Raw genomic sequence first — 72,089 nt, 5'->3', positions numbered from 1 at the left:
GTCCTCGTAAGAACCAAAACAAAGGTATATCTCATACTCTAGTTGTTGAAACATGTTTAGCGGTGTTATCTACCAGCACCTGGTGTGTAGATCCCGGTGCCCCCCGTCACATCTGCAATTCCTTGCAGGGGTTCCAGGAAACCCGACGACTATCTGAAGGAGAAATTACCGTCTACATGGGCAATGCTACTAAGGTGGCAGCTGTTGCAGTGGGAGACGTCTACTTATCTTTTAGTAGAAATAGAAATTTGATTTTAAGAAATTGTCTTTATGTACCCAGTTTTAGAAAGAATTTAATTTCAGTTTCTAAACTGTTTTTAGATGGATATTCAGTTTCTTTCAGTAACGATGTAGTTATTAAAAGAAATAAAGTGATTATCTGTTCTGGTGCATTAGTTGACAATTTGTATACTTTAAATCCAATTTCTTCCACAAAGCAAAACATGGAAATTTATAACTCATCTTCTAATTCTAATAAGAGAAAAGAACCTTCGGAAATGAACCAAGCATATCTTTGGCATCTAAGGCTTGGTCATATTAACTTAAGTAGGATTCAGAGGCTTATAGCCGATGGACTTTTGGGTTCATTAGAGTTGGAAAATTTTCCAACTTGTGAATCCTGCTTGGAAGGTAAAATGACCAAGAGGCCGTTCAAGGCCAAGGGGTATAGAGCCAAAGAAGTGTTAGAGTTGGTTCACTCTGATTTGTGTGGTCCTATGTCTGTCCAGGCAAGAGGAGGTTTTGAATATTTTGTCTCTTTCATAGACGATTATTCAAGATATGGATACATTTATCTAATGCGCCGTAAGTCCGAGTGCTTTGATAAGTTCAAAGAATACAAGGCTGATGTGGAAAAACGACTAGGTAAAAGTATCAAGACACTACGGTCAGATCGTGGTGGCGAATACCTCTTAGGAGAGTTTAGGAATTACTTATCAGAGGCCGGGATTCAATCCCAATTGTCTGCACCTGGAACACCCCAACAGAATGATGTAGCAGAACGAAGGAATAGGACTCTTATGGAGATGGTTAGATCGATGATGAGTTATTCAGAATTACCAAATTCGTTTGGGATATGTTTGGAAACATAAGATACGTTTTGAACTTAGTACCTTCTAAATCAGTTTCTTCTACTCCCATAGAATTGTGGAATGGGCGAAAACCCGTCTAAGACATATTCGGATTGGGTAGTCCACATGTCTTGAAACCAGATCTTGATAAGTTAGAATCCCGTCTGAAGTTCGCATGTTTGTAGGATATCCCAAAGGAACGAAGGTGGTTTATTTTATAGTCCTAAAGACGAAAGGTCATTGTTAGCACCAATGCCCGTTTTAGAAGAAGACTATATAATAGATCACAAGCCCAAGTAAAGTTGTTTTAGAAGAACTAAGAGAGACACGTCTACTTTAGTACCAACAAGACAAGATGAAGTACCACAAGAGACTACAACACGTGTCACACATGATACACAACCACGAATGCCTCGTCGTAGTGGGAGGGTTGTAAGGCAACTGAAGATTCATGTTTTGGGAGAGTCTTGGATTTGATCCTGTAAACATGAACCTGATCCCGGACATATGAAGCACTTCAAGATACAGATGCAGGATGAATTCTGAAATAGAGTCTATGTACTCTAATAAGGTCTGGGAGCTTGTAGAACCACATGATGGTGTAAAAGCCGTTGGATGTAAGTGGATCTACAAAAGGAAAAGAGGGACAGACGGGAAGGTAGAAACCTTCAAAGCTAGGCTTGTTGCAAAAGGGTACACTCAGAAAGAGGGAATCGATTATGAGGAAACCTTTTCACCGGTAGCCATGCTTAAGTCTATCCGGATACTCTTATCCATTGCTGCTCATATGGATTATGAGATTTGGCAAATGGATGTCAAGACAGCTTTCCTTAATGGAAGTCTTGAAGAGAACATCCATATGAAGCAACCAGAAGGGTTCATTGAAAAAGGCAAAGAGCATCTAGTGTGCAAGCTCAATCGGTCCATTTATGGACTGAAGCAAGCTTCAAGGTCTTGGAACATCCGGTTTAATGAAGTAATCCAGTCATATGGATTTATTCAAAGTCCGGATGAGTCTTGTGTATATAAGAAGTGTAACGGAAACGTGGTGGTATTTCTTGTACTATACGTAGATGATATTTTGTTAATTGGCAACAATGTCAAGGTATTATCAGACGTAAGGGTATGGTTGTCCAAACAATTTGATATGAAGGACTTAGGAGATTGTGCACAAATTCTTGGGATCAAAGTTATAAGGGATCGTAAGAAAAGAATGTTGTGTCTGTCCCAAGCTTCATATATAGATACAATCCTTGCTCGTTTTAACATGCAGAATTCCAAGAAAGGTTTCTTACCTTTTAGACATGGGGTAGCTCTATCTAAAGAGATGTCTCCAAAGACGTCGAAAGAGATAGAGGACATGAAAGCAGTTCCTTATGCTTCGGCTGTAGGAAGCCTAATGTATGCAATGCTATGTACGAGACCTGATATTTGTTTTGTCGTGGGCATGGTCAGCAGATATCAGAGTAACCCTGGACAAGGACATTGGACTGCGGTAAAGAATATATTGAAGTACCTGAGAAGGACTAGAGATTATATGCTAGTTTACCAAGCAGACGATCTGCTCCCTGTGGGTTACACGGATTCAGATTTCCAATCAGATAGGGATAACAGTAAGTCTACATCAGGCTATGTGTTTACTTTAGGAGGTGGAGCCATTTCATGGAGGAGTGTTAAGCAGAAATACGTTTCGGACTCAACCATGTATGTAGCAGCCTCCGAGGCGGCTAAAGAAGCAGTATGGCTCGGGAACTTTCTAATGGACTTAGATGTGATTCTGGTTTGCCCAAAATCATCACAATTTATTGTGATAATAGCGGTAAACTCGAAGGAACCACGAGCTCATAAGGCAAGTAAACATATAGAGCGCAAGTACCACCTGATACGAGATATCGTGAAGCGAGGAGAAGTTGTCATCGCCAAGATTGCATCAGCGGATAACCTGGCAGATCCTTTCACTAAGGCCCTTCCGGCGAAAGCTTTCGATCGGCATGTGGAGGGAATGGGAATCAGATGTATGGTAGAAGATATGGCAGCTTAGTCATTAGTATAAGTGGGAGATTGTTGGAGTGTATACTGAAAGCCTAAGCTTTGTAAACATTCATTATGAATAAAGAATCACATTTGGTCAAATTGTCTACATTTGTTTGTAGTTGTTCAATTAATTTATATTGTAGATAACATAGCATGTGGTGTCATATGCAGAAGATAATGTTATCAGTACCTTATAAATTATAAACAGTAGCTCACGACCAAAATGGAAAGGAACAAACCATTAGTAGGTCGTAGTGTAATTAGGTATCAGTTTATCTTGACTGTATAATTACACTAGTACACTCAGAGTGTATTGAGTAGGACCATTTGAGGTCGTTTCTTTTGTACTGACTTTATAAAGAAACAAAGACCTCGGTTATTATGGAAGTATGTGCTCTTAATCCTAATATAATAACAAGCACATATATTTGATATTTATTTCTTTAATTTATCAATGGGTGAGGTTTAGTTCGATGAATCAATAAGCCCGATAAATTGGGAAATGATATCACTTATAGTGTGTGTTGTTGATTATAGAAGGAAACTGTGTCCTAGAGATATTAGGTTGATAATGTCCTCAAGAGGAGCTCATAAGGATTGTCATGTTAAACCCTGCAGGTGGACTTAGTCCGACATGATGATAAGGTTGAGTGGTACTACTCTTGGACTTAGATATTAATTAAATGAGTTGTCAGTAACTCACTTAATTAGTGGACATTCGATATCTTAAACACAGGGAGACTAACATGCTCATAATAAGAAGGAGCCCAAAAATGTAATTTGGGATTGGTGCGGTAGTTCAATGATAGTTCTCTAGTGGAATGAATTATCATTGATAAAATTAAGTTGTGTGTTCGGGGCAAACACGGGATGCTTAATTTTATCGGGAGACCAAAACCAATTCCTCCTCTCGGTCCCTATCGTAGCCTCTTATTTATAGAGTTCTATACCCACCTATACCCACCTTCTATACCCACCCAATAGGGGTCGGCCAAGCTAGCTTGGGAACAAGCTAGGGCCGACCTAGGTATAAAATTGGGTGGCCGGCCCTAGCTTGAACCCAAGCTAGTAGGGCCGGCCAAATTAAATTAAAAAAGAAATTTAATTTTAATTTTTATTATGTGGAAAATATAATTAAAAGAGAATTAAAATTAAAATATCTCTCTTGTAAAAGATCTACAAAAGATTAAAGAAAGAGATTAGATCTCTTTCCTTATTTGTAGATTGGAGAGATGTTTTATTTTCTCTTTAAAAATTATTCACATATTGATAAAATTAAAATTATAGAAATTTCCTTTTATCAACCATGAAGAGATTTTAAAGAAAAATTTTATTTTTTAAAATTTCCGGAAATAAATTAGGAAGTTTTAATTATTGATTAAAACTTGTCTAATTTTTTCCTTCATTGATGTGGCCGGCCATTGGTTTATTTGGAAAATTTTATTTTATTTTTCTCAAATTAAATCATGTCAAGGAAATTGAGGAAATTTTATTGTAATTAAATTTCCTAATTTGCCTAGGCCAAGGAATATAAAAGAAGAGGTGAGGGTGCCTTCATGAGAGACAACCTCTATTATTTTCTCTCCCTTTTTTGTTCCTTGGTGTGGCCGGCCATCCTCTCCCTCTCTTCCTCTTGTGGTGGCCGAACCTCTCTCCCTTCCTTGGAGCTCTTATGGTGGCCGGATACTACTTGGAGAAGAAGAAGAAGAAGAAGGAGAGAAAGCTAGCATCTCTTGGAGCTTGGTTAGTATTTTGGTTTTCTTCTTTGGTGAAGTTCTTCCTTTGTGGCCGAACCTTGCTTGGAGGAGAAGAAGGTGGTTGGTGGTTTCTCATCTCGGTAGATCGTTGCCCACACAACGTCCGAGGTTAGAAGAGGAATACGGTAGAAGATCAAGAGGTTTTTCTACAAGGTATAACTAGTAATTTTTATTTCCGCATCATGCTAGTTATTTATGGAAATAATACCAAATACAAGAGGCTTACGTTCTAGAATTTCGAATATGTTTTTTCGATGCTGTGTTCTTTTGTTTTTCTTTTCCTTGTGATTTGATTGTTCTTTTTGGTTAACCTAAAGTTATTTTAGGAAATTAAATATTAGCTTTCTATAAAAGGTTTTGTCTAGTCGGTGGTGGTTGCTCCCATATCCAAGAAGGCCATGTACCTCGCCACGTCAGTACTGGGAACCAATTATGGAAATTAATATTTAATGGAATTAATAACTTAAGGAGACTTGGGTCGAACGTGTAAAGTTCCGCAGGAGATCCAAGTCAAAACCTAAAAGAACAAATAGATTAAGTTTTGGATCAAACGTGTTAAGTTCCGCAGGCGATCCAAAATTTAATTTAAAAGAACATATGGTAGCTAGGAAAAAGTTCAGACCTTTGTACAAAATTTTTGTACAGTGGAACCTATAGGTTTTCCGAGTAGCAACCAACAGAACTAGCCTTCTAACCTCCTCCTTCAGCCTTGCGTCCCTCGGATATCTCCCCATCCTTTATACCTTGCCTTCAGGAGCTTGCTTCGGCCTTATCCTAGTTGTTAGGTCTTCCTTGCCAAGTCATACCAGGACTTTCCAACTGCCTGGCTCCTCACCAGGACTTTCCCTTGCCTAGCTCCTCACTAGGACTTTCTCGTTACCTAGCTTCTCACAAGGACTTTCCCTTGCCTAGCTCCTCACTAGGACTTTCTCGTTACCTGGCTTCTCACCAGGACTTTCCCTTGCCTAGCTCCTCACTAGGACTTTCCCGTTACCTGGCTTCTCACCAGGACTTTCTCCTGCCTAGCTCCTCACTAGGACTTTCCTGTTGCCTGGCTCCTCAGCAGGACTTTCTCCTGCCTAGATCCTCCCTAGGACTTTCCCGTTGCCTGGCTCCTCACCAGGACTTTCTCCTACCTAGATCCTTCCTAGGAATTTCCCGTTGCCTGGCTCCTCACCAGGACTTTCTCCTACCTAGCTCCTCACTAGGACTTTCCCGTTGCCTGACTCCTCACAAGGACTTTCTCCGGCCTAGCTCCTTACTAGGACTTTCCCAATGCCTAACATCTAGTTAGGACTTTCCCAATCAAGTCTCCTGTTAACCTTGACCTACTTAACTTATGTTCTCATTAACCTGGTCAACCCTTTGACCATCTCCATAATCGGGTGATTGCTCCAACAATTTCCTTATATTGTCAAACATCAAAACTCAAATCTCGACTCAAGCTTGACTCAACTCAATCTTAGTCAAACTGGTCAACCTTGACCTAGGGAAATTGCCTCAACAATCTCTCCCTTTTTGATGTTTGACAATACCTCTAAGTTAGGCTAAATCCCATAGCCTTACCTCTTTGTTATCACAAGGCTAAATCCCATAGCCTTAACTTCTTCTTTATACCAAGGCTAAATCTCATAGCCTTAACCTCTTCTTTATCACAAGGCTAAATCCCATAGCCTTAACCTATTTTTTATCACAAGGCTAAATCCCATAGCCTTAACCTCTTCTTTATACCAAGGCTAAATCTCATAGCCTCAACCCTTTCATGACAAGGCATGAATGAAGGTTTCCTTCATTCTATCACTTTCCTAGAGGGCAAACTCCCCCTTCTTGGGATGAAAGCCTAACTTAACCTTCCATTCTCCTCCTTTGTCACACATCAAAAACTGAAAACAAACTCTTCTTTATAAGAGTTAGCTCTACGTTGTTTACAACCTCATATGTTTTTAACAACCCCACAATGAAGATCTCATATTCTTCATTGTCTCCAAAGCTTCCCCTTGAGCTCTACTTCACTTCACAATGCTCATCCCAGAGCATGCATCAACTTCCCAATGAAACTCCCATTCATTGTATTCAATGCTCCCCCTTGAGCAGTAACCTACTCCACAATGCTCATCCAAGAGCATTTATCTTCCTAACAATGAAGATAACCCATCTTCCATTGTTCCCCAATACTCGACCCTGAGTATTGTCTATCACGAAGGTTTAACCTCCTTCCAAGGTCCTTGAAAATAAATTTTCATGCATTCAAGGAGTGACTCCTCCTAAAAACATGGTCAATCTTCTGTCATTGCACCAACAGATGACAGTGATGACCGCCAAAGGTGGTGAGGCGGTGGCCGCTGTAGTGACCGCTGGAGGCGGCAATGGTGGCGGTGGCAGCAATCACTATTCAAGGAGTAACTCCTCCTAAAAACATGGTCAATCTTCTGTCATTGCACCAACAGATGACAGTGATGACCACCAAAGGTGGTGAGGCGGTGGCCGTTGTAGTGACCGCTGGAGGCGGCAATGGTGGCGGTGGCAGCAATCACTGGAGGCGGCAGTGGCGACAACGACGTTGACCTGGAGCGACCCAGAAGGTTGTGAGCTGTCGGTGTCCCGGCGGCCTTGGGCGGTGGCAGTGATGCATGTTCCAGCAGGCGGCGGCGGGACCAGAACACAAAAGCCCTGCTCCTAAACCCGGTGACCAGAGGTTTCTGCCGACAAGAGGAGAGGGAGAGCGGAGCAGTGGCCGGTTTGTCCGGCGATCCGGCGGTGGCGTCAAGAGGAAGAGAAGAAGAGGAGAAGCGGTCATCGCCGGTGTCGCGAGGAGGAGAGGGAGAAGAGCGGTGGTGGCGGCCGGCGATGGCGCCGGTGAGGAGGATAAGGAAGAAGACATGCTTTATCCCTGTTGGCGACGGTGGAGAAACATGAACCCCTTTTCTTTTCTCACTGGTGAACAGTACCATGCTTTAAAACAAACCCCTACCCTTGTTAAATAACCAAAACACTCCTCTCTTTTCTCCTATTTCCTATTAAACCATATATGTATCACAACTCCAATGCAACTTTCATGCCATGACTTTGGCTAATGAGAAGCTGATGTTACAACTATCTTAGGTAAAGAAATGAAGATGGCGTCTAAACTGGAGACCTCAAAATTGAGCTAGAAGCCACCAAAGCTAGATGTGACCCTGAGCCAGGTTCGGCTTGGACCTGGTCCGAGCTCGTAACTGAGTCAATGGGCTGATTGCCTATTGACCCGAGTCGTTGGGCCGAACTAAAATTGGCAAGGCCCCAAAAATTGACGGACTACCGATTAACCGCCAGTTAAGCCCGTAGTTTTTTTTTTAGTTTTTAAATGACCATTGGAACCGACGGTTCATAGCCATTGAGGGGAGGGGGAGGGTTTGGGTATTTTTTTCAATAGTAAGATCATTTAAACATTTCTTGATCAATGACTATGATTTAGTATCCGTTACTATCCAAACTCTATAAAATAGGGAGTTCATTTCATCATTTTCACACACATCTTCTCTACTCCCATTTTTAATTTCGTATTCTCTACATATATTCGACTCCAAGTCTCTATTTCTACACACTTTCGTTTCTACTTTTCAACTACAATGGAAGGAGGTCGTTGAGGCTTATCATCTCGATCTCGAAGGGGAAAGGAAATAGTGAATCCGCACGAGGACTTCAACATTCAATCCACCAATGATAAAGTCAAGCACCTTCCAATTCCAACACCCAAAATACAAGAAAGTACCGATGCAATTACTTCTAAGGGTTCGGGAACTTCCTCCTCTAAAATCTTCTATTTTCACTAAGAATTTTAAGAATGTCACACTTTTGCCGAGAGAATTGCGTGCAAAATGTAAGCACTGTAATGTTTCCTACAAATTCCAAGTTGGCGACAGTTATGGGTCATTGAAATGACACATAGAAACGAAGCACTTGACGGAATATGGACTCGACCGTTCTCAAACATAATTTTCTAGATTTTCTTCAACTAGCGATAGTACTAATTTTGTTTTATTTTTATATTCTGATAATAAATTAAGAGAATCATTAGCTAAATTTATTTCCATTTCCATAAAGTATCTTTCTTTTAGTTTTGGATCTAAATGCATATTTAAAGATTTTTGTAAAGAATCTCTAAATCCATGTGCTAAACGTGTTCCTAGGACTACACTTACTTGTATAATTAAAAAATTAGTAAAACAAGAAAAAAAAATTTAATTGATGAAGTTAGTAAATTAAATAATAAGACTATTACCTTATAGAGTTTTTAATGAATCGCATACTGCTCATGACATCACATAATTATTATGTTTAATTTTAAAAGAATATAGATTAACTCACAAATTTTTTTTAATATCATTAGATAATGCTAGTTCCAATACCGCTTGTATAGAAAAACTAAAATTTGTTTGTCAACCTATTATTGGTGGTTTATTTTTTCATATTCGTTATATATGTCATGTTTTAAATTTGTATATTCAAGATGAATTAAAATTTTTAAATCATATTAAATCAATTAGAATTGTAATTTCTTGTTTATGATTGCTTCTATCTATAGTGAAATAATGGGGTAAATTTTATAAAACTAATAGAATGAGACCTAAAAACTGTTCACGTGATATAACAACACATTGGAATTTAACATATCAATTATTACAAGATTCATTTCAAAATAAAGAATTATTCTATTTATTTTTAGCACAAAATACTAATACTAATATATATTTACTTTTTTATAATAATGGAACCGAACAATTTTCTTGTATTTATTATCCCACTGCTTATTTTTCTAGTATAGTATTAGTTTTAAATGAATATATTAATAATGAATCTTTATCTTCTTACATATTAGCTATGAAAACTAAATAGAAAGAATATTTTTATGTTATTCCTAAAATTTATTAAATTACATTTGCTTTAAATCATATATTTAAATTAGAAGTTTATAAGAAATATTAACTTTATATTATGATGCTTTAATTCTAATTAAAAATTCTTCTTCTTCTTATCTAGTTAATATTACATATAATATTAGAATTTATTTATATAATCTTTATAATTAATATTATAAAACTACTAATAGTAATTTAAAAACTTACAAAAGCACAACTTTATTAAAAGAACGGATGAAACATCCACGTGGATTCTCAAGTTCCATACAGGAACTTGAGAATTATTTTGTAACTTTTTTATTTTAGTAAAGTAAATAGTGAAAATTGTGATATCCTAAAGTGGTAGTCATAGAAGCTCAAAACTTTCCCGTCCTCTCCGTGATCGCCAAAGAAATTTTAGCTTGTCCAGTATCAACTGTTGTTATAGAGCAGACGTTCAGTGCCGACGATAATATATTAGATAAACGATGATCGAATTTGTCTCTCGACTCATTGGAAGTCTAAGCATTACTTGATAATTGGACCAGGGTCGAGAAAAGAATCTAAGGAATGCATCTTTCTGATGATGAAGTCAAAGAATTTGATATTGAAGGATCCAATACAACGGGAACGGGAAATAGAAGTGAATAACAACATCACTTTCTAATATAAAAGGGTAAAAATGTAAAAAAAAAAAAAAAAACTACGTGGGCTTTAATTCCCTTATACCATAAGGGGATGCATAAACAACTTAAATAAGTGCAAGCTTTTTTTAAAATAAATTTTAAGTTTTAAAATTTTTAATATAATAATCTTGAACCATGGTGAACTATAGTGAACAATCGTCTTGGGTGGTTAAGGTTAAGGGTCGACTTGTCAGGAATCGTCAAATCGGAGGTTTCGAACCGTTAAACTATTAGTTTTGAACCGTCGAACCATTGATTCTGAACAATTGAACTGTCAAATCGTGGTCAGGTCTAACTAAAGTTGGATAGGAGGTCACTCAGCAGGAACTACGTGACTACCAATCAAGCCAAGAGAATTGCTGAGAAACTTAGAAGAAAGCTTTTTTGGCCTCTGCAGAATTTTATGACTTGCTGCCAAATAGGACCAGCAATATGCTAAGGCATGGATTTAAGGGCACCCTCCGCCAATGCATTCAAGTAAAGCTAATCTCAAGGGGGTTGATCTATCATTCTGGAACCTGTAGAAAGTCTAGGATGAGATGTCCACCGCCAAAGAGGTTGATTGATCTTGCCTCTTTTCTCTCCTGCTATCATTGACTCTTACCTTGTTGCATTTTGTTTTGTGATGCCATGAATAAACTTCTTTTATTATGAATAGGTTTTCTTCTTACAACTTATCTCGTGAGTATGTATTGATTTTTTTTAAACTTATCTTGCTTATATGTGTCGGTGGCATATTTCTGTGATTTGTTTCTGAATGATGAAGGAGTGAGACAACAACCAAGTCAACCATCTTTCCTATAGAGTCTTAAGTCACAAACGGCTGAGAGTTTGACTTATTGGCTTTGTTGCCTCTTACTTGGCATTTTTGCTTTTACTATTGAGCAAGGAGTAACTCGACTAAGGGGCTTTGTCGGATGGCTAAATTTCTCATGTGAAACTAAGATCTTCCAGTTTGTTGAGATTGAGTCAGAGAGAGTGCATGCGTCTAAAGCCGAGACACTAATGAGGCACGGATCTGGAACTGAGTGGCTATCGCAAGGCAAGGACAGGCTTTACAAAAGATAAGGGGAGTGTATTGAATTTAAATTACATAAAATTGATTGCAGACTTATCTATTAATATGACTTGAATTAATAATTTTAAATTGTCAAGTAATGGATGATGAAATATTCAAAATTGAACTTGTAAGACTGAATGGCTAGCAAGATGCTAAAAGAATCTTCACTGGAAATAGAAGAAATATATTGAATTAAAATTATACAAAATTGATTGAAGACTTATTTGTTAATATGACTTAAGTTGACAATCTCAAACTGTCAAGTAATTGAGGATGAGATATCCAAATTGAGCCTATTGTAAGGCTGAATGATTAGCGTGAGACTAGAAGAGTATCCACCGGTTAAATTGAAATTATATAAAATTGATTGGAGGTGTATCTGTCGGTATGACTTAAGTTGATAATCCATAGCTACTGAAAGAAGAACAACATCGATGATTGATGTTGAGGTATCGATCATGTCGAGATCCCAAACTGAGCCAAGACGATGTCGACACATGAGAATGAATTGCTAGCACAGGGCTAGGAGCATCATGCCTACCATATGATGGGGCCACTAGTGAAGGCAAGGAGGGCAAAGAGTTTCGCTAGCATAGAGCTAAGAATTCTAAGCACGACGTAAGGTGAAGCTACTAATGAGGGGTTAGAAAGGTTGAAAGCTTTGCTAGCGCAATTTTAGGTTCTCCTAGCTTGTCATAAGGTGGAGCCATTCACAAGTGAGGCCAAGAGGGCAGACAGGGTCTCTATTGCTAACGCGATGCTAGGTTCTCCTGGCTTGTTGTAACACGGAGTCATTGGAAAGTGGTGTCAAGAGGGTGGGGTCAAGAGGGTAGGCAAACCATGAAGTTTTGAGTCTATAAGAATTCTGAGTTGGCCAAAGTGTTGAGACTATTAGAATGTTGAGTCGTTAGGGCATGCGACTAATAGAGCTATTAAGTTTATGTTGCTAGCATGATACTATGTCCTCCTGGCCTATCGTAAGGTGGAGCCATTGGCGAGTTGTGCCAAGAGGGCCAATAGAGTCTCTATCGCTAGCATAATGCTAAGTTCTGCTAGCTTATTGTAAGGTGGAGTGTTAACGAGTGGGGCCAAGGGGCGGGCATACCATGGAGTTCTAAGTCTGCCATAGTTCTAAGTTGGCTAAAGTGCTGAGACTATCAAAATGTTAAGTCGTTAGCACATGGAACTAAGAAGGCTATTAAGTTTATGTCGTTAGTGTGATGCTAAGTTTTTCTGGCCTATTATAAGGCAGAACTATTGGCGAGTGGGGCCTAGAGGGCAAGTAGAGTCTTTGTCACTAGCGCGATGCTAAATTCTCTTGGCCTATCGCTAAGGCAAAGCCATTAGCGAGTGAGGCTAAAAGGGCAGACATACCATGGAGTTCTTAGTCTAATAGAGTTCTGTGTAAGCTAAAGTGCTGAGACTATCAAAATGTTGAGCCGTTAGTGCATGAGGCTATGAGAACTATTTAGTTTCTATCACTAGCACGATGCTAGATTCTCCTGGCTTATCGTAAGGTGGAGCCATTTGCGAGTGGAGCCAAGAGAGCAGGTATTCTCTATCGCTAGTGTGATGCTAGATTCTTCTGACCTGTTATAAGACAAAGCCATTGGCGAATAGGGATAACAAGGTGGGCAGACCATGGAGTTCTGTGTCTTCCAGAGTTCGGCCAAAGTGCTAAGACTATCAAGAAGTTGAGATTCTAAGTCTGCTAAGAGAACGAGACTATCAAAATGCTAAGTTATTAGTGTGTGGGGTTAAAAGAGCTATTAAGCTTATGAATATACAGAGATAATGACTGTTAAAAGGCTAAGATCCCGAATCTGTTGAGATAACAAGACTATTAGAGAGCTAAACCATTAGCACGTGAGGCTAATAAGGCTATTAAACTTTTGAATTTGCAGAGATAACGAGATCGTCAGAAGGCTAAGATTCTAAGCCTGCTGAGATAATGAAACTATCAGAAAGCTAAAATTATGAGTCTGTTAAAAGGTTGAGATTCAGAGTCTACTGAGATAATGAGACTGTTAGAAGGCTGAGATTCTGAATATGCTGAGATAACAAGACTTCTAGAAGACTTAGATTTTGAATTTGTTGAGATAACGAGACTGTCAGAAGGCTGAGCCGTTAGCAAATGAAGCTAAGATGACTTTGAGTTTTTGTGTCTCAGTTACTAGCATGATGTTAGGTTTCCCAAGTCGGTTGTGCAAGAGGAGAGAGGCAAATAAAAGGTAATGATTCTTCTAGATAAAATGTGAATATTTACAAGGAATAACAATAGTAACTGTTCAAGATCATATGGTTGATTAGAAGGAGAGTTGAATAACTCGTAGCCCTGAACTGTTTGCTTATCTACAAATCGTTAGTTGTGTAGCAGAATAAAACTAAAACAATGAAAGTAATAAGAATGAAAATAATTAAACTCTAACATGTTTCCTTTTACATGGTTCGGAGATTGCTTGCTCTACTCCATGACTTGTCCTTGAGGTGGATGACCCCTCAATCCGTGGTGGATTAGTTCCCATGCAATCTTCGGCTAGAGCTTACTCCTTCTCGGTGGAGTACAACCTCTCACAAAGCTCTCTTCCTCTTTACAAGATGAAACTTAGGTTTAGGAGGAAGAGAAAGGCTTGGAAGCATGAGAGGTGACTTAGGGTTTTTTTAACAAAGTCAATAACTTCCTTTATCCCTCAAAGCTCCTTTAAATAGAGCGGAAAGAGTTGATCATAAGACAACTCATTTCCTACACCAGTCGACTGGTCCATACACCAGTCGACTGGTCCATACACCAATCAACTGGTGTAGCCATTGGATACAGCCAACGATACTCCGTAAAATCTGGGATTCTGCTAATGATTTTCTACCAGTCAACTGGTGATGGCACTAGTCGATTGGTCTTTACAACCATTGCGCACAAAGTCATTCTGTGCTCTCATGAATTTGGACCAATCGATTGGTCTTCAATACCAATCGACTGATCTCTTACATTCATTCACACCCATCCTCTCCAGAGTCTCTCTTGAAGCCCTCTTCCTCAACCTTTATTTCTCAGATGCACTTGAGCCTACGACTCCTCTCCGTGCCATCATTCACGTTGCCTTCAAATCTACTTCCCTTAGCTCCACTCCATTGCTCCTTGTTCGATGGTGCCTCGGATGCACCATCCTTTATCGATCTCAAGGACCTGAGCCATAGGATGAGATTTTTCTCATGTATTTCATCAAGTCCTACATGACTCAAATACATATCAAAATAATATAAAAGTCTAACTTAAACCATTTTACACATACATCAAAATCATGATTATACTCTATCAAATCTAGGTTAATTGCACTTACAATGAATGTGAGATGATAGAATGATACTTCTAATTACTTATGCTTATGACATTTTGATGAGTTATGAATTGTATCAAATTTTAGTAATCATTGACCAATTATGAGAAAAGTAAATATTTAATTAATGGACATCTTGTCCATAGATCATAGTTAGACATTTCAAAAATTTTGAAAATAATTCTATGTTTTATTTATTATGATATAGTTATTTTAAAATATATGAATTCAAAACTAGATTTCAAATTGATACAAATCGAATGATTTCAAAGGTCTTTGAGTTTTTATCAAAACTTTAAAATCTATTCATGTTTCATGAAAATATATTTTTTTCTCATTAGAGGACATTAAAAGAAATATGTTTGCAAATTTTCATAATTTTTAAAATTTTCTAAAAAATTTCATGCATTTCTGAATAAAAAATTATGATTCTGCTTATGCCAGTCGACTGCATCAGAGGGTAGTCGACCAGTGTCTGTTTTCAACAATTCTGAACTATTTTCAGAAATTGGGGTATTATCATTTTGAGTCAAAAATTTGATGTCATGGTATGCATGATTGTTTGTTACAATCTTTTTAATGATGTCAAAGGGAGAGAAATGAGAAGATTTCAGTTAGAACCTTTTATTTCTCCATACTTGTGCAAACTTGAAAATTAAGTGGAAGAGCATATGTTAAGAGGGAGCTTGCATTTTATGCTTCATGCTTGTTATTTTCAATTATTGTTTTATGTCTAACTTAAATATATTGCCACACATAAAAAGGGAAAAATTATGAGTACAATTGACCTAGGTTTGATCGTGTACGATCATGACTTTGATGTATGTGTCAAAGAATTTAAGTTAGGTTTTTATATTATTTTAATATGTGTTTGAGTCATAAAGGACTTGGTAAAATACATTAGCAAAATCTCATCCTATGGCTTGGGTCATTGAGGTCGGTAAAGGATGGTACATCCGAGGGACTGCCAGACAAGGAGCAACGGGTGGAGACAAGAGAAGCAGACTTCAAGGAAACGTGAAAGATGACATAGAGAGGAGTCGTGGGTTCAAGTGCATCTGAAGGACGAAGGCTGAGGAAGAGGGTTTCAAAGGCGACTCCAAAGAGGATGAGTGTGAATGAATGTAAGGGATCAATCGGTTGGTACTGAAGACCAGCCGACTAGTCTAAATTCACTAGAACACAAAATGATTTTGAGCCTGACCGTTGTGAAGACTAGTTGACTGGTAATGATACTAGTCGACTGGTAGAAAGCCTTTGGAAGAATCTCGAATTCTGCAGAGTACCGTTGGGCTGAGAGAAGTGTTGATGCCTCCTGCATTCATGCATACATTCATTTAGACCTAAGCAAAAGCGTAGGCTTCAAGAGGGCGAGGGTACCTCTAGAGATATTGTGCCTTGGGTGGATGCCCCCAAGGTAGATACACCTAGGGTAGATGCCTTTGGGGATCACTCCACTAATGGGCCTAAGTGTCAGATCATTTTGGCACATTATTTTCATGATAGGACCTTTCGTTCATATTGTCCAGATGTGATTGCCATTATTGCACATTATTGGCTATCTAGTTTAGTGTCTTGCTATAATTTCATTAACACTATCCTAATATCTAAATTTTATGTCAATCTACGTCCGGTCAGGAATGACAACATTTATAGGACTCGCGTGGACAAACATGATCTCGACTTTTCCCTCGTGATACTTGAGATGTTTCTTGAGTGTCGACATTCAGAGAGTTCCTTTATATGTTATCCTTCCTATACCAAGCCTCTTCCCAAGCCCTTTGACCAACTCTCCATTACCTCCATGTATGAAGCCATTTATCATCATCCTAGACCTCTTGGTTAGTGCAAATTTTCTCTGTCAATGGTTTGTCTACTCCTGAAACATCCTTTATAAGGTGATTATTAAGTGCATACTTCCCATTGTTACCCGTGGTCTGGCCAAAGTGAGGCTTAGTCATCTCTTCAAATTATATGCATTTGGGCATAGGTTAGATGTCAATATTTCTCTCAATGTGTTTCACTGCATTGTGCATTTTACCACTCCTATTTAGAAGAAAATCCACATGCTTTTCTGTCACATCATTACATCATGGTTAGCATCCTTAGGTGTCAATGTCACTAAAGGTGTCGTCTACCAGTTATCCGATTCCTACTCTCGGATTAGTCTCCATACTTTCTCCCTTGCTCATATGTAGTCAGGAGGAGTCATGGTTTGGATGCATGGTCATGGTGATGTTGTGACTCAGGTTGAGGGTGAGGAGGAGGCACCTCAGCTTCCAACCCTGATGTTGAGGACGATGAAAATCAACGTGATTATTTAGAGGAGCTTGAGGCTTTGGATACCCTTGTAGAGGAGGTGGCTTTGAGTGTTGCGGAGTTGCGTCAGACAGCCCATGAGGAGATAGCCATTGTTATTGGCCATTAGCTTGAGACTCAATTTGATGTTGCATCGCTCTAGGCTTCTATCACCTCTCTGACACAGCTGCTTCAAACATAGATGTTGACACACCCATCTCTGCCACCGCCTCCTATCGTCAATGTTGAGTCTACAAACCTATTGGACCCTGATTAGGATTTGTGTGTTTTGATGTATTTAGTTATTTCTTTTGGTATGTATCTAACTTGACTTATTCTATCTCACTGTAGGCACATTTTATATGACTCTATTAGCTATATTATATGTTTTTGCTTACTTGTGTTTAGTTTTGGGGGATGTACCCTGTGTTTTTTACTGTTGTTTGGTGGATCGCTAATTTGGCAGGGAGGGTACCCCTTGTGTAGTTGATTTATAGGGGTGTGCCCTATATTTTTATGGTGCATGTGTAAGGGGAATTAAGTACTTTCTGTACATCCTATACTACTTGTTGAGATTTTTTTGATGGTTGACAAAGAGAGAGAAATCTTGTACCATATGAAAATATGACAAAGTCTACGACACGAGTATTATATATGATATTCATGTAGTGTGTCATAAATTCAAATTTATTGTAAGAGTACATGTAGGGAAAAGTCCTTGTGGTTGGAGACCGGAAGCAAGTTAAGGAAAGTCCAAAGTAGATCGAGGACAAAATTTGGGAGACAAGGAGACTTCAGGCACGACATAAGGTATAAGTCTAGAAAAATTGAGAATAAGAGAATTAGTCGATTGATCTAGTAATCAATCAACTGATACTGATAAAATACATATGGATCATACAATCAGTCAACTGTTAATTACATTAGTTGACTGATGTCGATTTGGGTGAGAATAGAGGTGAGTGGGACTCGTTTGTTTCACTCGACTAATGATTGATGTGGGACATCAGTCGACTGATGTCAAGTAGCAGAGAACATAGGCGAGTGGGACTCGCTTGTTTTACTCGATTGATGGGTATCAATCAACTGATGTGGGGCATCAATCGACTAATGTCGAATTAGAGTGCACAGAAGTGAGTGGGACTTGCTCCATTTGACTGATAGATATCAGTCATCTGATGTGGGACATCAGTCAACTGATATTCAAGTTGAGACAAAATCAAACAGGTTTCAGAAGCATCAGTAGTCATTCAACAACATTAACAGTTGTCAGAAAACCATATCAGTCGACTGATGTTATGTAATAGTCGACTGGTTTCTGAAATAAAGGCTTTAATTCAAACATTCATATAAAAAGGAAAGAGGATATTTTGAACTCTAATTCTGAGCCAAGGTTTTTGTGCCATCTCATTGCCGAGAAGTGGTTGAGCTTAACTTCCATCTTTGGAGCAAGATTTGAAGAAGAATAAGAAACCAGCATACACTCAAGAAATCATTGTAATCTCTTTGCTTCATGTCAATCTTGTATTACATTGTAAAATTGTTGTAGAAGATTTCTCCATCTTCGGTTGTGATCTAAGAAGGAGAAATTTATAGTGAAAAAAGAGTGTGAGGAGTGGACTCTTAGATTAGTCGTCTCAAGGAGGTGGATACTAAGTAAAATCAAAGAGTTAGTATTGTGTTCATTTTCGCAAGACATTTCCGCATCCAATCAAGTTTGATGATGAGTTTAACCTTCCATAAGTAGCATCTATTACATATTGACTTTAATTGATAGCCCAACATGACTTTCTATCATACGGGACACCTAGACTGCAGAACTCCGTCGTATCAATATTCATGGAAGATCTTTCTGAATTTTGTTTTTCAATTTAAGGACACAAAAATTCAAACTTAAACAGTTTTGGTGCATGATCCAGTGAGATTTTTTTAATTTAGTTGCATATGAACAATTGTTTTTCAAAGCATAGATGATGTTTTGAGATTTAAGGCTCAGGAGTTACTCTCGAGCACTTGGCCTCTCTTCCCAACTCACCAGTCTCCTTTCCCAAGCACTCGGAGTTCATCTAATAATATCTCACTCGGACTCGGAAAGGCCACTCAGGGTCTTCGCTCCCAAGCACTCTGCAAACTAAGCATTTGGCTTCACTTCCGGACTAGCAGGAATCCTCTCCTGAAGCGCTCAACCTTTATCCTATGCTTCAAACTTGGACTCGGGAAGGCCATTAGGAATTTGCGCTACCAAGCACTCAACATTCATTTAGTGATTTTCCATTTTGACTCGGGAAGCCCAGTCGACTATTAGTAGCTGTCTACTTCTCAGTCTCAACCATCGACAACTTCCGCACACCTAACAAACAACTCAACAGCCTCCAACAACTCATGTAGAAGGTTACACCTGGCCAACAGCACGAGAGTGTCAGAGGTCGGCCTAACAACCCTTTAAGCTGCCATTTGGTGGGTGGTGTCTCGCTTGTGTGATCACCTATATGGCTCACGTGGTCGCTTACGTGGACCTTTCACCTTTGGCTATATAAGGTTTGGCAAAGGTAAGTAAAGGTATGATGATTTTTTTTTATAACATGTAGAGACAACTCCTCTCCACCAACAATCTTTCTCTACCTCTTGAGCATTACTTTCTCTCTCGCGTTCTGTGAACTTCATTTTTCAACCCAATGCTGACTTGTTGGAGGAACTGTGCTGGCAACATCGATGACCTCCCACTGGCGTGCTTTGAGTCACAAGTATCGGGAGCGGATCACACAGGAGGACGATTGAAATTTCCACTTTGAAGGTGAACAAAGAGGAGGTACCTGAGTGGATGAAAAAGGAGACCATCAATGACATTATGCACAACAATGTTGTAGAGAGGATTTTCTCCTTGGAAATCACTTTTAATGTATGGGAACGTTAGAGGTGAGCTTTCCGATTGTTTTCTTTACCTATTGCACATTTGTATGAAGTGTGGACAATCTTTTTTTATCTACTTGTCATGATATATTTAGCCTCATTTATAATCCGGTTAGGACCTCAAATAATTCTGAAGATGAATAACCTTCTCCCCCTTAATCTTTAGTTGCATATATCATAGCCCCCAGGGTATAGCGCAGACGGTAGGTGCATGGTATCTCTGGCATAATAGCCAAGGGTCGATTCTCAAGAACTGACTAGGGGGGCCGCTAAGGTAACGGATGTACTTTTTTTTTAATTGCATATATCATATATTTGTGATTTCATTTCTAGAGTGGATTTATTTGTATTATTTCCATTTTATCTTAGGCCTCCTCATGTTTAGTTTGATCGTACCAAACAAAGATGGAGGGACACAACTATACCCCCATATGCATACCATGAATTGATAATATCAATTCAGGAACTTATTCAATTTTAGCCGAGGGATCTTTCTAAATAGAAGCACGAGATAACTGGAAACAATATTTGTACCATTAAGAATTGAACCATGCTTCTCTAATAGTAAGTCCTACCCAGTATCAACTCGATTACATTCAAGAAAATTTATAAAAATGAGTTAGGTAAATCATCCACTCGTAGCAAATGTATTTTTTTAAGTATCTTTAAAAATTTACATAATAATTACATTTTTATTTTACGAATTTGTGTAATTATTTTCCTTTTACCATAAAAGGAATTTACTCCAAAAAATATTAAAAAAAAATCAAGAGAGTTTTTGTTTTGTTTTCAAGAATAAGCTTGTTTGGCTTATTATTTTCCGACGCACTATTCTCACCCACAAACAACACCACGTATACAATTCGACCGAAACCCTAGGTCCCACATACGACGCGATGCCGTACGAGTCGTTCTTGATTCCGTTCGAACGTTGCTTTGTTTTAGGTATGTTGCGTAGCCATCGACGAGGAATCGGAGAGCGAGGTAGATTTTCGACACTCCGCTCCCAAATCTCTTTGTTTTTGTTTTCGAATCCAAGTTTGAAGCCTTCACGCTTCAGCGATCCGGAATCCGGGACGGCCGTCGGAGCTTCCCTTCCTCTCAAGCTTCTCCAATGCTCTCTTTGTTTCTTCCCCTCTTTTTTGGAAGCAAACCTGGTGGTTGATGATTGCTGCTACGGGATCTCAAGGATTGGTTGAGCAGATCGCGGATCCATGGCGTGCAGCCCGGCTCACGATGTCGAGAGCAGCGCGGTCTTGGAGATCAAGGAGGCGAATGGAGATTATGTGAGGTTGGATAATGGCGACCCCGTGAGGCTTGCGGCAGAGCTGTCCTACTGTGGCGGTAGAATATGGAGTTCGCTTTGTTGGTGGGTGAAGGCGGTTCTCCTGGGCGCTTTCTTGTTGGCTGTGGCCGTGCTCCTCATCGTCTTCGGCGGTCCTTGGATGGTCAAAAAGGTCCCTTCTTTCGCTTGAGATTTCCGTTTGTTTGGATTGTTTTGCATTTGATTTTCTCTACTGGTGTCGATATCTTATGGATGATTTATTCAGAGAAAATGTCGTTGATTGAGCTAAAAATGCAATATTTATTCTCCTATGTGTTGGTATTTCTAAAGATTGGTCAAGAACATCTCATGGTGATCATGATTGACAGCTGTTCAATTTAAAGTGATTGTTCTTCTTGCATATGTAAATTTTGTTTTCAATTGAAATCAGAATGAAAATTCCAAGTTGATTGAGAAATCTTGGTTCTTACAATGAATATTTTCCATTGTCTTATTACAATATTTCTTCAAGCATCTAAACAAAATGATTTGCCTTGATGATGTTGCAGAGGCTGGTTATATAATCTGCAAGAGTGATTGTGGCTAAAATTATGTTATCTTTGTCTTAGCATTAGGATTCAATAAGATGCGCTGATGCTTTTCTTATATGTCATTCAGTTTGGGCAACAGAATGTATACCAAAATGCTCAAGGTCTCATCACCTAAACTTACGTGCACCCTTAAAGATAAATCAAATATTTGGATGTAAGAAATCTTGTAATCTAACTCCTACTACATTTGAACTTAATTTTTAGATGGATCTTGTTATGTGCTATGCTATCAAAATGAATTAACTGGTGAACCTAGTATCTGTGTTTTTCATCATGATTCTAGTAACTTGGGGTTGACTGTTTTTCTACTTGAATTTGGTTTCTGCGACTTGTGGAAAATTTACTGGTTCTAGTTATATGGATCAAGCTTCAATATAAATATATGGTGCTAATAAATGAAAACCAATTGACCACATTTTAGATAGACTTCCATCTAAATGCATGCTATTAGTTGTTCAAAATAAATCGGTGGGGAGATTGCTCCATTGGTCTTCAAAAAATACTAATTTAGCTGATTTCTCCTCTCTTCTTGGCTTACTGATAGATTTGATGCTTTTAGCAGGTGGTTATACCAGTGTTGGACTGGGTAATGACATCATTTACCAAACCAGTACTTGGGCTGTTACTTTTTGCTTCAATTGCAATATTTCCAACTCTGCTGTTGCCTTCATCACCCTCTATGTGGATAGTTGGGATGACCTTTGGTTATGGTTATGGATTTCTGTTAATTCTGACAGGGATGAGCATTGGCATGTCATTGCCTTTTATTGTCGGCTCATTCTTTCGTCACAAAATACATGTTAGTCTCTGCTTTCGTTTCTAGTTGATCGCATACTAATAGTTAAGATGCTTATGCAATCATTATTATTGCAGAGATGGTTAGAAAAATGGCCTGATAGGGCAGCTTTTGTAAGATTTGCTGGTGAAGGAGATTGGCTTCACCAATTCCGATCTGTCATTTTGATCAGGATTTCACCATTTCCATATATAATTTTCAATTATGCTGCTGTTGCTACCAATGTCGATTATGGTCCATATATCTCAGGTTCAATAGTAGGAACCCTGCATGAGATATATATTACAATTTACAGGTTGGTAAACTCTCAAACTTCGATTTCTTATAGCACAAATCTTTTCTATATTATGAATTTTTGTTTGTCTAGTTTTTCCCCTTGCCAACTATTTTTCAGAGTCTGATAGATTCACTATTCACATGTTTGGTCTTAACGAGCCAGTTGGACCTGATTATCATTGTGTGAAAGGACTTCTTAGATTTATTTGCTGCAAATAGTATCACATTATTTACTCCACGTATTGTTCTTAGTTTCATTGTAGTTGAATTGTTTATCATTACAATTTAACTGAACACCGTCACAGTTTATCTAAGCAACGAGGTTTTCTGGTTTCAAACTGTCATATGTGAATTTTACTTTTATATGCTGTGGTAAAGGTTCTTTATTCCCAAACATTTACATAAGCTTCAGGCACTAGAATTCCATGTTTTCTTGTTATTGCCTCTATTTATTTTGTTAAATGTGCTTTCAGCAGTCGAAGTTGTTTGTCTGTGATGACGACTAATATTCTTGAATTCCCAAATTTTGTTGTCAATTTTGTTTCTCCAATTAGATTATAACATTATTCCTTTCAATTTCCTGTACTACTGTTCTAAATGAACAGTGGGAGGCTTCTTCAAAGCTTAGCATATGCAACCAACGCTGGTGGTTTCCTTTCATTGGAACAGATTATCTATGATATAATCGGCTTCTCGATCACTGCTGCTGCCACTGCCGCTATTACCATATACGCAAACAGAACCCTTCAAACTCTTCAAACAGAAAATAATCACAGTTGATCACAAGAAGTTCAAAATTGAGGAGCATGTAGGCTGATAGGCTGATAGGTGAACTCTCTAAATCTCCTGGTTTCTTGACTCTCAACCATGCAGTACTAATGACAGCAAATCTTTAACATGCTCGCTACTCTTCTTTTGGGGAAGATTTTCGGAGTTATTAACTATGATGCATTTTCTGAATTGTTTATTCTTTTGTAGATAATATAATTTGTCGGTGTTTTTCTTCTTGTGGAATTTGTTGTATCTAAGATCAACGAGGGCTGCATGACTTTTTTTCCAGGACTTTTCTTCTTTTATTCATTTGTTGTATTCTCTGGCCTTAGTTCCAGGGATGTCAAATTTTTTTATTTTATCTGATGAGGGTTGATTTTATCGACATTCTAAAGACAATCATATTTGTATTTGATCTCATCCGAAATATGCAATGGAATAGATTGTAACGTCATTCGATTTAAATATGCTCACTATGAGCCCTAGATGCATTGGATCACAAGTTCATTTGATATATTTGGTTCAAACCAAAGGATTGAATCAAATTGACCTAAAAGATTTAGGTTTTCTTGGGCGTTAGCTCAAGTTTTGGGTAAATTTTTTTATATTTTGGGCTTGTGTTAAGTTCTTGGATTTTAAATTGCAACCGTGGCATTCAATTGCTCAATCTTTGTGTAGTTTCTATGAATTATAGGCTTTCTTTATATTTTAATAATTCTATTGCTAAAGTTTTTCTATGGTTTGATTCTTACATTTTATATTTTACTTTTGGGAATTTATAATTAAACTAATATTAGAAATTTGAATTCCTCAAAATCTTCAAAGATCTAAAGTTCCAAAATATGGACCAAACAGATTTTTAAAAAATTAGGTTAATTTTCCCACAAATTTATTTAGATATAAGTCAGGATATGAGGATATTTTTAGAACCTAAGTCGAGCAAAATTCGATTAACGTTTTCTAAAAATTGATTCAATATGAACAGAAAAAGAAGATAATTCAAGCGTTCAAATTCGCCAATCTAATTTGATTAGTGTAGATATCTTAATTGGGATTCTTTTCCAAGTACTTTATCATTCAAAAATATTCTAAATCTAAATTTATAATATGACAGCAAAAGTCCAATGCAAAAACAGAATGCTAAGATCATCAAAGTTTCAATCGGATCAAAATTAATGCTAAAAAACAATCCATAAAGTGAGGGAAAAAAAGGAAATATGCCATCAACTTCTATCCTAAATCTAGTTGCCTTGCAACCTCAATATGCCACATAAAATTTACCCAAATAAGACACTAGAACCTGCCGCTTGGCCGTCATTAAGCGAAAATGAGCCATGAAACAAAATTGCACACCACAGATCCATGTACGCATTAGTCTACAAGGCATTCACATCAATATGTTTGAAACATTAACTAACTTCCTCAGCTAAATCCAGATCCACAATTTTATTATAAAGACTAAATCAGGTGCAACTTGCACGATTATGATTCTATAACCGGCTGGTGATGATCAATAATCAGCAAACGAATGACCCGCATTCACATCCTCTTTCAAACCAAATAAATGACAACATCAAAATTGGCAGCTGACTTCTTAGACTCGATAAATGGTTTACATATTACAAAGGAACTATGACCTAGAACAGCAATCAGTTATTTTGTTTTGATGACCATTGCCATACCTTCAGCTCGCCCGTTCCATCTCCAGTGAAAAACAAACCACCAGGTCCAACTTGTATCGCTCTCATCTCTTGTTTTGAAAATATCCTACCCCGCTCGCCGAACCTAAAATGGACAGAAGATAAATTCCCAGTATGGTGCTGAAAAACTGTACTTCAGCTTTAATGTTATATAATGTCTTATACTTACGAAGGCAGGTCATAAACCCGTATGCTATTGTCGTTGCAAGAACATAATATGACAGGTTTGGCTTCAGCATCAAGCATGCCACATAGGGCAAGTACACCCTGAGAGACGATGGCAATTATCAGCATCAAAGTCAGTGGATATTTAGTTTTGAAACCAGGTGATGAGGAAGCATCTAAGAGCATCATAATATATAAAAGAGAGCCATAATTCAATGAGGGGGGTTTGAATGAAGATAAAAGATGAAGCACATCATAATCTGATGCATTCATTGATTTAAACACTAAAAAAAAATCCAATCTCTACAATCAAGATTGGGTTATCCAAAAAATGCTGACATATGGAATAACTAGGCCCGATCTCTCTATTTCTTGAGGTGCCTTGGATTGGGCTTGTTCTCGCTGACTTCCTCTTCTATAAAAACATTTCAGCCAAGATAAATGCAGAGAAGCTTGCATTTGCTAGTGGTCAATTGCGTGAATAAATTATTATGCCTTACATTCCATGAACTCAATCCCCTATTATTTATTTAACACAGTATCATTACATTCAAGAAAACATTAGTCTTAGAAGAAGCTAAAGGGCAGCCCGGTGCACGAATCTCCCGTCATGCGGGGTCCCAAGGATCCATTGTATGCAGCCTTACCCTGCTTTTTGTAAGAGGTTGTTTCCAGGATTCGAACCTGTGACCTTTTGGTCACATGGCAACAACTTTACCGTTGCGCCAAGGCTCCCCTTCCACAGTTTTAGAAGAAGCTAAAATGCGAAAAAGCTAAAGCTATACAAAGATTCAGAAGTGCAGTTGAAGTGATATAAATATACCAAAGCAAGATGCTAAGTTGGTTCTTCCTCTAATCAAGTTATGATGACAGCCAACAGCATTTGTAGTGGTCAAATCAACATTGCTTGACTTTATCACATATTTATGATGGTATTTTTCGCACATGATTAACAATGATTTAAATGGCAGTTATGAATAATAAACACTAGGAAAAAATTACAAAATTAGCTGCTATATCTTCGCAGCTGATCATCATAGAGTGAATCGAAGACATCAGTGCTTGCAAGTTGAAAGAGTTCACAAAAAGAAAAAGAAAAAGAAAAAAAAAACATGCAAGCAACTATGCCATGCAAAAAAAATAACCAAAGTTTACTAAAGCACAGGTGGGTACATGTTCCTCCTCGTGAGTGTATGCTACTTCCAGATTCCCAGCATCTGTCAAAACCCAAACCTAGAAGTACAACAGGATGCTATTAAGTGTACTAGATCAGGTGTTCTAAGAATCTACGAATGAAATAAAAGAAATAAGACAATCACAAGAATAAACTACAAAACGGAACAAGAAGATAACCTTGATTGTATTGTCCAAAGAAGAAGATAGTAAAAACTTATCCCAACAAAGCACTGACATAACAACAGATGTGTGGCCACTGAGGGTCTGAAGGCATTGGAATGTTGCCAGATCCCACACCTGAAGAATAGGAGATGCTGCTATTCAGAACACTTATTTACCTCATGAAGAATATTAATCATAAAACAAAAAGATCATGTAAAACAAAAAGACAGCGGCTTGAAATTTTGAAGGATAACATCTTTTTTTACATTTACATTTTAGTAAAGAATTTCAATTTTGATGATTTCATAGTGAACTTCGAGAACAGAGAATCTGCCTATTTGCTTTAATTTTTTAAAAAAAACAAATTATGTCAGCCTAGATTGGGTTGCATAATTGCTGTAGTTTGTATACATCTATTCAAACTCGATCACCCATAACTAAAATTAAGAGACCATTTTGTTGGTATTCCATGAAGGTGGGACTAAATTTTAACTTGCACCAACTTATTGTAGGAGATATTGTTACATGGATTTACAGTTGGAACTGGAAGCGCATACATTACATGAAGGGCTTTGACAATTCTGTCAAGAGTAAACTTGATCCATAGTATGAATTCCAACTATTCTTATCAGAGAAAACCATCATCCTTTTTCTTCACAGAGTGACTAAGAGATTTTTTTTTTAATCGTGTAAAATACTAAGGTCAGTGGATCTGGGAGTTGGATGTCTCAATAAGGGCTTTGTATTTTGTGTATTAACTGTACATACATGGAGTCTTTCATAAACAGATCGTATATATTTTAGATCTGATATTTACCAAAATTTTCTGAATTTCTTTGTTAGATATTGAAGCATAGCTTCTATTAAAAACAACAACCAAGCCTTATCCGACTAGTTGGGGTCGGTTATATAGATTCTTCTATGTCATTGAGTTCTATCCCCTATTATATTATCATCTATACTTAAATAAATTTTATCTTGTTGTATTGTTGCTAACAAAGTCTTTTTTTTTTTGTTCATCTTCCTCGTTTGATGTACATATGTTATAATTTCACATTGCCTAACTAGAGCATTAATTGACTGTCTTTAATGTGAACATGACATCTTGTCAAAAAATGCACAACCTCCTCTAACAATCACGGATGTGGCACATCACTCATTTGTGCTATAAAAAACCCGGCCCCCGCAAGCCAAGGTACGTTGGATTACTCCTTACACTCACATTTCATTATTCTCTTATATTGTTTATCTTTTCCATTTTGGACATTACCGGAGATTGACTTGAGCGTCAGAGTAGAAGGTTGGGGCAATCCGGTCTCCATTCTAACCCTTCCTTAACTCTCTTACTCTTCGCAGGCTCGTCGACATTCCATCCCACCGCTTCCAAACGAGATCATAAGGCATCTCTCTCAATTCCTCTATCGTTTTGCAAAAGTGATCCTAAATACTTACATATCTAGTCATCTCCTATTTTAATATTTGTCTCATTACGTCTAATATTGCTAAACTTAAATTTCATATATCATGTTTTTACTCTACTACGCCTAAAACCTTTCAATTCTAGTGCTTCCTATTAAGATTCTAATTTAACATTCACTCCATGTGTCTCATCTACCAAAACAATTTCATCTGCAAACAACATACACTACGATATTGTATTCTGAATGTGTCCAATAGTTCATCCATGGTTAGTGTAAAAATATAGAGACTTAGAGTTAATCCTTAATATAATTCTATCTTTTTTGGAAATACTTCAGTTAATCTGTCTAAAGTTTTCACTCGGTTTGTTACATTTTCGTGCATATCCTTAATTAATTCAATATATGATACGCTAACACCTCTCTTTTCTAGAATTCCTCATATAATTTTTCTTGGGACTCTATCATAAACTTTTTCTAAAGTAAATGAATATCATGTGTAGATTTTGCTTTTGCTCACGAAATATCTTGTTGTCTAAGAAGATATATGACTTTTATTATCGCATGAACCCAAATTGATTTTTGTCACCGTGGCCTCCTTAATTTTTTTTCTTACTCTTTCCTAAAGTTAATGATATGACTCATTAGTTTAATACTCCTATAGTTTGTACAATTTTATATATCTCCCTTTTTCTTATATAAAGGAATTAGAGTATTTACCCTCCATTATCAAATATTTTTTTCGTTTTCAATATCTTGTTAAATAATTTTGTAAGTCATTCAATATGTTTCGCTAGACACTTCCATACCTCTATCGGAATAGCCAAAAACTTTTTCATTTTACATCTCATTTAAAGCTTGTTCTATTTCTGAAATTTAAATTTTACGATAAAAAATTAAATTTTTATACTTATTTGACCTACTTAAATTACCTAAGTTAAGCTAATCACATAAACGTTCATTAAAAAGTTGATTAAAATATTAATTCTACTGCTCTTTTATTTCTCCATCATTTACTATTACCATATTACAATCATCTTTAATACATCTTATTTGTATAAAATCTTTTGTCTTCCTCTCTCTCACTTTAGCTATTATATAAATATCTCCTTCTCTTTCTTTTATATCCAATTTTCAATATAACCGTTCAAAAGTTTCATTCTTTGCTTCATTCACTGTTTTTTTAGCCTCTTTCCTTACTATTGTATATTTTTTTAAGTTTTCCTCGTTCTTACAAATATATAATTCTTTATAAGTTGTTCGTTTTTCTTTCACTTTCTCCTGTACTCTCATTCCAACACCAATGGTAGAAAAAGGTGATTCACTCGCCTCTAGTGCCTCCGCCAGTTTGTCCCCAGGTCAACATGGAAGAGCTCATTCCACCACCAAGATTCCTTGCTTGGTGGTGCATGCTCCTTTGACTCGCCGACTACACTCTTGGCTACTATTTTTACTTTGATACTATCTTATCTCATGTTGTATTAGAGTCACTGTATATTTCACCTAATGTTTGTAGTCCTACCTTCTCCTTAAATATGTTTTACTTCCCATCCTTAACTTCCACCACTTAATTCTAGGGGGTGGATATCGGGTGGGACGTAGCCATCCGTCGAGAGAAGAATCGACAGGAAACGGAGGTCAAGAGGTTGTGGATAGCAACCATGGAGACTACAAGGAGGATTCGTCCTCTTCGCGGAGTTCATCAAGCTCTTGGAGGTGAATATGAATAACGAAATGAGGTACGGCTTAGAAATAGGGATAAATTTAGAATAAACTTTTTTGAGGTTCCACTTACCCTTCCTTACACCCCCAAATCGGGGTGTAAGGAATTCGGCCTCTTTGCCCCCTCGCAAAGTTAAAGCTTACTCTTCCTTCCCCTTCACCTCCTTAACTCACTCCTTCCCAAACAAGGTTAAAAGTTCCCCTTCCCCACCCTTCCCTCCCCTTCCCTCACCCCCTCCCAAACAGAGGGTCAGAGGGGAGGGATTAATCTGTGTAACTAGTCACATGAGATAGTAAACATGTCCTATTATACACAATGTGCTACTGCTTTTCTCTTGAGGAAATAGCTAAAGCTATAGTGTTAATTGCAACATGCTTTAAAAGTTAATCATTGAGACAAATAGAAGCTTGATAACAAGGTAATTCCAATCAAATTATTGCAGTATTTCAGGCAGGTTAGTTTGAAAAGGATATCAAGGGAGAATCAATCTAAAGTGTTAGGATCGTTGACAATGTTTTAGTAGTTTCAACCAAGTTTGAAAATATCCTTCCATTCAGGAGTTTCATTCTCCTGCCACAACACCACAATGGTTGTGTAGTGTTGTGCCAACACTCATCACACACAGATGCATGCCAAAATAAATTTGAAACTAATATTATTTGACTGAGTTTATTTACTTCTAAAAGAAGACTAACAAATACAATAAATTAGACTAAAAAAACTTATCAATACTCAAAAGCCTTTTGCCATGTGTTAATGCATGCTAAGATGAATTCAAATAGTTGTTACCTCAATTAATCATCTTCCACTTTGATTCTTTACTCTTAATAAGACTATATTAACTTAGATAGTTGATTTAAAACGATATCTACTCATTTTTTACTTCAATGCATGTCAAAATGAATTTATATAACCTTTTCTTTTGTAATCTTCTTTCACTTAATTTGGTTCCTTCTAGAAATAAGATTAATAATTAGATAAATAATTGAATTAAAATTTTGAAGAAACAAGCTCAAAAAGATAACTAATATTACTTGAAGTCATCATGGCACATTTTTAAGCGCACCAAAGCATTCTAAATATAGGCACAATTGGCACAGCTTGGGTTTTGATAATTTCACAAAAAGCCACATTTAAACCATAGCGTTTGCACAATATGACATGTCAAACCATAGTTTCAGTATGCTTAGACTGAACTAATAGGCCATGTTCAAGACACATAAAACACTATACTTCTAATAAGATCTCAAACTTTTATATTGCACATAACAAAAAGCATGCCAAGTTGACAGTTGTGAAAACCTTGAAAAGTTACCTAAGTATAGATTCAAGTATGGACCTGACAATTTAACATGACTTACAATTAGAACACAAGCTTGGGTTGATCTAATCTGACAATCAAAGTGTAATTGTTCAAGGGTTCATACTTTTATTGTATTATCCATAGAACCTGAGTAAAGCTTCATGGCCCCTGCAACTAGAGAAACTACTGCATGCCGATGATCAGAAAGAGAAGTAGCTGGTTCAAAGACATTCCCAGCAGCACTAAATTTCCACACCAATATTCGTGCATCCTGCACAAAGTTAAGGCATAGTTGAAAACATTCAAAATGTACATCACATGATACATGGAGATCATGAAATGAACAACACACACTAAAATAAAGGTATAACAAATAATGTCATACGGAAAAGAAGCACCTGTGTTCCAGCAAATAGCATACCATTACCAACGGTCAAAGCATAAACTTGTCCGACAGGGCCATCAAGGCTTTGTTCTGTTGTTGTTTGTGTGTTCCATGCCTGAACCAGCATACAAACAAATCCATTTCTCCATTTCCTTATATGACATGATGGTAACATATTCTAAGAGCTCTAACCTTGACAGCATTCGCAACTCCAATAAATAACCAAGGACCTTCACTGATCATACATCCAACCTCACCTCCCATATTGATGGCTCCAACGCACTTCCACAAAATTGCAAGAGTCAGGCACTATGTGATTCCTTTACCGATGTAGTAAAGGAGTTTGAAGAGCATCAATACCTTCCCAGTTTGAGTATCCCAAACACGAACAGACTCATCCTTGCTACAAGAGTAGAGTTTATCAGACCCTGAAGGCAGAGCGATACCAGTCACTACCTATCAGAATATTCAGACTATCAGCCACCAAAAGCAAGTGAAGCAAAAGAAACCAAAAGAGCCACCTTTTGATGCCCCTGGAGTTGGGTCAAGAGAGAGAAGCTATCGCTCATGAACCACGAATGCAGGAACCTGCACCTATCTCCGAAACTACAATTTCCAGCGAGGAAGTAATTGCAGATCTTGTCGGGAGCCTTGCCACCCGCTCGACCCTTGCCCCACTTGGAGGGCGGCGCGCCCGCGGAGGCAGGATTTCTAGACACGTGGCCGTGCAAGTGCCCCCGCTTGGCAGCGCCATCGGCGAGCACGGTCTGCGGCGGGTCGCTATGGAGAAAGGGACACGGGTGACGGCTGCATCGCCCCGCCTGCCAGTGGAAGCATACCTTGTTGCTTCTGTCTGGAACCTGAGACGGCCCTGCCCGCTGGTAGGCCCTCCTGTTTCCGTACCGATCCGGTTGCTCGAAATCCATCAAACGACCCAAACAAATAACTCAGATGCAATCGGAGATCCAGGAAGATGCCACAAACAGGATGATCCCAAAGAGCGATCGAAGTCGGCGAGGAACGCCTCAAGCCACAGATGGCGCCCCTTGGAAGACGATGAACAAGGCGGCGGGGCAGTGAGATTCGACGAAAAACCCTAGAGATCCATGAGAAGACAATCAAGATGAGAGAGAGGGGTAAGAATGCGAGATTGGAAAGATCTACAAAAACAAGAACGGCGAAGCGATCGGCGTTGATCTACCTCGCTCTCTTCCTGCTTTGCTTTGCTTTGCTTGATCGGGCTGCCGCGCAGGGAAGCGGTTGAGCGGCTAGCGACAAGGCGATTTAGCTTTGCTTAGTTAGGGCGCTTCCGTTTATGTTTTGTGTTTACTTGGAGGATAAAAGATAATAGTGAGTCTAAATAAAGTAAACGCTTCTCTACGGATAATATCCTTATTTTCAATACTGTTATACTATAATTATCAGAAATTACTATTCATATATATGAATAGCTGTAAAGGTCGATCGTGTAGGGTTGGGTGGCAATCCATCTTCTTGTTTTTTTTACTACGATATAGCTGTTAAAATATTAAAATTTGATTATTTTATTTTAATCAAAATTATTATACATAAATATTATTATATTAAAATATTATTTATCAAAATTACTTAAAACTTTATTTAAACTATTTTAAATTGATTAAAATTAATTTTAAAACAAATATAGAAGCTATTAAGTCAATTATAGAAGCTATAGCACTAAATAATTTTTTTAATGAAAATTTATTAAAACTTTTTTAATGGTTGAGATAAAAGAGTAGGTTTAAGTTTACTATTTATCGGAGGGACAGATTGACAAAAAGTAAAGAAAGTTGTTTGTTAAAAAGTTATGTCCTGTTTATTTCGTAAGGATAATTTTATCTTTTTTTTTTTTTTTTTACACTTATAGTCAAATAATAGACTGATGGATTTGTGAATACATCCATGAATCATTTTTTTTTGGTTTTTTTTTCAGCTAAAAGTTAGATGGAAAGCCCTTCTGTCTTTGATTGCTATGTGAGGGGTGCGGTGCTTGCCTCGCCATTGATGACTACTCGGTGTGTTGCGGTCCCTTCTCCTCCTCTACTGTGCCGATGTACAACACCGTCAGGTCCGACGGCAAATCTCTTCCCCCGCTTTTGTTGTCGAGATATGTGTTAGCAGGCTCCCTACCAATCGCTTGAATCTATACTACCGTGTGCCGACGAGGAAGACCATTTGCCCAGCACGATTGATGCAGCATAGATCCCATACTCCCACTGCTGCTCGATGTGATCTTGGATGTAGACCAAGACAGTGACAACGAGCAGTGATCCGATGCTGATGAAGAAGAAAAACCAGTTGAAGAATTTCTATATCTGCACCTTCTCCATCTTGTTGCCCTTGTTGAACTGGTCGGAGACGAAGCCCGAGACGCTCGACTTTAGTGTTGGTTACTAATTAATTCTTAATTAAAAAAATTTACAATAATCTCCCGAAGTGAAGTGGTCTCTTGAAGACGAAGAATGGGTTGGAAATTAAACTTGTTTTTTAGATATAAAAGTTATTGATAAGGTTTTATGGAGATAGAATAGATGAGGTGACAATCATAATATGAACAAGAATTTAGTGAAGATAAAATAATAATAATAATAATAATAATAATAATAATAATAATAATAATAATAATGTCATGATTATCTAAGTTTGATGCTTATCCAATAAGCCTATAAATATGTATTCTTTTTCATGAATGAAGCAAGTTGAGTTTTGTTTTATTCTCCTTCTCTTCCACATAGAGACTCTCCTCCTCTTCCATATTATTTTCTCCCATATTTTCTTTTATTTCTTCTTCAATAATTCTTTTTCTAACAAAGTGGTATCAGAGTCATTTCTAACAAACATCCTAATCAAGTATGTAAAACATGTCTACGTAGGAAGCAATTTAGAAGAGGTTTTCCAAAGGAGTCAAATTCAAGAGCTCAAAAGCCTCTTGAACTTATACATACAGATGTTGGAACCCCAAGGTTGTTTTGGTATGATCAACAAGTTAAGTTAGGTCCTGTTTGTTACTAACCTTGTGTCTAAGTGTGCAGGAGCTTAGGAGCACAGGTAGTCGAGCGAAAGACGCAGCTAGCGAGAAAGACGGCAGTCCGAGGGATGAGGTGCTGCGGAAGAGTACACCGACGGACGAGAAGGAAGCGTGCGGTGATTCCGAGGGACGAAAGACGGAGCGGAAGATTGCTCGGGGAGCAAGAGACCCAACTAGCGAGAAGGACGACACGCGGTGTGTCCGAGGGACGAAGACTGCGAATGAGTACGCCGACAGACGAGAAGGAAACACGCGACGATTCTGAGGGACAAGAAGCCGGAGGGAAGCCCGCTCGAGAAGACCGGAGTTGGGTTCTGGTGAACCCTTTTCCGGATGGCAGAGATCACCCAAGCGAACGGATCGGGAATAGAAGACCTAGACCGAGCCGAACTAAATCAGAGCAGAGGTCCCGGACGAAAAAGTCAATTGCTGTTGACTTTTGGCTCCAGGGCGCCCGGAGCAGTCCGGGGCGCCCGGAACCCTTCCGGGCGCCCTGACCTAACTTGTTGACCAGATCGCGTCAAACACGATCTTAATGTTGGGGGATAAAGTTTTATCCCCCTAGGGCACCCGGAACCCCTTTCAGGCGCCCGACCAAGGCTATAAATATAGCCTTGGTCCAAAAGCTTTTCAATTATTTTCAGAATAACTCATTGTAACAACACTTGTACGCTCTCTCTCTAGTTTAGCTTCTCTTTTTTGTGTGCTTCAACGATGTAAAAGGCTTCTCCGTCTGAAGGATATTGATAGTGTGCTTCATCCTTTCCTTGGATTAACAACCTCCCCGGTTGTAACTAAGTAAACAATTGTGCCTCTTTCTTTTCTGCTTTAATTTACTGCTTTGATTATTTTACAAGTGTTAGTTTGAAAAGTCGGGAAGGGTTTTTGTTTATTTTTTACAGGGCTATTCAACCCCCCTTCTAGCCGGCCCAACGGTCCTACAAGTGGTATCAGAGCCGAGACCCTTCAGGAGGACTAATCGCCGAACGAAGCAACGAGATGGTCGGATCCAACATCTACCCGCCAAAATTCGAGGGGGACTTCGCAAGCTGGAAGAAGCGTATGGAGGTATTTTTCGGTACTGATTTCGATTTATTATTAACAATGGAACTCGGTCTTGAAGCTCCCGAAGGCAAAGTAAAATATCAATGGACGAAGAAAGAGCAGGCCGATTACATGGCAAACAAGAAAGCAGAATTCCATCTGCTAAGCGTACTTTCGTCACAAGAATTCAACCGTGTCGGCACCTACAACTCGGCAAAGGAGCTTTGGGAGAAGTTCCTTGAACTATACGAAGGAACATCTGAAGTCAAGCTTGCAAGACGGGACTTACTTCGCAACCAGCTCACCAACCTTTGTCTTGAAGAAGGTGAAACAATTACACATCTACACTCGAGGATACAGGAGCTCATCACCGGACTTTCGAATCTCGGAGAAGAGGTAAGTAATCGAGATTCGCTAAGGTACGCTTTAAATTTCTTTCCGAGAAATCCAAAATGGGCATCATTAGTAGATGCCTTTTATATTTCAAAAGACCTAGAAAAAATTTCTTTAGAAGAATTTTTCTCGACATTTGAAGTGCACGAATCAAGATATGCAGGTTCGAAGGAGCCCAAGAACAACGTCACCCTCAAAGCATCAAGAGGCGAACTTGAGTCAGAATCTTCTCTCGATGACGAGGAAATGGTAATGTGTTAGGGTGTATACTAAAAGCCTAGCTTTTGGTATAAACATTTATCTAGTAATAAGAATCACATTGGTCAAATGTCTACATTTATGATAAATGTAGTTGTTCAATTAATTTATATTGTAGATAACATGGTGTGTGGTGTCACACACAGAGGATCATGTTATCAGTACCTTATAAATTATAAACAGTAGCTCACGACCAAAATGGAAAGGAATAAACCATTAGAAGGTCGTAGTGTAATTAGGTATCAGTTTATCTTGACTGTATAATTACACTAGTACACTTAGAGTGTATTGAGTAGGACCATTTGAGGTCGTTTCTTTTATACTGATTTTATAAAGAAACAAAGACCTCGGTTATTATGGAAGTGTGTGCTCTTAATCCTAATATAATAACAAGCACATATATTTGATATTTATTTCTTTAATTTATCAATGGGTGAGATTTAGTTCGATGAATCAATAAGCCCGATAAGTTGGAAAATGGTATCACTTATAGTGTGTGTTGTTGATTATAGAAGGAAACTGTGTCCTAGAGATACTAGGTTGATAATGTCCTCAAGAGGAGCTCATAAGGATTGTCATGTTAAACCCTGCAGGTGGACCTAGTCCGACATGATGATAAGGTTGAGTGGTACTACTCTTGGACTAAGATATTAATTAAATGAGTTGTCAGTAACTCACTTAATTAGTGGGCATTCGATATCTTAAACACAGGGAGACTAACACACTCATGATAAGAAGGAGCCCAAAATGTAATTTGGGATTGGTGCGGTAGTTCAATAATAGTTCTCTAGTGGAATGAATTATTATTGATAAAATTAAGTTGTGTGTTCGGGGGCGAGCACGGGATGCTTAATTTTATCGGGAGACCAAAACCAATTCCTCCTCTCGGTCCCTATCGTAGCCTCTTGTATATGAGATTTATACCCACCACATACCCACCTTCTTACCCAACCAATAGGGGCCGCTAAAGCCAGAATCTAAGCTTAGGGTCGGCCAAGCCTAAAGGTTGGCCTTAAGGTGGCGGCCAATAGCTTGGAGCCCAAGCTTGGGTGGCCCCACATCATATTAAAAGGATTTTTATTAAAATTATTTCTTATGTGGATATCATAGTTTTAAAGAGAGTTTAAAAATTAAATCTTTCCTTTTAAAAGCTTTCTAAAAGATTAAGAAAAGATTTGAAATCTTTCCTTATTTGTAGATTGAAAGGAGATTTTATTTTAAGAAAACTTTTCTTTTTAACCATGTTCATGATTTAAAAGAAAGTTTAAAAATTAATAATTCTCTTTTATTAGTTTCTACAAAAGATTAAGAAAAGATTTAATATCTTTCCTTATTTGTAGATTGAAAGGAGATTTTAATTTTTAGAGATAACTTTCTTTTTGGAAATTATCCACATGTTTAAAAGAAAGATTTTAATTTATAAAATTTCTTTTTATTAACCAATCATGAAGGGAAAATTATTGGAGAAATTTTTTATAAATTTCTGGAGACAAATTAGGAAGTTTTAATTAATTAAAACTCTCCTTGTTTATAGCTTGATGGTGGCCGGCTATGTAAATTGAGAAAAGGAAAATTGTTTTTAATTAAATAAAATTTTCCTTTTGATGGCAAAAGAATTAAGGAAGTTTTTAATTAAATTTCCTTATTTGCCAAGACCAAGGATTATAAAAGAGGGGGTAGAGGTGCCTTCATGGGTGAAAAAACTCTATTATTCTTCTCCTCTCTTTTCCTCCTTGGTGGCCGGCCCTAGCTTCTTCCTCTTCTCTTCTTCTTATGGCCGGCGACAACCTCTCTTGGAGCTCTTGATGGTGGCCGGTTCTAGCTAGGAGAAGAAGGAGAGAAAGGTGGTTTTGTTTCTTGCATCCCTTGGAGCTTGGTGGTGGTGGCCGGACCTCTACTTCTCTTGGAGAATTGTGGTGGCCGAAACTTGTAAGGAAGAAGAAGGTGCTTGGTGGTTCTCATCTCGGAAGATCGTTGTCCACACAACGTCCGAGGTTAGAAGAGGAATACGGTAGAAGATCAAGAGGTCTTTTAGAAGGTATAACTAGTAATTTTTCCTTTCCGCATCATGTTAGTTATTTATGGAAATAATACCAAATACAAGAGGCTTACGATTCTAGAATTTCGAATATGTTTTTCGATGTTGTGTTCTTTTGTTTTTTCTTTTCCTTGTGATTTGATTGTTCTTTTCGGTTAACCTAAAGTTATTTTAGGAAATTAAATATTACCTTTCTATAAAAGGTTTTGTCTAGTCGGTGGTGGTTGCTCCCATATCCAAGAAGGCCATGTGCCTCGCCACGTCAGTACTGGGAACCAATTATGGAAATTAATATTTAATGGAATTAATAACTTAGGTGATTTGGATCAAACGTGTTAAGTTCCGCAGGAGATCCAAGTCTAAACCTTAAAGAACAAATAGATTAAGTTTTGGATCAAACGTGTTAAGTTCCGCAGGAGATCCAAAATTTAATTTAAAAGAACACATGGTAGCTAGGAAAAGGTTCAGACCTTTGTACAAAATTTTTGTACAGTGGAACCTCTAGGTTTTCCGAGTAGCAACCAACAATTGGTATCAGAGCTAGGGTTTTGCCTCAGTGTATTTGGTATTAGTTTAATTATGCACATGTCATACATAATTTAGGCAGGATAATAGTAGGATGTGCTAACTTTGTGGATGCAGGATCCAATTATTATGGCTTATAGTTTTATGTGTGTGATTGGACCCTTGGATATGTCAAGGGCATTTATATGTGTGTGCATGATTGTATTATAAAATACAGCATGAGTTGTATTTAGTTTTATTAGGATTTTATTTTTGATCTAGATACATGTACATTCCTTTTATGGAATATAGGATCAAAATTGTAAAATTCTATTTATGTCGCGGATCGAATCTTGCAAAGCGTGGAACCTTCTAAGGACCAGAGGCGCAACGGAACAAGGAGCAAGATAGATGCGACAGCTAGACCCGGTGGCGGTGGCCAAATATGGCAGCAGCTTGGGATGACAACACACGGAGGACAACTAGAGATAAAAGCCATAATAGTTGAAAATTAGATTTTCTATTTATTGCTTTTATATTGTGCTGTGTGTGCATGTTAGTTTACAAGTTTAGTAGGCTAGCATAGTTAAAATTCCTCATTAATAAATAACTAAGTGAGAGAGAGATTTTTAAGTAAATCTCATGGTCTCCATTACTGGTTTGTAAGTGATGCAAACAAGCTTGCGCGTTGGCTCTGAGTGCCTTCCTCCATAACGGATGAGCTTGTTTGCGGATCACTAGAACAGACTTCCATTTTTGGATGACTATAGGAAGTTAATTAAGAGCGTGTGATCTTCCCCAACGGAAGGGGCATAATCTTATTAATGGACTTAGTGCCAAGTAATGGTATACACTTAGATACATCTAATAGTATCCTCCCCATCGGAGTCACTGCTATTATTTGTGTGACCAAATGAAACCAACTATTAATTTGTCATAAAACTAGGTTGACAAGATAATAAAATTAAAGGGTTAAAACCCCTCTTACAAATGATTGATTTTGTATACGTCCACACTAACGTGGCATACAAAATTAACGGTGTTTGAGATGATTTTATTTGTCATAAAGTTACGTTGACAAGATAGTTAATGGGTAAAACCCTCCTCTTACAAATGTTGATTTTGTATACGTCCACACTAATGTGGCATGCAAAATTCACGGTGTTTTGAGGTGTTGGTAAATTTAAATAGTATTGTTAGAGGAATCAATATTATTTTAAATTTAGAGTCTTGACCAAATATTTGATTAACGATAGACCAACTATTAATTTTATTCGTTATAAAGTAAGGTTGACGAGATAATAAAATTAAATAAAATTTCCTCTTTGAATTTGTATACGTCCACACTAACGTGGCATACAAAATTCATGGGGATTTTTAAGGAGTTGGTCTTAACCAAATATTTTTGTGATTCTTAGGAAGATGGTCAATCCCTAGCTGATATACTTTAGGATAGACTTAGTGGTCCCAATTATAATTGATTGGAAATAGAATTTGGACATTAAGGTAGACTGTCCTCTTAGAACTAAGAACAATATAGGTGTATTTTATTCATTAGTTGATACATGTTTAGTGGAGTTATCTACCGGTACCTGGTGTGTAGATATGGGAGCCACTGATCATGTCTGCAATTCATTGCAGGGTTCCAGGATACCCGACAACTAAATGAAAATAAAAAACACCGTCCACATGGGCACTACTGCAAAAGTAGCAGCTGTTGCAGTGGGAGAGGTTTATTCTCTAATAGGAATAAAATTTGGATTATTAGGAATTGTCTTTACATACTAAGTTTAGAAAGAACATGATTTCAGTTTCTAAACTATTATAGAATAGATATTGTGTCTATTTTGATAACAAAGTTGTTATCAAGAAAAATAGGCAAGTTATCTATTCTGGTATGATTGGTTGACAATTTATAATCCAATAACTCCCATGATGCAACAAATGGAAATTAATAACACATCTTCTAACTTAAGAGAAAGCAACCTTCGAAAATGAACCAATTATATCTTTGACATCTAAGGCTAGGTTATATTAACTTAAGTAGGATTCATTGGTAGCTGATGAACTTTTGAGTTCATTAGTAGTGGAAATCTTTCCAACCTGCGAGTCTTACTTGGAAGGAAAATAACCAAGAAGCTTTTAAGTCCAAGGGGTATGGAGTCAAAGATATGTTGAAATCGGTTCATTCTGATTTATGTGATCCTATGACTATCCAGACAAGAGGTAGTATTGAATATTTCATCTATTTTATAGACAACTATTCAAGATACAAATAAATTTACTTAATGTACCGCAAGACTAAGTACTTTGATTAGTTCAAAGAGTACAAGGCTGATGCGGAGAAATGTTAAAGTAAATGTCACTATGGTAAGATCGTAGTGGCAAGTACCTCTTGGGAGAATTTAGGAGTCACTTATCAAAAGTAGGGATTCAATCCCAACTAACTGCACCTGGTACACCCCAACAGAATGGTGTAGTAGAAAGAAGGTAAAGGACTCTTATGAAATAATTAGATAGATGATGAGTTATTTAGAGAATTACCAAATTTGTTTTAAGGATAAACTCTGATAACGAAAGTGAACATAGTACCTTCCAAGTTAGAACTCTCTACTCATATAGAATTGCTGAATAGGTGAAAACCTATTTTGAAGCATATTTGGATTCGGGTAATCCAGCATATATGTTAAAGAGAGACAATGATAAGTTGGATAGGAGTTCACTTGTTTGTAAGTTATCCTAGATAAACAAAAGTAAGTTTATAGTCTTAAAAATCAGAAGGTCATTGTTAGCATCAATGACTGATTTTTTAGAAAAGGACTATATAATGAACCACGTGCTCATAAGTAAATTTGTTCTTAAGGAAATAATAAAGGACATGTCTAACCTAGTACCAACTGTACAAGATGAGATACCACAAGAAAACTGCAACACGTATCACAAATTGATACACAATTACAGAAAGTGTCTTATTGTAGTGGGAGGGTTGTTATGCAACCTAAATAGGTTCATGTTTTGGGAGAGTTTTTGGACTCGATCCCTGGAGGGCATGAACCTGATCTCCGGTCATATGATGAAGCACTCCAAGATAAAGATGCAGCATCTTGGCAAAGAGTAATGAATAAAAGAATTAGAATATATGTATTCTAATAAAATCTGGAAGCTTGTAGAATCACCAAATGGTGTAAAAGCCGTTGGGTATAAAAAGGTCTATAATAGGAAAAGAGGGATAGACAGGAAGGTAGTAACTTTCAAAGCAAGGCTTGATGAAAAAGGAAACTTTTTCACTGGTAGTCATGCTTAAGTCTATCCGGATTCTTTTATCTATTTGGCAAGAGGATGTCAAGACAGCATTCCTTAATGGAAGTTTTGAAGAAAGCATCCATATAAAGCAACCAGAAGGGTTCATTGCAAAGGGCTAAGAGCATCTTGTGTAAGCTCAATCAGTCTATGGACTGAGGCAAAGCTTCAAGGTCTTGGAACATCCGGTTTATCAAAGTAATCCAGATCTATGGATTTATTTAGTAACTGGATAAGTCTTGTGTATACAAAAGGTGTGATGGAAGCGTGGTGGTATTTCTTGTACTATACGTAGATAACATTTTTGGTAGTTGGAAACAATATCAAAATGTTGTCAGAAGTAAGGGTATGGTTGTCCAAATAATTCGATATAAAGGACTTGGGAGAATGTATATATTTTTGAGATCAAAATAATAAGGGATCGAAAGAAAAATATATTTTACTTATCCCAAGCTTGATACATCGGAAAATCCTTGCTCGTTTTAAGCATGCAAAACTCCTCGAAAGGTTTCTTACTTTTTAAGGATGGAGTAACTTTATCTAAAGATATGTCTCTGTAGACATCAAAGGAGATAAAGGAAATAAAGGCAGTTCTTTATGCTACGGCTGTTAGAAGCCTAATGTATGCTATGTACGAGATCAGAAATCTGTTTTGCCAAAGGCATAGTTAGCAGATATCAAAGTAACCCTGGACAAGGACAGTGGACTGCAGTAAAGCATATATTGTAGTACCTTAGATGCACTAGAGATTATATGCTAGCTTACAAGACAGTTATTTTGGTCCTTGTGGGTTGCATGGATTTTGACTTCCAATCGGATAGGGACAATAATAAGTCAACCTCGGGGTTTTGTGTTTACTTTAGGAGGTAAAGTCATAACTGTTAGGATGTATACTAAAAGCCTAGCTTTTGGTATAAACATTTATCTAGAAATAAGAATCACATTGGTCAAATGTCTATATTTTTGATAAATGTAGTTGTTCAATTAATTTATATTGTAGATAACATGGTGTGTGGTGTCACACACAGAGGATCATGTTATCAGTACCTTATAAATTATAAACAGTAGCTCACGACCATAATGGAAAGGAACAAACCATTGGAAGGTCGTAGTGTAATTAGGTATTAGTTTATCTTAACTATATAATTACACTAGTACATTTAGAGTGTATTGAGTAGGACCATTAGAGGTCGTTTCTTTTATACTGACTTTATAAAGAAACAAAGACCTAAGTTATTATGGAAGTGTGTGCTCTTAATCCTAATATAATAACAAGCACATATATTTGATATTTATTTCTTTAATTTATCAATGGGTGAGATTTAGTTCGATGAATCAATAAGCCCGATAAGTTGGGAAATGATATCACTTATAGTGTGTGTTGTTGATTATAGAAGGAAGCGTGTCCTAGTGATCTAGGTTGAGAATGTCCCCAAGAGGAGCTCATAAGGATTGTCATGTTAAACCCTGCGGTGGACTTAGTCCGACATGATAATGAAGTTGAGTGGTACTACTCTTGAGCTAGATATTAATTAAGTGAGTTGTCAGTAACTTACTTAATTAGTGGACATTGTTATCTTAAACAGGGAGACTAACACACTCATAATAAGAAGGAGCCCAAAATGTAATTTGGGATTGGTGCGATAGTTCAATAATAGTTCTTTAGTGGAATGAATTATTATTGATGAAATTAAGTTGTGTGTTCGGGGCGAACGGATGCTTAATTTCATCGGGAGACCAAAACCAATTCCTCCTCTCGGTCCCTATCATAGCCTCTAGTATATAGAGATTTATACCCACCGCATACCCACCTCCTTACCCATCCAATGGGGCCGGTCAAGCTAGCTTGGAACCCAAGCTAGGGCCGGCCAAGACCAAGTGGATGAGCCATGAAGGGGGCCAAAGCTTGGGTCCCAAGCTTGGGTGGCCGACCACTAGAATATTAAAAGGATTTTTATTAAAATTATTTCTTATGTGGATATCATGGTTTAAAGAGAGTTTAAAATTAAAATTTCCTTTTATAGCTTTCTACAAAAGATTAAGAGAAGAGATTAATCTCTTTCCTTATTTGTAGTTTAAAAGGATGGTTTTAATTTTAGTAAAAACTTTCCTTATTTGTAAATCATCTACATGTTTAAAGAGAGTTTAAAATTTGAAATCTTTCCTTATTTGTTGATTAAAGGAGGATTTTAAATTTTAAGAAAACTTTCCTTTTAACCATGTTCATGATTTAAAAGAAAGTTTAAAAATTAATAATTCTCTTTTATTAGTTTCTACAAAAGATTAAGAAAAGATTTGATATCTTTCCTTATTTGTAGATTAAGAGAGATTTTAATTTTTTAGAGATAACTTTCTTTTTATCCACATGTTTAAAAGAAAGATTTTAATTTATTAAATTTCCTTTTTATTAACCACTATGAAGGGAAAAATTATTTGAGAAATTTTTATAAATTTCCGAAAGCAAATTAGGAAGTTTTAATTCTTGTGTGAATTAAAATTTCCTTGATTAAAGGGATTAAGGTGGCCGACCATTACAAATAGAAAAGAAAAATTATTTTTAATTAAATAAAATTTCCTTTTTAATGGCAAAAGAATTAAGGAAGCTTTTATTAAAATTTCCTTATTTGTCAAGACCAAGGATTATAAAAGAAGGGGTAGAGGTGCCTTCACGGGTGATCAACTCTATTATTCTTCTTCTCTCTTTTCCTCCTTGGTGGCCGGCCCTAGCTTCTTCCTCTTCTCTTCTTCTTATGGCCGGCGGTAACCTCTCTTGGAGCTCTTGATGGTGGCCGGTTCTAGCTAGGAGAAGAAGGAGAGAAAGGTGGTTTTGTTTCTTGCATCCCTTGGAGCTTGGTGGTGGTGGCCGGACCTCTACTTCTCTTGGAGAATTGTGGTGGCCGAAACTTGCAAGGAAGAAGAAGGTGCTTGGTGGTTCTCATCTCGGAAGATCGTTACCCACACAACGTCCGAGGTTAGAAGAGGAATACGGTAGAAGATCAAGAGGTCTTTTAGAAGGTATAACTAGTAATTTTTCCTTTCCGCATCATGCTAGTTATTTATGGAAATAATACCAAATACAAGAGGCTTACGATTCTAGTATTTCGAATATGTTTTTCGAAGTTGTGTTCTTTTATTTTTCTTTTCCTTGTGATTTGATTGTTCTTTTTGGTTGACCTAAAGTTATTTTAGGAAATTAAATATTAGCTTTCCATAAAAGGTTTTGTCTAGTCGGTGGTGGTTGTTCCCATATCCAAGAAGGTCATGTGCCTCGCCACGTCAGTACTGGGAACCAATTATGGAAATTAATATTTAATGGAATTAATAACTTAGGTGATTTGGATAAAACGTGTTAAGTTCCGCAGGAGATCCAAGTCTAAACCTTAAAGAACAAATAGATTAAGTTTTGGATCAAACGTGTTAAGTTCCGCAGGCGATCCAAAATTTAATTTAAAAGAACACATGGTAGCTAGGAAAAGGTTCAGACCTTTGTACAAAATTTTTGTACAGTGGAACCTCTAGGTTTTTCGAGTAGCAACCAACAATAACTATGGAAGAGTGATAAGCATAGGTGTTTTTCTGGACTCCACCATAGAAGCTTAGTATATGGCAAGCCTCTGAGGTAGCTATAAAAGCTGAATGACTCAATAATCTCAAGATAGACTTAGATATGATTTCTGGTTTGTCCAAAGATTATTACAATTTATTGTAATAATGTTGGTGCAGTAGCAAACTCGAAGAAACCATAAGTCTATAAAGGCAAGTAAACACAATAGAGCGCAAGTACCACCCAATACGAGAAATCGTATAAACGAGGAGAAGTTGTTGCTGCCTAGATTGCATCAGGTGATGACCTATAGATCCTTCCACCGAGGTCTTTAAGGCAAGAGCTTTTGATGGACATGTTGAAGGGTTAGGAATCAGATGTATGGCAGCAGATATGGCAGCTTAGTCTTTTAGTATAAGTGGGAGATTGTTAGGGTGTATACTAAAAGCCTAGCTTTTGGTATAAACATTTATCTAGTAATAAGAATCACATTGATCAAATGTCTACATTTATGATAAATGTAGTTGTTCAATTAATTTATATTGTAGATAACATGGTGTGTGGTGTCACACACAGAGGATCATGTTATCAGTACCTTATAAATTATAAACAGTAGCTCACGACCAAAATGGAAAGGAACAAACCATTAGAAGGTCGTAGTGTAATTAGGTATCAGTTTATCTTGACTGTATAATTACACTAGTACACTTAGAGTGTATTGAGTAGGACCATTTGAGGTCGTTTCTTTTATACTGATTTTATAAAGAAACAAAGACCTCGGTTATTATGGAAGTGTGTGCTCTTAATCCTAATATAATAACAAGCACATATATTTGATATTTATTTCTTTAATTTATCAATGGGTGAGATTTAGTTCGATGAATCAATAAGCCCGATAAGTTGGAAAATGGTATCACTTATAGTGTGTGTTGTTGATTATAGAAGGAAACTGTGTCCTAGAGATACTAGGTTGATAATGTCCTCAAGAGGAGCTCATAAGGATTGTCATGTTAAACCCTGCAGGTGGACCTAGTCCGACATGATGATAAGGTTGAGTAGTACTACTCTTGGACTAAGATATTAATTAAATGAGTTGTCAGTAACTCACTTAATTAGTGGACATTCGATATCTTAAACACAGGGAGACTAACACACTCATGATAAGAAGGAGCCCAAAATGTAATTTGGGATTGGTGCGGTAGTTCAATAATAGTTCTCTAGTGGAATGAATTATTATTGATAAAATTAAGTTGTGTGTTCGGGGCGAGCACGGGATGCTTAATTTTATCGGAGACCAAAACCAATTCCTCCTCTCGGTCCCTATCGTAGCCTCTTGTATATAGAGATTTATACCCACCACATACCACCTTCTTACCCAACCAATAGGAGTCGGCCAAGCTAAGCTTGAAGCTCAAGCTTAGGGCGCCAAGCCTAAAGGTTGGCCTTAAGGTGGCCGGCCAATAGCTTGGAGCCCAAGCTTGGGTGGTCGATCATATTAAAAAGGATTTTTATTAAAATTATTTCTTATGTGGATATCATAGTTTTAAAAGAGAGTTAAAAAATTAAATCTTTTCTTTTAAAGTTTTCTACAAAAGATTAAGAAAAGATTTGAAATCTTTCCTTATTTGAAGATTGAAAGGAGATTTTATTTTTAAGAAAAACTTTCCTTTTTAACCATGATAATAATTTAAAAGAGAAGTTTAAAATTAAATATTCTCTTTTATTAGTTTCTACAAAGATTAAGAAAAGATTTGATATCTTTCCTTATTTGTAGATTGAAAAGAGATTTTAATTTTAAGAGATAACTTTCCTTTTGAAATTATCCACATGTTTAAAGAAGAATTTTAATTTATAAAATTTCTTTTTATTAACCACCATGAAGGAAAATTATTGGAGAAATTTTTATAAATTTCTGTAGACAAATTAGTAAGTTTGAATTAATGAAAACTCTCCTTGTTTATAACTTGATGGTGGCGGCCATGTAAATTGAGAATAGGAAAATTATTTTTAAATAAATTTTTCTTTTTCATGGCAAAAGAATTAAGGAAGTTTTAATTAAATTTCCTTATTTGCCAAGACCAAGGATTATAAGCGAGGGGGTAGAGGTGCCTTTATGGGTGATCAACTCTATTCTTATTCTACTATCTTTTCCTCCTTGGTGGCCGGCCATAGCTTCTTCATCTTCTCTTCTTCTTATGGCCGGCAACCTCTCTTTGGAGCTCTTGATGGTGGCGGTTCTAGCTAGGAGAAGAAGGAGAGAAAGGTGGTTTTGTTTCTTGCATCCCTTGGAGCTTGGTGGTGGTGGCCGGACCTCTACTTCTCTTGGAGAATTGTGGTGGCCGAAACTTGTAAGGAAGAAGAAGGTGCTTGGTGGTTCTCATCTCGGAAGATCGTTGTCCACACAACGTCCGAGGTTAGAAGAGGAATACGATAGAAGATCAAGAGGTCTTTTAGAAGGTATAACTAGTAATTTTTCCTTTCCGCATCATGCTAGTTATTTATGGAAATAATACCAAATACAAGAGGCTTACGATTCTAGAATTTCGAATATGTTTTTCGATGTTGTGTTCTTTTGTTTTTTCTTTTCCTTGTGATTTGATTGTTCTTTTCGGTTAACCTAAAATTATTTTAGAAAATTAAATATTACCTTTCTATAAAAGGTTTTGTCTAGTCGGTGGTGGTTGCTCCCATATCCAAGAAGGTCATGTGCCTCGCCACGTCAGTACTGGGAACCAATTATGGAAATTAATATTTAATGGAATTAATAACTTAGGTGATTTGGATCAAACGTGTTAAGTTCCGCAGGAGATCCAAGTCTAAACCTTAAAGAACAAATAGATTAAGTTTTGGATCAAACGTGTTAAGTTCCGCAGGAGATCCAAAATTTAATTTAAAAGAACACATGGTAGCTAGGAAAAGGTTCAGACCTTTGTACAAAATTTTTGTACAGTGGAACCTCTAGGTTTTCCGAGTAGCAACCAACATAATGATGGTAAGACGATTTAAAAAATTATACAATTCTAGAAAAACTAACCATCCACAGGGTATACAGAAAAGAACGATCCGCTGCTACCATTGCGACGAAGAAGGGCACGTCAAGGACAACTGCCCCAAACTAAAGAATAAGGATAAAGATAAAGGTAAAAAGCCTGTTCAAAAGCGCAAGGCCCTAAAAGCGACGTGGGACGATACGTTGTCCGAATCGGAAGTCGAAGCATTCTACGGACTCACACTGATGGCGAGTCATCAAGACGACGACTGCGATTCAAGTTCTTCCGAGATGAGCATCGATGAAGGGGGAGCTTCGTCGGAAGAAAGCAGCAATTCAGGGGGAGACACAGACAACGATATCGACAAGGTAAGTCAGGTACGTTCACTTTCTCTCGATAAACTTTTTAAATTTATTAAATTACTAACTAAAGACTGTTGTAAGTTAGAAAAAGAAATTAAAATTTTAAAAGGAATATTAGCTGAATCTTGCCCGTTAGAAATGTTAGACAAATCAAACCTAGAAAATGAAAAATTGAAGTTAGAAATTCAAAATTTAAAAATTCAAGTAGAAAACTTGAAAAACCATACATGCCCATCTAAAACCAATTTTAGAAGATTTAATAATTTAAATTGGTACTTTAAATATCATCCTGGACAAATTACGAACATTTCAAGAAAATATGTCCCTAAAAACTTTTTAATTAATCCAGTAGGGTGGAACCTATATTGGGTTCCTAAATCATGCCTAAACTAAATTGTAAAATTAAAATTAGCGCTTTTCAGTGAGAAAATTAAACAATGAATTTCTATATGAGGCTTTGTCTAAGGAAGTGGTTGTTACTCCAATAACCATGAAGACCTAGTGTATCGCCATGACCTGGAAGCCAAAATATTGAAATAAATGTTTAATTAACTTTCTGTCAAAACATTAAAATTAGAATTGATTAATGCTTTCAAAGTTTTTCAAACATTTTTTCAAAATATTTTTTTTTAAAAAAATACTTTTACATGAAATTGACTTAGAAATTTAAGTACTTAGAAAAATTTTCAAAGATCTTTTTTTCAAAAATATTTTTTTAACTTAGAATTTCTTTTTGTATTTTTTCTCTTAGAAAATTTTCTTTAATGCTTAGAAAAATACTCAGAAGATTTTTTTTGTTAAAGGTTGTTATGAAATTGAAATTTTCTACTTCAATTTTTTTTTGAAATTTTTATAATGTTTTTTCAAAAAAAAATGTCTAAGTTAGATTTTTTTTTATTTCACTTAGAAAATTTTACTTAAATTTTTTTTCAGAGACTCTTTATGTGAAAATTATTGTAAATTTTTAAGGATCTCAAAATTTTCTAAGTCTTTAACCCTTAGATTTTTTCTAGAAACCCCATTTTGTTTGTAATCAAAGGGGGAGAATGATTAGTATAAGTCTAGGGGGAGATAGACTAAAATATTAACTTGTTTTATTTTTGCACTTAAATTACAAATTTAGTTAAGTTTATTTTATGTCTATTTTTACCCTACCTTAACTTGGGTTGCTCATACCAAAAAGGGGGAGATTGTTGGAACCTCAATGTTGTTTTGGTGTGATCAACAAGTTAAGTTAGGCCCTGTTTGTTACTAACCTTGTGTCTAAGTGTGTAGGAGCTTAGGAGCACAGGTAGTCGAGCGGAAGACGCAGCTAGCGAGAAGGACGGCAGTCTGAGGGACGAGGTGCTGCGGAAGAGTACACCAGCGGATGAGAAGGAAGCATGCGGTGATTCCGAGGGACGAAAGTCGGAGCGGAAGATTGCTCGGGGAGCAAGAGACGCAGCTAGCGAGAAGGACGGCACGCGGTGCGTTCGAGGGACGAAGACTGCGGATGAGTACGCCGACGAACGAGAAGGAAACACGCGGCGATTCTGAGGGACGAGAAGCCGGAGGGAAGCCCGCTCGAGAAGACCGGAAGTTGGGTTCGGGTGAGCCCTTTTCTGGATGGCAGAGATTACCCAAGCGAACGGATCCGGAATAGAAGACCCGAACCGAACCGGAGCAGAGGTCCCGGACAAAAAAGTCCATCGCGGTTGACTTTTGGCTCCGGGGCGCCCGGAGCAGTCCAGGGCACCCGGAACCCCTTCCAAGCGCCCCGACCAAGGCTATAAATATAGCCTTGGTCCCAAAGCTTTTCAATTATTTTCAGAACAACTCATTGTAACAACACTTGTACGCTCTCTCTCTAGTTTAGCTTCTCTTTTTTATGTGCTTCAACGCTGTAAGAGGCTTCTCCACCTGAAGGAGATTGATAGTGCGCTTCATCCTTTGCTTGGATTAACAACCTCCCCGGTTGTAACCATGTAAACAATTGTGTCTCTTTCTTTTCTGCTTTTAATTTACTGCTTCGATTATTTTACAAGTGTTAGTTTGAAAAGTCGGAAAGGGTTTTTGTTTATTTTTTACAGGGCTATTCAACTCCCCTTCTAGCCGGCCCAACGATTCTACAATAGATGTTTGTGGTCCGATAAAGCCAAGTTCACTTGGTAAGAGTAATTATTTCATTCTTTTCATAGATGACTTTTCTCGGAAAACTTGGGTATAGTTCTTGAAGCAAAAATCGGAGGTCTTCGGCATATTCAAGGAATTTAAAGCTACCATAGAAAAGGAGAGTGGTCTCGAGGTCAAAGCTATGCGTTCTGATCGAGGAGGAGAATTTACCTTAAAGGAATTTCAAGAATTTTGTGAAGACAATGGAATACGACGACCCTTGACAGCTCCAAGATCCCCTCAACAAAATGGAGTGACAGAAAGAAAGAATTGAACCATCATTGACATAGCAAGGAGCATTCTCAAAAGCAAGAGGCTACCAAAGGAACTTTGGGCAGAAGCAGTTGCATGTGCAGTATACTTATCCAACCGATCACCAACAAGGAGTGTGTGGGGTGAGACACCACAAGAAGCGTGGAGCGGAAGGAAGCCTGGGATTTCTCATCTAAAAGTTTTTAGAAGTATAACCCACGTTCATGTGCCTGATAAAGCAAGAAGCAAATTGGATGATAAAAGTAAGAAGTTTATTTTTATCGATTATGATACTAACTCAAAAGGGTATAAGTTATACAATTCAGATACTAGGAAGATAATCATCAGCCGAGATGTCATATTTAATGAAGAAGAAGAATGGAATTGGGAATCTCGAAATGAAGATTACAACTTCTTCCTGTACTTTAGAGAAGAAGATGTAGAGCAACTAAGGGTGGAGCAACCAAGAGAGGAACCTACTACTCCACTAGTAACATCAACATCAAGTACTCAAGGAAATTATCTGCATCAACTTCAAGTGAAAATTTAAGTGAGAGAGTACCACACTTTAGAAGCTTATGAGACATTTATGAGGTAACTAAAAATCAAGATAATATTACTGATCCGGCGGTTAGAACACGGGACCCCATAGCGAGGGGTCAACGCCACGTGGAAGTCAAAGGGCCAGGTAGTCCATCGGAGAAGGGTGAGCCGACCGGACTCATGAGAAAAGGGTAGACCGACCGACCGACCGGAGAAGGATGAGTCGGCCTCCCGACCGGCCGACCGATGAACATCCGATAATAAAAAGGCGTCCTGACAGGGATCGGGGTTCCGGCGCTCGATTGAACAGTAACGAACGGCCGAGCGGACGTCATGATCGTCCGAAGGCAATGTAACATACTACTAGTAGTCCGTATATAACATCTTACCGAAGATCTCCCCAGCAGGCTGATGAAGAGGAATGCTGACCGGATGGACGCCTCGTCCCGCCGGCCAGACGGACGCCCCGGCCTGTGGTCGGTAAAGAAGGACAAGAACATCTTATGACAGCTGTCAAGTCCTATGACTAGGCCATACTCCAAGTCTGACAATGAGGTGTTCTGTTATCCCATCGAAGACGTGCTTGGACTGTAGCAGTATGGCGTCAGGTAAGCTTTCTGACAGACACATACCGAGGTATGGGCTGCGGACACGTATGTGCCTCGGTGGACGTGCAAGAGCTCTTTCACCGCTCTATATAAAGAGCCTTATACTTCGCCGGAGGTACGCGTGGGACACCTTTGGAGCCACTTTTTTCATTACTTGCTTGCCTGACTTGAGCGTCGGAGGGTCGCTGCCGGGAACCCCTTCCCGGCCCGACTTCTGTGCAGGTTCGCCGGAGGTTCGTGCAACCAGTCGAAGATCCACGTCAGCAGCCGGGGAGCGCCACGTGCCCCGCGTCCGTTGATTCAGCATTCGGACAGGATTAATTTGGCGCCGTTTGTGGGAACGCTCCTGCATCCGATCGGAAGAGATGGATGAAGCTGGACGACCACACATGGTGATGCTCTCCATGGAGAAACTCGACGCTCTGATAAAGGAAAGAGTAGCTAGGCTCGTGGAGCAACAGGAGCAGAATGCTCAAGTAAAAGGATAACGCAGCAGGCCGCCTCCACCTCTGGGGGGGCCGAGCGGCCATGGAGGACCGACCGGGAAGTTTCGCCATCCTCCTGGCCTTGATAAATTTTGACGAGTACATTGTATCCACCTCACTCCACGGGTATTCGGGAGTTGAGAAATTGAGTCAGATCTTATGCTGATCGGCAGGTTAGTTTTTCAGATATAGTTTCTTTCGGGCATAGAATTCATCGTAATTTTCTGAAAGAAGGCACGTGTCGTTCGGCCGGGCGTATATCATCAGAGCCAAGCGCTCGACGAAGAAGGCCCTGAGCCATTCGGCCGGAGTTATAATATCCGAGCCAAGCACTCGATAAAGAAGGCCCCGAGCCGTTCGGTCGGAGGTATAGTATCCGAGCCAAAGGCTCAACAACGAAGGCCCCGAGCCATTCGGCCGGAGGTATAATATCCGAGCCAAAGGCTCGACAATGAAGGCCCCGAGCCGTTCGACCGGAGGTATAGTATCCGAGCCAAGCGTTCGACGAAGAAGGCCCCTAGCCGTTCGGCCGGAGGTATAATATCCGAGCCATTCGGCCGGAGGTATAATATCCGAGCCAAGTGCTCGACGACGAAGAAGGCCCCGAGCCGTTCGGCCGGAGGTATAATATCTGAGCCAAGCGCTCGATAACGAAGGCCCCGAGCCGTTCGGTCAGGAGTATAGTATCTGAGCCTAGCGCTTGATAAAGAAGACCCCGAGCCGTTCGGCCGGGAGTATGTTATCCGAGCCAAGCGCTCGACGAAGAAGACCCCGAGTCGTTCGGCCGGGGGTATGTTATCCGAGCCAAGCGCTCGACGAAGAAGACCCCGAGCCGTTCGGCCAGGAGTATGTTATCCGAGCCAAGCGCTCGATGAAGAAGACCCCGAGCCGTTCGGCCGGGGGTATGTTATCCGAGCCAAGCGCTCGACGAAGAAGACCCCGAGCCGTTCGGCCAGGAGTACGCTATCCGAGCTGGGTGAAAGGTGCGCTAAATGTAAATTTATATACATTTCAGTCGCCCATGTCCTTGTAATGCAGGAAGTAAAAAATGATTTAAAGGATGGCTAATGTGTTCGCCGAGCGGCTTCATTAAAGTTAGCCTTTAAGGCCGTCGAGCTCCGACGTTAAAAATCGAGAGACGAGCCGGCGTCTATAAATGCTCCGAGCGGAAGACCGTCGAGCTCCGACGTTAAAAATCGAGAGACGAGCCGGCGTCTATAAACGCTCCGAGCGGAAGACCGTCGAGCTCCGACGTTAAAAATCGAGAGACGAGCCGGCGTCTATCGCTCGGCGGAAGACCGTCGAGCTCAGACGTTAAATATCGAGACGAGCTGGCGTCTATAAACCCTCCGGCGGAAGCCCGTCGAGCTCCGACGTTAAATATCGAGACGAGCGGCGTCTATAAACGTCCGGCGGAAGAACGTCGAGCTCGAGGCGTTAAAATCGAGAGACGAGGCGTCTATAAACCCTCCGAGTAGAAGACCGCCGAGCTCAGACGTTAAAAATCGAGACGAGTGGGCGTCTATAAACCCTCCGGCGGAAGACCGTCGAGCTCGACGTTAAAAATCGAGACGAGCGGCGTCTATAAACCCTCCGGCGGAAGCCCGCCGAGCTCCGGCGTTAAATATTGAGAGCGAGCGTCTATAAACCCTCCGGCGGAAGACCGTCGAGCTCGACGTTAAAAATCGAGACGGCGTCTATAAACCCTCCAGGCGGAAGACCGTCGAGCTCCGGCGTTAAAATCGAGGCGAGCAGGCGTCTATAAACCCTCGGCGGAAGACCGTCGAGCTCGGCGTTAAAAATCGAGAGCGGCGTCCTATAAACCCTCCGGTGAAAGCCCGTCCGAGCTCCGGCGTTAAAATTGAGAGCGAGCCGACGCCTATAAACCCTCCGGCGGAAGACCGTCGAGCTCGGACGTTAAAGACGAGCCGGTGTCTATAAACCCTCCGAGCGGAAGCCCGTCGAGCTCCGACGTTAAATATCGAGAGACGAGCCGGCGTCTATAAACGTCCGAGCGGAAGACCGTCGAGCTCCGACGTTAAATATCGAGAGACGAGTCGGTGTCTATAAACGTCCGAGCGGAAGACCGTCGAGCTCCGACGTTAAATATCGAGAGACAAGCCGGCGTCTATAAATGTCCGAGCGGAAGACCGTCGAGCTCTGACGTTAAATATCGAGGGACGAGCCGGCGTCTATAAACTTCTGAGCAGAAGACCGTCGAGCTCCGACGTTAAAAATCGAGAGACGAGTCGGCGTCTATAAAACCTCCGAGCGGATAGCCATCCATGTGATACATTTCGGCGGTAAGAGCCGACCGACGACAGAGCCTGTTCTTTAAGGCCAACATACAGCCGAGCGGCTCGCTTAGCAAAAATATATGGAAAACCCCTTTGAGGTAAGGTGCAAAGCAAAAGATGGTTAATAAGAATTAAAGATGTGAGCACGTGAACGAGTGACGTTCGCGCGCCGAGCGGCTACGCAGTCGCATGGCGAAAGACATTTTTTGAAGACAATCGGCTTGAGTCCATGTTAGAGTATGAAGCCGAGCGGAGGAGTTTTAAAGAACACTTTAAACATGACGAAAGAAAAATTTCTTGCCAAAACAAAAGTTGCAGGAATGGAAAGATGATCTATGTACACCAAACGCTGGGCAAACAAAAGAAGTTACAGCAAAAATAAGTTTTGCCGAACGGCGAGGATACAAAAAAGTTGATAAAAAACACTCCTCATGCGTCAAAATCAAAAAGAGCATCAGGAATGACGCCCATCACGGTAGCCAGATCCTCTGGGGGAATGGTCAGCTCGGCGGGAAGGTGGCCTTTAGTCTTCAAGTAATCCATCGCCGCCTTAATCGCCTCTTCGAAAGTGAGGGAAATCTTGTCGGTGAATTTCTCTCCGAAGTCGTCCGAGCGGACAAATGCCTTCCTCACTTCGTCAGAGCGAGCCGACTCCCCCTCCTGATACTCTTTGAGCGCGGCTCGGGAAGCATTGTTGGCGGCATGGAGATCCTTCGAGTCTCCTTCAAATTTAAGCAGATCGGCCGAGCGGCTCTCCTTCTCGGTGGCCAGAAGGGCATCCAGATCCTTGATGCGTTGCTCCAGCCCTCTGATCTCCACCTTCATTAGGTCCATGTCGTCAATGGCCTTGCGCTTCCGAGAGGTCGCCGTCTTAATCTCTTTATCCCGTTGTTTGACCACAGCTTCAAGCCGAGCGACCTCGCTCGCCAGATCGGAAGCGTGTTTCCGTTCGGCTTCCAAAAGCTTTTTGCTCTTCTCTAGAGCAGCCGTGGATTGCCCTTGGTTCGCCTCCGAAAGTTTGAGTTTTTTCATTTCGTCCTCCAACTCAGCCAGCCGATTGCTGACTGCAATATGCTCTACCCAACTCTGCGAACAAAGGCAGTTAAGTTAAAAGCTAAAATAAAAAGTATCAGTAAAGCAGAAAGGCATACCTCGGTCGCCTGCTACAGGTTACTGTCCCCTAGCTGACTGGGGGACATGAGAGCGACGCGTACGTGCGCGTCCTCCCAAACTTTGGCGAGCGGACCGGTGAGGGTGATTTGCTGTTCGGGAACTGATGGCCGATCGGCGGCCAGTAGGTATTCCTCCGAGGGAAATCTTAGGACAGTTTTAATCACCCTCGGGCCGCTCGAGTCATCTTGAGATGCAGCAGCATGGCCAGAGGACTCGTCGATCGGGACCGGATGGTCGCCCAGTCGCCTAAGACGACGTAGAGTCCGAGAGGTGGAAGGTTGCGCCTCAGGGATGGTCGGCAACAAATCAAGCTGAGTCGGAGTGCGCTCCGAGGAGACCGCCTCAAAAACCACATGAGCATCATCGCTCCGCTCGGAAAGCTGCTCTCCTGGTGGAGGCTGTTGAGCGGCTTGCTCTAGCCGACGACGTTTACAAGTCACCAGAGGGATTTCATCAGCCGATCGGCCCTCCTCCTCGGCATGATCAGTAGTAGTAAGATCGAGTGCGGCGTCATCAGTGGAGATAGGGGCGGCTGGATCAGTGGGAACCATCTGAGTCCCCCCATCCCCTTCAGTTGTTGAGCCGGCCAGAACCAAACCCCGTTCGGCTGCCTCTTTGTCCTTCACCGCCTCAATATTGGCGGCTTTCAGCTTGAGCTTTTCGGTTGCCTTAGCACGCCACATAACTTCAGCTGCAGAAACAAAGAATAAATCAGTTAGCACAAAAGAAAAAGGGGGATAAGAATCGCTTACTCATGCTGCAAGGCAGATCGGCTTGGATAGGAGATAAGCCGAATATATACATTACTTCAGGAAGGAGCAACTTGTCGATATCGTAACGTTGGCCGACCAGCTGGTTGGCCGCATGAAGATACGCCGGATGGCTCTTGAATTTGCCAAGACCCGGTTGAGTCGGCACCGCCGTCTGCCACTTCGTTCGGAAGGCCGGCCGTTCGGGGAGACGCATAAAAAAGAAATGCTCCTTCCAATGCTTATTGGAGCTCGGCATGTTGGTAAATAAGACGAAACCCGACCTAGATTGAAATATGAAGGTCCCCCACTCGGATTGTTTTGGGTAGAAGAAATAGTGGAAGATTTGGGGGTCTAAGGGGATATCATTCAACTTGAAAAGGACTATCACCCCGCTCAGCAACCTAATCGAGTTCGGGACTAATTGGCCGAGTGGGAGGCGAAAGTGGTTGCATATTTTGATGATGAACGGATGTGGAGGAAAGCGCAGCCCGGCCAAAAATTGATCACGAAAGAGGCAAATGGTGCCGGGCGGCGGATCATTAGGCCGATCGGAAGGAGTAGCTACAACTATCTCATGGTCAGCCGGAATTTCATATGCTCGAATGAGACGCAGTGCGTCTTCTTCATCGAATCAGCTCTCCATAGTCGTATACCAGAGACTAGGAGCGCCGACTGAAGGCGTAGAAGTACTCGCCATGGTCGAAACAGAAGAGATATTGACAGAAAAAGTAAAAGAAAATGCCGACAGAATGAAAAAGAAAGCAATATAGGAGGAGGAGAGCTGAAAAGGAAGGCTTATGGGTACGAGAAAGATCAAGGAAAGGAAGAAGATGGCGAGCGCACCAAACGAGCGGGGAATAAGGATTGCCGGAGCAGGAACAACGGCGGGGGGGTCGAAGGTCGATGAAGAAGAAGGCGGCAGAGAGAGGGGGCCGCGAGATTTATAACGTTTGCCCCGTACGGCCTTAGCCGTCCGATTCAGGTCGTGAAGAACGAGGTCATCATCCAGTCGTTCATTTCAAACGGCGGCTGTCCCATCGGAGGTGACGCCACCGCCATACCCTGACAAAAGTAAGATTGCCACGTGTCAGCAAGATACGGGTTACATTTAATGAGCGCCCTGTATCGTACGCAACGCACGTGGTTGGCAGTAGAGAAGAGGATTCGGCATGAATTCCAAGGCAATACAAGGCACGGGCAAGATACCGCCGAACGGATGAGCATCCCTGATCCTGGCTGAGCGGACTAATGTATCAGTCGTTACTCAGTCAGATCGGCAGTCCAGTCAGTCAGACTTCGCCTCATTCGACTAGACTTGAGGGGAATGCAAGTGATCCGGCGGTTAGAACACGGGACCCTATAGCGAGGGGTCAACGCCACGTGGAAATCAAAGGGCCAGGTGGTCCATCGGAGAAGGGTGAGCCGACCGGACTCATGAGAAAAGGGCAGACCAACCGGCCGACCGGAGAAGGATGAGTCGGCCTCCCGACCGGCCGACCGATGAACATCCGATAATAAAAAGGCGCCCTGACAGGGATCGGGGTTCCGGCGCTCGATTGAACAGTAACGAACGGCCGAGCGGACGTCATGATCGTCCGAAGGCAATGTAACATACTGCTAGTAGTCCGTATATAACATCTTACCGAAGATCTCCCCAGCAGGCCGATGAAGAGGAATGCTGATCGGATGGACGCCTCGTCCCGCCGGCCAGACGGACGCCCCGGCCTGTGGTCAGTAAAGAAGGACAAGAACATCTTATGACAGCTGTCAAGTCCTATGGCTAGGCCATACTTCAAGTCTGACAACGAGGTGTTCTGTTGTACCATCGAAGACGTGCTTGGACTGTAGCAGTATGGCGTCAGGTAAGCTTTCTGACAGACACATACCGAGGTATGGGCTGCGGACACGTATGCGCCTCGGTGGACGTGCAAGAGCTCTTTCACCGCTCTATATAAAGAGTCTTATACTTCACCGGAGGTACGCGTGGGACACCTTTGGAGCCACTTTTTTCATTACTTGCTTGCCTGACTTGAGCGTCGGAGGGTCGCCGCCGGGAACCCCTTCCCGGCCCGACTTCTGTGCAGGTTCGCCGGAGGTTCGTGCAACCAGTCGAAGATCCACGTCAGCAGCCGGGGAGCGCCACGTGCCCAGCGTCCATTGATTCAGCATTCGGACAGGATCAATTACTCTATTTTGTCTCTTTGCGGATTGCAAGCCTATAGATTTTCAAGAAGCTATAAAGAGCAAAAGGTGGAAAGATGCGATAGATGAAGAAATCAAGGCGATAGAGAAGAATGACACATGGGAGTTAACTGCACTTTCTAAAGGACATAAGGCGATTGGTGTGAAGTGGGTGTACAAAAAAAAAGAAGAATATTAAAGGAGAAGTTGAAAGATATAAAGCAAGATTGATGGCAAAAGGCTATAGTCAAAGATCCGGCATTGATTATGATGAGGTATGTGCTCCCATTGCTCGATTAGAAACTGCCAGACTAATCATTGCTTTAGTAGCTCAAAATAAGTGGAAAATACATCAAATGGATGTAAAATCTGCTTTTTTAAATGAAGTTCTTGAAGAAGAAGTCTATATTCGGCAACCATCAGGTTATGAAGTTAAAGGACAAGTAGATAGAGTTCTAAAATTAAAAAAGACTCTCTACGGGCTAAAGCAAGCGCCAAGTGCATAGAATAGTCGAATAGACAAGCACCTGCAAGAGAAAGGCTTCATCAAATGTCCTTATGAACATGCATTATACATTCAGAGTAAGGATAAAGATGTTTTGATTGTATGCATATATGTTGATGACTTGATCTTCACAGGAAGCAATCCAAGTATGTTTGGAGAATTTTAAAACAAACGATGACTAAAGAGTTTAAGATGACTGATATTGGGCTCATGACATACTATCTGGGCATTGAGGTGAACCAAAGGGAAGATGGAAGCTTCATCTCACAAGCAAGTTATGCAAGAGAGATATTAAACAAGTTTAAGATGGATAACAGTAAGTCTATAAATACCCTAGTAGAATGTGGAGTCAAGCTATCAAAGCATGATGAAGAAAAAGTTGATCCAACATTTTTTAAGAGTTTGGTTGGAAGTTTATGATACTTGACATGCACAAGGCCTAATATTCTTTATGTTGTTGGACTTGTTAGTCGCTACATAGAAGATCCAACTACTACCTACCTTAAGATCGCTAAGAGAATTTTGCGCTATATCAAAGGTACGATAGATTTTGGATTATTTTATTCAACATCTAACCACTTCAAACTTGAAGGATATAGCGACAGTGATTGGGGTGGAGATATAGACGATAGAAAGAGCACTACAGGATTTGCACTCTTTATGGGAGATACAACTTTCACTTGGATGTCGAACAAACAACCTATTGTCACACTTTCTACTTGTGAAGCGGAGTATGTAGCTGCGGCTTCATGTGTTTGTCATGCTGTTTGGCTCAGAAATTTGTTGAATGAGTTAAGTCTACCACAAGAGGAGACAACCAAGATTCGAGTTGATAACAAGTCTACAATAGCACTAGCAAAAAATCCAGTCTTCCATGATAGAAGTAAGCATATTGATACGCGCTTTCACTATATCAGAGAGTGTATTACAAGAAAAGAGGTGCAAGTGGAATACATAAAGTCTCAATATCAAGTTGCTGATATTTTTACCAAGTCACTCAAATTTGAAGACTTCATAAAGATGTGATATTTGCTTGGAGTCATAAAATCAAGTTTAAGAGGAGGTGTTGGAAATTAAATTTATTTTTTTTAGATATAAAAGTTGTTGATAAAGTTTTATGGAAATAGAATAGATGAGGTGGCACTCATGATAGGAACAAGAATTTTGTGAAGATAAAATAATAATAATAATAATAATAATAATAATGTCACGATTATCTAAGTTTGATGCTTATCCAATAAGCCTATAAATATGTACTCTTTTTCATGAATGAAGCAAGTTAAGTTTTGTTTTATTCTCCTTCTCTTCCATGTAGAGATTCTCCTCCTCTTCCATATTATTTTCTCCCATATTTTCTTTTATTTCTTCTCCAATAATTCTTTTTCAAACAGAATGAACTTCTTACTTGCACATTGTCAGAAGAACGATCACAGAATTAGAAAGCTCTCCATAATTCTACGAACCAAATCTCATAGCTTTGAATGTTCTTCTTCCTCGATGAAAATGAATCTCACACCCTTCTCAAGTTTTTCCACCATGTGAACCATCTTTGTAATGGGAATTATCCCAGAGGTAAAAGGGACATTTTGTTCCGAAAGAAGTGAGCAACATGGGTATTGCATGTCTATGTTCCCATTTTCTACATTTAGGTCCGCTTCCTCCTTTTCTCCCCTGGTTGGGCTCGTCGTCGTTATCGATAGCTCGACAGGGATTGTCATCGGGGCTAAGATCGCAGTGTTATTGCTGCTGCTGAATGTAGAGGTTGCGACACTACTAGTTTAGCAATAGCAACCTCAAACAGACTTGTCGTGGAGATCTTCAGGCGCTGCCGGAGGTTGCGGTGTGGGAGCAGACAAAGACGACAACAAGGTGGAAGTGGAGGTGGAGGGCATTCCTAATATGGAGGAACTCGTCACCGCTGAGGCAGGTGTCGACTGTGTTGGATCGTAAGCGTTCGATAGAGGAGGATGAATATCGATTAACACTTTCGTCGAGTAAGCACAGCGGAAAAGAAAAGACAAAGTAAGAAGGCAAGGCTAACACAGTTCGATTTTACTTGGTTCGGAGCCTGTGTTGACTCCTACTCCAAGGCCCGCGGTCGTTGACCGCTTTCGGTAGGCAATCACTATCAATTCGAATATTACAGAGTTAAGTACAAGAATTGACAGGTAAAGAAAATACCGACAATAGAATTAAAACAAAACCAGCATTGAGTCGGAAAGCTTTTCGTGGCGTCACAAGAGCACAGAGCAGCAGATCTTGGATTCTAAGTTGTTGTTGAAGCTCCACCCCTGCCCCTTCTTTTATATGAAGCTCGGGGCGCCCCGGATCCCTTCCGGGCACCCTGGTGGGACGTGGCAGGTCCAACCAGTGAGCTCCACGTGGCGACGACGCGTTTGGATAAACTTTGCCTCCCGGGCGCCCGGATCCCTTCCAGGCGCCCGGATTCCCTCCGGACGCCCGGACCACCTTTTTCCAGGGAGCACATTTTCTGCAAAACAAAGTTAGTCCGAGGCAAATATATATATTATAACCTGCAAAACAGAGTGTTAGTTCAATTTATAGTTTAGCAAAAAGGAGTATGACTTAGATTCCGTCTTTCCGAGACCGGAATCTAGTCACTATCTCGACTTAGATATCTGAAATGGATCTAAGCCGGATCGACGCCTAATGTTCCCTTCCCGGGAACGCGTCCTCACAGTCACTCCCTTCCAGTGACTTACCTTTACTCACCTGTCAGACGTCCGATCAGCCCTTCGACCCGTTTGGACTTCTCGCCAAGCGTCCGGTCAGCCCGTCAACTCGCTTGGACTTCTCGCCAGCTATCCGGTCAGCCTGTCGACCTAGCTGGACTTCTTGCCAGACATCCGGTCAGCCCGTCGACCTGTCTAGACTTCGTCTGCACACTCGGTCAGAGTGTTAGATCACAACAAACCTAACTTAACCCAATTTGTCATTCATCAAAACCCGAATTAGACTGTTAGTGCTAACCGCACCAACAGACTGTGCCCTAAGAATCAAGATCAAGTGCAAGGTATTGGAGATCAAGTAGTGGTAGAAGAGCTTCAACTCTTCAGGTCGACAAAGAAATGGAGGAATCTTGGAAGATGATCATTGTTAGAGCTCGTCATCATAGTGGTACTGTCTGTCGTTGCCAACGGAGGAGGAGTGTAGTGCGTTGCAGACTTGCAGTGGCTTCCCTTTTTCTTCTTCCTCGTCGTCGTAGTCGGCTTCGTGCTGTCCATTCCGTACACCCATTCACTCTCCCTTTCTCTCTCTGCCCAACCCATGCCAACGATCCCTCCGTCTTCTCTTCCTCTCCAAAATGTTTTCCTTTCCTTCTCTTCTTTCCCTAAGGATTCATTTCTCTTCCTTTTCCTTAATTTCCTTTTCCCTTCCCTTCCCTCATGGTATTTTGCTTGTAGCTAACTCCTTTACTTTCTCTATCCACACCTCAAACCTCAACTCTATGTTCAAAGCTTTTATTTAATTTTACAAATTTCTCATAAATCTTATATTGATATCCTTATAGAAGTTACTAACTAATTTTGCATAATTATAATTAAATCTTAAATCTTAAATCTTAAATCCTAAAATTCTAAAATTTGAATCTTAAATCTTAAACCTTAAACAGTGTTATATAAAAAAAACTCTTATCAATTTTGATCCTATCTAAAATTGGGGGCGATGGAACATTGGGCACATGGCTCTGAGATTAATCGTAAAAAGACTGTGAACTAAAAGCAGGTGATGTCGAACTCTCCTACGTATTACAAATAGAAAATAGAGGGAAAAAACTTCAATAACCGAGTTAGGGAGGGTCCCCGACACATGCACTCCGACGCTCAAGTCAAACAGGTGTCCCAGAGGGAAAATGGAATGTAGTGAACAGTAGAAAGTGAGTGTGTAAGTGCAGCCTCGCATACTTGTGCCTATAGATGGAGACCCTCTTTTATAGTGTAATTTTCCTTTGAATCTTCATGCATTACCAAAATAGAACCGACCATTATGCTACCTTGACACATTTCTAAAAACGAGTCTACCATTTTTGCATTTTGTAGAATGGAAACTTCCGCTATGTAGCTAACATAGGAAATATTCCCTTGATTTTCTAACAACCGTTACACAAGACGCCAATAGATAGTAAGTCGTTGGGCTAATGGATCATTTGTATACTTTGATGACAAACTAACCGAACCTCCTCTGTCGTCCGATCGGACCTCATTTGCGAACGGAGGGATCAGGTTGGCTAAGGAATAATGTCACCCTCAGGAACTCAGCCTTCACTCGGCTTCTCCACATGGCCGAATATGATCAGGTCGTATGTCCAGAATGTCCAATCGGGCTGATGGTCCAATCGACTGGACCACTAGGCAGAGCTAATCGACCAAGATATCTCCCAGTGACCTAGAAGACCGAGTTCTAAATGGCGTTGACATGGTGGGTGGTTCTCTCGACCCGGAGGGACTCAAGATTCAATCATATCAGCAGCCCAATTGACTAAGCCACACGAATGGGACTCGTGATTGTACTGGCCCCGAATGCCGACTCCTGCTCGACTTTAACTGCCACATCACCTAACTTCCTTTACTTTGCCCAAACTGTTGGATCGAGACGCGCTAGAGGGGGGGGTGAATAGCGCTCGTGGCTATTTCGTTCGTATCGGAATCGTAAAAAGCGTAAGAGTTAATTAAAGCAGCGGAAAAAATAAGCAAGCACACAAGAACACAGGTCGATTTTACTTCGTTCGGAGCCTAAGGCGACTCCTACTCGAAGGCCCGCGATCCTTGATCGCTTCAGGTGGGCAACAACTATAAGCTCGATTATTACAAACTAAGTATTACAAGAGATGCGATAAAAGAAATCTATACCAACGACGAAAATGAGATATCTCGGAGCTCTGGGTCGTCGGAGACTTGTAGCAGCACTTCCGGGAGTCTTTCGGAGTAGCACGTTGAGTAAAGAAGACTTGGAACACACTGGATTGAGCTGCTGGTCGAACCCCCTTTATAAACAGTGTTCAAGGCGCCTTAAACAAGCTCCAAGGCGCCTTAAACCTGAATTTTATCCTGATCTGCTCGCTGGGATAATCTTTTGACTGCCGCGACTTGAAGGCGCCTTAAGCCTATTCAAGGCGCCTCCAAGCTGTCTAAGGCGCCTTAAACCCCTCCGAGGCGCCTTAAGCCTGCTCTTCGCGCCAGCTCAGGATTTTGAGCCCGAGGTGCCTCCAAGCCCCATGGAGGCGCCTCGGACACTGTTCATCCGAGGAAAATCATCGTTATTTTGTACCTGCAAGATATGTTAGTCCCAAAACAACATCCTGCAACACAAAGTTAGCACAAAACAACATCATGGATAATAAAGAATATTTAAGACAGTCTCCGGACTGTCCGGGTCTGACTTCGGATTTCCAACCGGAAACCCTAGGTCGACCCGACGCCTACTGTTCCCTCTACGAGGAACGCATCCTCACCTACTCCACTCAGGAGATTTTACCTGTTGCCAGTACGATCCTCCAGATCGACTGGACTTTTGCTCAGCACTCGATACTTCCGCACTTTCTGCTGGACATCCGCTTCCCGGCTAGTCCAGTCTTTCACCTGGCTCGCGACACCAGGACTTTCCACCTAGAGTTACCACCCCGTAGGACTTTTTGCCTAAAGTTATCGACCTGCCAAGACTTTCCGCATAGGGTTACCACCCCCTATGACCTAGGGTTACCACCCCTTAGGGTTTTATTCCTTTGCATAACCGCAGTTAGGACTTTCCTGAAATCCTCAAGTAGACTTGTTAGAATACAAAACATCTTAACTTTGAATTCTTTACCATTATCAAAACATGAGTTCGATCGTCGGATGCTTCCCGCACCAACAATCTCCCCCTTTTTGATTATGACAACTCAAATTCAAAGTTAAGTAATCCAAAAAATAAATCACCATTTTATACAGGCAAATTTGCTAATTACAAATTTTGCTAAAACTCTATGCTCCCCCTTAACTGTTGCTCCCTCTTAACTGTTGAATTTTACTACACTCCCGCTTTGCCATATATCAAAAAATAATAGACTAGATTTTTCTTAGTTAAGTGCAAAGATAGATTTTACAGTTAGCTAGGCTCAGTAAGGATGTGAATATCAAGATTGTAATGATGCATAGATGGAAGTATTGATAGTAAACTTAAGTTTGGATAATATTTTAAATTTGGTTTAGGTTCAAATTCAGTTGGTCCTTAAGTCCAAGCATGAGTTATAATTCAGTTGGTTCAAATTCAGTTGGTCCTTAACTTACTAGGTACCAGAGTCCTGAGGTTCAAAACATTCTTAACTAAAAAATTGAGTATCCTTTATCAACTGTCTAACCTTTAGTTACTTACTGATTGTCTACAGGACAGTAGCTTTCACTTGGTTACTCAAGTTAAGTTACTTTGGTCCAGATAGATTTGACTAGAGCTGGAGGACTTAACTTGATTAATGTATATTGCGTATTTAACGCCCAGACTCATATTGATGCACAGATATCAGTATTCTTGAGTCCAGGCTTTACCCTATGCATCTCACACCGTTCTATGTTTTTCAATCACAATCAAGGTATACCTAGGTGTTTGTGAGATGCTCTGGCTGAATTCTAGGGGAACATGATTTCTAGGGGAAAGCCTAGGCTATTTCAAATTTTTTTTTTTGAACAATCTAGGAAATTGGGAATTTTGAAAATTATTTTTCCTAGAAAAAAAAATGATAAGTAAATCCAGAATTTGTGAAACTGACTAAGTATTCAGGTAAGTACATAACCCTTCAAAGAAGTCTAACAAAATGAATAGGTAGTGCAGATGCTCATAGTACAATGCATAAAAATAGTCATATCAAATAGATGGATCATCCATGTGAGGAGCATCAGCTGGAGGGTCATCAGCGAAGGATGGTGCATGGGGATGCTCGGGTGCTGGCTAACCCAGACGTCGTATCTCGTCACGAAGGGACGTAAATCCGGTAGCCATCTCAGATCGAATAGAGAGAACTATCCGTCATGTCTGGATGGACTCGACCTCGAGTCGAGCAAGTCGGTCCTCAACGGAGAGTGATGTAGATGTCGAAGGTCCAGCTGAGGTGGATGGTCTGGCAGACGGGGAGGGATCTGAGAAAAGAGCCTCGGCTAAGAAATCAGCCCACTCCTCTCCCTCGCCTGGGATATCCTCGGCTGCTGGAGCGATAGGGGCAGCTGCTGGCTGTGGTCGTCCTGTCCAGGCTAGAACTCTATCAGCTGTGATATCAGCACCGGCTAGTCTACAACTACGGGATCCTAGCTCGTCATATATAGTAAGAGGAATGATTGTTCCCCTGGTCACATCTATACCCTCTATAGTTGAAAAAAAAACGTGTCAGAATATGACAATAGGGCATGTGTACTGTCCTAGAGGTGACTGTCCCAGATGCACAGATAATGTTCTGAAACATATGCAAGGCTATATCGATGTCAAATCGATGACACAGGGCGTACAAGAAAAATGAGTGTGAAGATCTCATCTTCGGGACATCCCGAGATGAGATCGGCAAAATACATGTTGTCAGGACCCTATACATCATATAGTCCTGAACCCGACGAGAGACTGACTTGAACTCAGTCAGGCCAACATGTCTCTCTTCCCCAAAGAAATACGTGTAGATAGTATCTAACGTAATGTGGGAATAAGGATCGCCAAATGGCAGGTCCCTACTGGGGGTAGCATAAAAAAGTAGACTCAGAAACCCTAAGTCCTAGGGTGGTGCGTAGCAGGGTGGGAGTCAGCTCAATGTCAACACCAGCAACTCTAGTGGAGTATATATTATCATCAACCCTCTCAAGGTTGTGATAAAACTGTGCACATAACTCCTGGTTTATTGTATCAGTGCAGTAAACCAATTGGTCCAGTTGATAGTATTCGATCATTTGGATGGATGGCTGACAAAACTGGGTATAAAAGGTCCTATTTACATATCTAGGTTTGACTGGTTCAAAAACATAGTTAGCAAAAGTCTCCTTAAGATGTATAGTGGGAAATCTGATATCTGCTGATGGAATTCTAACTGGATTAGGGTCAACGTGTCGGCGCTTCCTATTTTCAATGATTTTGCATGAAATTGACAGAAATAAGCAGAAATATTGCAGAGAACATGAACAGGAAGGCTTGAGATTATACCTAGGAGGCATTGCCAAGTGTAGAGGGAAAATTAAATTGGATGAAGGCGCCTTGGTTGCTCGAATCTGCACGCGGAGGTAATGCTCGGCGTCGGCAGAAAAACGAACAGAAGGATTCTGTTCGTTTTCTAATGCTAGAAACTGAAGGCGCCTTAAGCGTGTTTAAGGCGCCTTGAGTAGGTTTAGGAGGCGCCTTAATGGTGATGCGGCGGGAACTTTCCCGCCGCTCTTTGAGGCGCCTTCCAGTTATGGGAGGCGCCTCCAGGAGGCGCCCTACCCTCTAATATATAAAAAAAAATTTAAGGTTTAATGGATTTTGAAAACAAATGATTTTGAAATTTAAGTTTTTAAAATAATTTTGAAATTTAAGTTTTTAAAATAATTTTGAAATTCAAGTTTTTTAAAATAATTTGGGTTTTTTTAAAACATTTTTAAGTTTTTTAAAATAATTTTGAAATTCAAGTTTTTGAAATTTGAGTTTTTTAAAACATTTTTGAAATTTAAGTTCTTAAAATAATTTTGAAATTCAAGTTTTTGAAATTTGAGTTTTTAAAAACATTTTTGAAATTTAAGTTCTTAAAATAATTTTAAAATTCAAGTTTTTGAAATTTGAGTTTTTTTTTAAAACATTTTTGAAATTTAAGTTTTTAAAATAATTTTGAAATTTAAGTTTTTAAAATAATTTTGAAATTCAAGTTTTTAAAATAATTTTGAAATTTAAGTTTTTAAAATAATTTTGAAATTTAAGTTTTTAAAGCAATTTTGAAATTTAAGTTTTTAAAATAATTTTGAACTTTAAGTTTTTAAAGTAATTTTGAATTTTTAAGTAAATAATTTTAAAATAATTAATTTTAATTTCTTAGTCATCTCACCTGATCTAGGTTGTCAATTAGGGAATCCTATAATTGTTGTGAGATGAATTATTGTTGAATTTAAGAGTCTGGTTTAACTTTGTGTTAGATTCAGGTTTAGCTTTGGGTTCAACAAGTAAGCATTCTTTGGATAAACTTCTGGGCTATGGTGAGTCACTCGGAGCTCATTAAAGTAACCATGCCTTCGAGGTTTTCCAAATAGTCCTACCCATTGTACTTAATACTAATCCTTGGTCTAACTTGTTAGGATCCATTTAAGGGTAGCTTCGGTCAGTTCCACTTAGCCAAATGCACCAGGTCGAAGCCATATCTTCCTAGACATGCGATGCCTAAGTTTCCCTAACGTACTATCATCCAAAAACTTCACCGGTATTGTGGTTCAAGTTAAACTCAGCTCTTTTTAAGCTAGCCTTAATTACCCTGCCGGGTAATCTACTCTTGTTTAACCCATTTCGGGTAAATTAGGTTCAGTTACCCTGTCGGGTAGTTCAGTTGGAGGTGCCAGCAAGTTTGGATCCACCATCTAATTTTGAATTTGAATTTGAATTTAGAATTTAGAATTTAATTTCGAATTTTTGAATTTTGAATTTCGAATTTTTTAATTTTGAATTTAGAATTTAATTTCTAATTTTTGAATTTTGATTTAGAATTTAATTTCGAATTTTTGAATTTTGAATTTAGAATTTAATTTCGAATTTTTGAATTTAGAATTTAATTTCGAATTTTTGAATTTTGAATTTAGAATTTAATTTCGAATTTTTGAATTTTGAATTTAGAACTTCAAGATAGTTTTTCTTTTAGCTTTCCCTGGATCATATCCTCGGTATGGTTTATCGAGGTAGTATATTTGATCCTTCAGAACCCAGTATTGGCCAAGTCCAACTTGATTGATCAATTTGGACTTGGGGACCCATGCTTGGACTGATTTACTATTTTGTTTATTTATTAAGGATAGATAAGATCTATATTTCTTTTTACTTTTATATCCCAGCCCAGTTTTGTTGTAAATGGTTCTTTGTGTCCCAAGAATTAGATCCAAATTTTTGGAGCCCAGAGAAAACTTTTCTAAAGTCATTTTTAGATCTTTTACCTGATTTTTCAAACTAGAGTTTTCTTCCTCAAGTTTTTAAACTTGAGTAGAGTTTCCAGTTTGAACTAGATTAGGTAAAGAATTAGTTTTTGTCACTTCTTTAAGGACGACTACTTCCTTTAGAAGTGATTTAATCCTAAGGTTTGATTTAGCTAGTTTGCGAAGTAAGTAATTAACTAAATTGTTAAGCCTTGGAATACTTACATTGGATTCTGGCCCTTCTGAAACGGATGCGGATCCGTGGCTTTGCTCGGACTCAGCTTCTGACTCGCTCTTGATGATCTGGTCCCGGGCCATCAGTGCAAGTAGACTTGTTTGATCAAGTTCATCGTTGTCGTCCTCTGAAGAAGATTCGTCTCAGGTTGCTTTCAGGGCCTTCTTTCTTCTTTGCTTTTTGGCCTCCTTTTGGTTGGGACAGTTGGCTTTGATATGCCCCTTCTGGTTGCATCCGTAACAAGTGACTTCGAATTTTACCTTTGAGTTCGGTTGGGCCTCCCTGGACTGAACTGCCTTCTTCAGATCTTTCTTGTTGAAGCCCTTCTTCCTGTAGAGCTTCTTCACAAGGTTCACAAGTTCGCTGGTCAGTTCATCCTCTGAATCTTCTGAGTCGGATTCGTCTTCTGATTCCGATTTAATTTTTCGCCGTACTCTTGATTCCCGTGTTTGACTCGTACCTGCAACCAAAGCAATACCCTTCTCGGATGGTTGTGCATTAGTTTGTTCATGAAGTTCAAATTCAGAAAATAACTCGTCTAACTTTAAAGAAGATAAGTCTTTGGAGACCTTGTAGGCATCTATCATTGATGCCCACAATGTACTCCTTGGAAACGAATTTAATGCGTACCTTATGACGTCCCGGTTTTCAACTTTCTGTCCTATTGCATGAAGAGAGTTAAGAATGTCCTGGATGCGTGCGTGCAGTTGGCTTGCCGTCTCACCTTCCTGTATTTTTAAATTATATAATTTATTAAATAATAAATCACGCTTACTTACCTTGGTTTTCGAGGTATCCTCGTGAAGTTCGATCAGTTTCTCCCAGAGTTCCTTTGCGGTTGAAAAGGGACCGACTCTGTTGAGTTCCTCCTTAGTAAGACCGCACTGGATGGTGCAGGTAGCTTTGGCGTCGGCTTCCACTTTTTTTATGAAGGCTGGTTCCCAGTTCTCACAGGATGTAGGCTTACCGTCCGTATCAATTGGTAGTTGCAGTCTTGTCTTGACGATCATCTAGGTGTCGAATTGGATCTTCAGATATATCTCCATTCGCCACTTCCAATATCCGAAGTCTTCTCCGGAAAATAGTGGGGGACGAACAGTGCTATATCCTTCTTGTTGAGTCATTTTAGACCTAGATAAGCAAAAACAGAAAGATCTATTCCAAGACTGTGTCTTGGATTAGTAGTGCGGGAAGAAAAAAAAATAACGAGCTCAAATGGTATTGACCAACTTTGAGCAACACTGATTAAAAAATTAGAACTTTAGCTAATTAGCTAATTGACTCTGAAACAAAATACCACGAAGAAAAACGTTTTGAATGGTGGTTGCACCAGTTCAAAATAACCCCGCTCTGATACCAATTGTTGGATCGAGACGCGCTAGAGGGGGGTGAATAGCGCTCGTGGCTATTTCGTTCGTATCGGAATCGTAAAAAGCGTAAGAGTTAATTAAAGCAGCGGAAAAAATAAGCAAGCACACAAGATCACAGGTCGATTTTACTTCGTTCGGAGCCTAAGGCGACTCCTACTCGAAGGCC

The 72,089-nt window shown here is 39.5% G+C and overlaps 2 protein-coding genes across 3 annotated transcripts; one reads left to right on the top strand and one right to left on the bottom strand.

The window, feature by feature from the left end:
* Window positions 1-20,924: 20,924 nt before the first annotated feature.
* LOC122010097 lies at window positions 20,925-24,210 on the top strand. 2 transcript variants are annotated; one of them, XM_042566490.1, is made up of 5 exons: window positions 20,925-21,011; window positions 21,088-21,484; window positions 22,465-22,701; window positions 22,776-22,993; window positions 23,580-24,210. In XM_042566490.1, the coding sequence occupies exons 2-5, from the start codon at window positions 21,242-21,244 to the stop codon at window positions 23,752-23,754; spliced, it is 873 nt and encodes a 290-aa protein (XP_042422424.1). In that variant the 5' UTR covers window positions 20,925-21,011; window positions 21,088-21,241; the 3' UTR covers window positions 23,755-24,210. The 2 variants fall into 2 exon arrangements, with proteins under 2 accessions (XP_042422424.1, XP_042422422.1); XM_042566488.1 differs by having other exon boundaries at window positions 20,983-21,484.
* Window positions 24,211-25,143: 933 nt separating this feature from the next.
* On the bottom strand, window positions 25,144-33,109 carry LOC122010096 (zinc finger CCCH domain-containing protein 17-like). The gene is made up of 10 exons (XM_042566487.1): window positions 32,979-33,109; window positions 32,299-32,873; window positions 32,138-32,233; window positions 31,970-32,059; window positions 31,791-31,892; window positions 31,517-31,663; window positions 26,964-27,083; window positions 26,784-26,843; window positions 25,615-25,712; window positions 25,144-25,530 (listed from the first exon to the last, which is right to left on the bottom strand). Exons 2-10 carry the CDS (start codon window positions 32,701-32,703, stop codon window positions 25,395-25,397), a joined length of 1,254 nt encoding a protein of 417 aa, XP_042422421.1. The 5' UTR covers window positions 32,704-32,873; window positions 32,979-33,109; the 3' UTR covers window positions 25,144-25,394.
* Between the last annotated feature and the right edge of the window lie 38,980 nt (window positions 33,110-72,089).

The sequence above is a fragment of the Zingiber officinale genome, chromosome 8A (genome assembly GCF_018446385.1).
Source record: "Zingiber officinale cultivar Zhangliang chromosome 8A, Zo_v1.1, whole genome shotgun sequence".
In the NCBI taxonomy this organism is placed as follows: domain Eukaryota; kingdom Viridiplantae; phylum Streptophyta; class Magnoliopsida; order Zingiberales; family Zingiberaceae; genus Zingiber; species Zingiber officinale.
Note: the sequence above shows the minus strand (reverse complement) of the source record. Positions and strands in the feature narration are given on the sequence as shown.

Bases quoted from the DNA above. Each gene is read 5' to 3' on its own strand.
- LOC122010097 (XM_042566490.1), top strand. From the start codon at position 21,242: ATGGCGTGCAGCCCGGCTCACGATGTCGAGAGCAGCGCGGTCTTGGAG. The intron at 22,702-22,775 runs GTTAGTCTCTGC...TTATTATTGCAG, and splicing joins TCTTTCGTCACAAAATACAT to AGATGGTTAGAAAAATGGCC. The intron at 22,994-23,579 runs GTTGGTAAACTC...CTAAATGAACAG, and splicing joins ATATATATTACAATTTACAG to TGGGAGGCTTCTTCAAAGCT.
- LOC122010096 (XM_042566487.1), bottom strand. From the start codon at position 32,703: ATGGATTTCGAGCAACCGGATCGGTACGGAAACAGGAGGGCCTACCAG. The intron at 32,060-32,137 runs GTATTGATGCTC...ATTTTGTGGAAG, and splicing joins GGGATACTCAAACTGGGAAG to TGCGTTGGAGCCATCAATAT. The intron at 25,713-26,783 runs GTACCCACCTGT...ATCGTCTCTCAG, and splicing joins ACACTCACGAGGAGGAACAT to GGTGTACTTGCCCTATGTGG.